Here is a 72,089-nt window from a genome sequence, read left to right as displayed (position 1 = left end):
GCGCAGCAGGTCAGGCAGCATCCAGCTGTTCCGATATTCCTTTAACCGCCTCTCTTGTATAATTTATAAATCGCTGTTGATTATAAAAAATGTAATTTATCCAATCTACATTTTTATTAATTGTTACCCACCAAAAGAGAGCTGACTCAAAGCCTGCTGCAATCTGGTTACGAGCCTTGAATTCATCAGGTACTCCCCTAGGGACTCCTACCGAGTCGAGATAAATCCTGTCATCAAAAGAAGTATCTAACAGTAATCTCTTACCCCTTCCTTTTTTCCCTACGATCTTTTCCTTCTCAAATGCCAAGGTAAATGGAATTGCCAATTGTACAATTGCGCATATCCCTCTCCAATCCGGAGGTAGTGTGGGTCTCAATATTTTTCCTCCACAGATCCGCTCGGGGAACCTTTAGTGCTGAGTAGTTCCCTCCCTTCTCCGTTTCAGTAACATTCTTAATCTCTGTACATAATTTCAGCTCCCCCAAATCTCTCGACTGACTTGTACCTCGCCTGCGCACACATGACGTGTGATTTCCAACTGCGGCGGAAAATGTGGGGGGAACGTTTGCATCTTTCTTCTCCAAGGGAGGGAACATCAGAGATAGGGAGGTACAATTCCTATCATTCCATGCAGTCTCATCCTGGTACAGGGCTATCATACATTTCATGCCCTTCCTGTCTCGCTTCCACCTGAGCGGAAAGGGAACCACCTGGGCCACTGGCCTACCGGAGGCACATCCATAGCAATTGCTTTTGTTCAGACTTTTTACAGTATACTTTACCCATTCAACCCAGGCATTTGCATCCCCGTACCCAGTTTCTATCTCGATGGTCTGTTTCAAGTCTTTTACCTCTATAATTTTTACTACTTTAGGATCATCGGGAGGGGTGAAATGTTGTATCTCATTATCCAGTAATTCTACCCGTTTTCCCTGTCCTACACTAATTCGAAAACAACAGCCCACGAACTCCTTCCCATTTGTTTTCATTTCAATCCCAAATGTTTCATTTAATTGTATCTCATAAGTGTCCCCCCCCCCAAAACTGCTTCGTGCCATGTGGTTTTCCTTATCGTTAGGTATATGGGGTTACACTTCTTATCAAGACAATTGCGAGCTGGTTGGAAGGGGGCCCGGTGTACTGTGACGAGACCATAATACCAGATACCATCCCCGAGGCCAACCCCATAGGACTTAAGATGTATCTCTGAGCTGCGGTACTGTCTTTGATTAACTACATCCCCACAATTTACTAAACTGCATGCATCAGTGTCTATTACTTGTGGATTATCAGACTCGGGAACCGTTAATAATACATATGAAAATGATATGTGACAAAATCCCAATACTAAGAGGGCTAGCATCATAACTCTAAACATTCCCAGTGTTCTAATCATCATGCTGAAGCACAAAAAGGCTTAATATACAATCTTACAGAAATAATCCCGCGCTCGCGCCGCCACTGTATAGTCAGTTACTCAAAGTCTCTTTAGTCTGAGTTTTAGCGGGTCTTGCGTTGATTCGGCTGTCCAGACTTCTTCCTCAACTGGAGGGTCCACAGGCCCTTTGATCCGAGTGTAATGAGTCCAGCCTTTTTCCGCCGTCCTTATTGCCGTTTCGGAAGTCAAAAGAGCCTTGTACGGCCCTTCCCAGTCCGGCTGCAATTTAGTCTCTGTCCATGATTTTACTAAGACCCAATCACCCGGCCGGATGGGGTGAACAGTGAATTCAAGGGGCGGAGTCTGTGCCAATAAACCCTGTTTCCTGAGGAAAGATAAAGAGGACGACAAGCCCAGTATATACTTCTTTAAAAACAAATCTTTAGTTTCGGGAATTGGCAATTCTCCATTCGTTCCCAGATAAGGTAATCCAAATAAAATTTCATAGGGGGATAGTCCCAAATCTTTCCTCCGCCAAGGGACAAGCCCAAAAGGCATCTTTTAAATCTATCACACTAAACCATCTGTGGTCATGAGGGATCTTACTTAATAACGTGTCGGGGTTTGGCACCACTGGGTGTCTGATCTGTACTATTCGATTCAATGTTCTCAAATCCTGCACCAATCGATAAGTTCCATCAGATTTCCGCACTGGTAGAATTGGGGTATTATAAGGAGACATACATGGCTCCAACAGTCCATCTCTAATCAGTCCCTCAATTACTGGCTGCAGTCCTCGTTTACCTTCTATGGAAATAGGATATTGTCGTTCACAGACAACGTCCCCTTTCCGTTTTAAATTTATTAAAAGGGGAGGGATCTGTAGTTTTCCACGATTCCCTTCTCTAGCCATACAATAGGGTCTATCTTTTCTCTGCATCCTCTGTCAACATTGCCAGTTGTACTACTAATTCTTTTTCCTGAATTCCAATCTCCAGTCCTAAAAGGATAATTAAGTCTCTCCCCAGTAAGTAACTTCCTATATCAGGGATATACAGCAGTTCCCCTGTGACCCTATCCTTAGGACCTTCTATCATCATAGGTTCAAATACTGGAACAGTAAATCCTTCCCCTTTCACCCCTGAAACAGTAATTGACCATGTCGACATTTCTACCCTCTTTGGTTTAAAATTCAGCGATGACCGTGCCCCGGTATCTACTAGGAAGACTGCCTCCTCCCTACAGGGTCCCACCTTCAAGTTTATCAAGGGTTCCTGATGGGCCCCCGAGGGCAGGAACCCCTGACACCCCTACTCTTCAACAAAGTTCATAAGCGGAATTGCCCTTTCTTCTCTTTGTAGATCAGGACACTCCTGCTTAAAATGCCCTATCTTTCCACAATAATAGCATCCTGCCTGTGGAGACTTCCATCTCTGCCCCTGTCGCCCAAACCCTCTACCAAATGCTCCCCCTTGTCCTCTCCCTCTCCCTCTTCCTCTCTGTCCTACATGCTGCCTCCTGCCGCTCCGGTTGCTCACTATTGGTTCCATTCTCCCCTTAATTACCTCATCAACTGTAGCTACCATCATTTTCGCCTTCTGTTTTTGTCTCTCATCCTCCCTCTTTACAAACACTTTCTGTGCCTCTCTTAACAATTCATCTAATGGTTTTTCACTCCACCCTTCTATCTTCTGTATCTTTCTCTGTATGTCTGGCCATGCTTTTGTCACAAAATGTACTTTCAACAGACCCTGTGTCACTGGGTCCTCAGGGTTCATTCCAGAATATTTCCGCATTGAGTCCCTTAATCTTTGCAGGAAAGCTGAGGGAGTCTCATCTTTCTCCTGTCTAACTTCAAAGGCTTTAGTCAAATTCTGTGACTTTGGAACTGCCTCTCTTATTCCTTTTAGAATCAGGTCTTTCAATTCCCTCATTTCTTCTCTATGCTCCAGGTTTTGGTTTTCCCACTGGGGGTCTTTGAGGGGAAACTTCACCTCTCCCTGTCCAGCATCCCCATCTCCAACCGGGTGTTCCCTGTCCCTTATTTTAATGGCAGCTCCCCGAATAAGTCCCCTTTCCTCCCCAGTAGATAATATATTCAAAATAGACATTAACTCAGCCCAGGTAGACAGACTGGGCCCCAGAAATTGATCAATTTGTTCAGACAACCCCACCGGATCCTCAACCAGGACCTTCATTTTCTTTTTAAATGTTCTGACCTTCCCACTAGTGAGGGGGGGCACTTACAAACCCAATCTCTTTGTCCCCTATGGGTACCTCCCGAAGGGGATATGTCGTCACGTTCTTCCCCTTTTTCTTTCTTTAAAGAGATATTGCAATATTTCTAGCTCCCCATAACTTCAAACACCAATTCATCAATTCATGCTTGACTAACCTGTTCCTAACTTATAAATATATTTATATATTTACGTTCATTTCTTCAGTATTTAATAGTTTAAATGCAAAATGCATACAGTTCCCAATTTTGCAATTCACTGTAATTACCCAGTTTTAGTCCTTTAATTTAGATCCAAAATTAGTTTTCTTAAATAGTCCTGACCAATCATTGCTCAATTATAATACTATAGGTCATAAAATAATCAGAGCTGCCTTAAAAGAATTTGTCTACTCAAGTTTTTTAAAAAAAACTTCTAATGCATGAACAATGGCTGAATCCAAGGTCACAGATATTAACCATAGAATTTTGCTTTTACTACAATCTAATGTTGAACTGAAACTTCAACTGTCCTCCATAAATCGCTTTTATGTAAAGATAAAAGAGATTAGTTAGAAACTGATAGTAAGGCAGTCATGATCTGTAAAAAGAACAGGAGTTATCATTCTTTTTTTTCTTCTTCATAATCTCGATAGAATCCTTAACCTTAAAAGAAATCATGTTAAGTTTCCATAATAAAAATCAGATTCAAAACAGTCCTGGAACTCAAACTCCAGGGAATAAAACACAAACATTCAATCACCAACAAACAAATGTTCACTCAAACCAAATCACAAAGGGTTAAACTTCCTACCAGCTGTACAGCTCTTTTCATTCTCTCTCTCTCTCGCACATTGACATATAAATTCAGATATTCACAAACCCAGTCTTCGTCCAATCTGTACTTTGGCCAGAAGACAGCGGGACGAAGAATGGATTCCTTAGTCCATACAAAGCAACAATATTTAATCATCTTTCTCCCTTGTACAAGTATTATTTTGCCAATTCCACAACATCCTGCCCAAAGGACTTTCTGGAGGTATGTTGTAAGGGACCCCGCCTCCATTTCCATTGCCTTTCCTTACTTTGTTTTCCCGGAGGCTTTTTCCTTACCGACAGCACAATCCATATTGAGTTCCTTCGTTAGTCCCTTATTAACTACTAGAGCCCAATCCCGGCCACCAAGGCAATACTTAAAAGTCAATTTTCTTACCCTGGTCTGTGCACAGAGTTGCCTGGCCCCTTCTTTCCGTATTGTCTATCAACCTCCTATCACTGTCTGATTCAGATGTCTCTCTTGTAGGATTCACACCAGTCACCCAAGGGACTGGACCAAACCGGGACACGAGACCGCTCCTCAATGGGGAACGGGACGCATCTTCCCAGTGTCCAAGGCCAGACACTCCCCCCGGTGATGGAAGAAAATCCCGGACACGAGCCCCCAATTGTGAGAAACAAAAGCTCACTCACTTTAATAATTTCAGTCCGAGACCAAATATCTGAAACAGAGTCGTTTATTTGTACACTTGCAAGTGGGTGCCATGTCTAATTGCCAGGTAAGGCAATGACAAATGCACAGTAAACCCTAACAAACTCTCGCAATTTATACAGTTTTTTCCCATATGTTTTCCTTATTCCATTGTTTGTTCCCTGCTTCGCTTACATCACTCATTTCCTTAAGACTGATCCCACAACTTCTGTTTATCCGGCCTTGTCAGTGACAAATGTCTATCTCTGCCTCCTATAAGGTTGTTTGACGTCATCCCATCCTTTGCTTACCATTATCTGCTCCCTCCATCTGCGCTGCCCCTCACAGCATCTTATCACTAAGCCCTTTTAATTGGGGTTTGTTCCTGTGTCTCTGTACAAGTGGGGAAACAGATGTTTTTCCTGTTTGCCCATACATCCACCATTGTTCTGTAATCACGTCTCATGCTAACATACCATTTTCTTTAACGGATTATATGTTTCCTCATTTTTGCTAAGTCAGCTCTCGTCCGAAACAATCCCAAACTAATGTGAATTCATTTACTCTGTATCAGAACTTATAATTGCAGAAATAACATTAATTCACCTATATCCCACAGCGAGGATAAGGGGAACCCTATTGTTCCTTTGGAAGGAAAGACAGGGAGTTAAGACAGAAGGGCGGGAGATCAGCCAGACTCAGCTAAGGGCCCTGTCAACAATGGTGCTGAGGATTCTTCGGTTGAGGAAGCAGGTGGACATTTCGGAGGCCACCTTGTCAAAGTTCGCATTATCAGAACAGGGAGAAAGTGAGGACTGCAGATGCTGGAGATCAGAGCTGAAAATGTGTTGCTGGAAAAGCGCAGCAGGTCAGGCAGCGTCCAAGGAGCAGGAGAATCGACGTTTCGGGCATGAGCCCTTCTTCAGGAATTCCTGAAGAAGGGCTCATGCCCGAAACGTCGATAGTTGCTGAAGAAGGGCTCTTGCCCGAAACGTCGATTCTCCTGCTCCTTGGATGCTGCCTGACCTGCTGCGCTTTTCCTGCAACACATTTTCAACTCTGATCTCCAGCATCTGCAGTCCTCACTTTCTCCTCCTGGTTGGAAGTTAGGAACAGCAAGGGAACAGCCACCTAACTGGGGGTTTTCTACAGACCCCCCTACTAGCAGTTTGGAGATCGAAGAACTCAAGGTGGACAGATTTTGGAAAAATGCAGATGTAGCAGTGTTGCTGTTATGGGTGACTTCAACTTTCCCAGTATTGACTGGAATCTCCTGAGTGCAGAAGGTTTGGATGGAGCTGTTTTTGTCAGGTGTGTTCAGGAGGGTTTCCTTACTCGGTACGTAGACAGACCGAAAAAGGGAGAGGCCATTTTGGATTTGGTGCTCAGCAATGAACCAGGGCAGGTGTCAGATCTTGCAGTGGGAGACAATAACCACAACTGCCTCACATTTACCATAGCCTTGGAGAGGGAAAGGAACAGTTACTTTGGAAATATAGTTAATTGGGGAAAAGGAAATTATGACGCTATCAGACAGGAGTTGGGAAGTACAGATTGGGAACAATTGTTCCACAGAAAGGGTACAACAGACATGTGGAGACTGTTTAAGGAGCAGTTGTTGCGAGTGATACACTAGTTTGTTCTCTGAGACAGGCAAGAAGGGGTAAGGTTAAGGAGCCTTGGATGGCAAGAACAGTGAAGCTTCTCATCAAAAGGAAGAAGGCGGATGAAGCAAGGGTTTAGCACAGCTTTAGAGGATTGCTGACTTGCTACAAAGGAGCTCAGATATAGACTGAGGAGAGCCAGGAGGCGTCACGAAAAAGGCTTAGTGGGAAGGAATAGGAAGAACCTGAAGGCATTTTACTCATACATGAGGAATACGAGAATGGTCATGCAAAAGGTAGGGCCGATCAGGGATTAGAGTGGTGCTGGAAAAGCACAGCAGGTCAGGCAGCATCCGATGAGCAGGATCTAATCTTGACTGTGATCTCCAGCATCTGCAGTCCTCAGTTTCGCCAACTTGTGCGTGGAGTCTGAGGAGAGAGGGGAAGCTCTAAGTGAGTTTTTTGCTTCGGTTTTCATTAAGTAAAGAGACCTTGTTGTGAATGAGAACTTTGAGGAGCTGGGAAACAGGCTTGAATAGATCAAGACTGATGAAGTTGATGTGCTGGAAATTTTGGCAAGCATTAAGATTGATAAGTCCCCAGGGCCAGACCAGATTTATCTCTCACACCAGATTTATCCTAGGCTGCTCCGGGAAGGGAGAAAGGAAGTTGCTAAGCCATTGGTGAAGATCTTTGCTTCTTCAGTCTCCACGGGAGTTTTACTGGAGGATTGGAGGGAGGTGAATATTGTTCTCTTTTCAAGAAGGGGAATAGGGAAATCCCTGGCAATTACAGACCAGTCAGTCTCACGTCTGTGGTCAGCAAGATTTTGGAAAGAATTCTGAGGGATAGGATTTATGAGAATTTGGAAAAGCATAGCGAGATTAAAGGCAGTCAGCATGGCTTTGTGAGGTCATGCCTCACAAATCTTATTAAGTTCTTTGAGGAGGTGACAAGACAGGTCGACGAAGGTCGAGCAATGGATGTGGTGTACTTGGACTTCAGCACAGCATTTGACAAGGTTCCCCGTGGTAGGCGCATTCATAAAGTCAGGAGGTATGGGATACAGAGAGATTTGGCTATCTGGATTCAGAATTGGTTGGCTGACACAAGGCAGAGAGTGGTTGTAGATAGAAGGTATTCTGCCTGGAGGTCAGTGTTGTGTGGGGTCCCGCAGGACTCAGTTCTTGGGCCTTTGCTCTTTGTAGATTTTATAACTGACTTGGATGAGGGGGTTGAGGGGTGGGTTGGTAAATTTGCAGATGACACAACGGTTGGAGGTGCCGATAATTGTATCAAGGGCTACAGTGCGACATAGACAGGATGCAGAGCTGGGCTGAGAAATGGCAGATGGAGTTCAACCTGGATAAATGCAAAGTGATGCTTTTTTTTGTAAATATATTGATTGAAAAGAAAAAGATTTTTGAATTACTTTACAAAATTACAAAATTAATACAAAGTAGTGTATCCACTTTACAGTATAATAACAACACCAATATAAAATTTAAAATAACTAATTACTAATCTCGTCGACAAACTACCAAAACTCAAAATAAGATATAAAAAAGAAGATTCTATATATTAAAAAAACACAGTATCGTACATTACTAACAACACTAAAAGAAAAAAAAAGGAAGGTAAAAAATAAATAGACATGCATTCAAAATAAAATTATAGCAAGTCATAACAAAACCCGTATTTATTCGGGATTCTTCCTCCCAGGGGCCCCTGAACCAACGAACATCATCCTCACGGCTAAAAGGCCCTAAACAGTATGGCCGATACATCTGCATCGGTGTAGTTCAAAAAGGGCTGCCATGTCCTAATTCTGTTTGTTTGATGCACCATATTTGCAAGGAAGTCCAGGGGAGTATAATCCATAACTACCCCTTTGCCAATTTGAAAGTCCTGGGGGACTTTTCAATATCCAACTTACTAAAATATTTTTCCTCGCACAAAAGGAAAGGATAGTAAATAGTTTCTTCCCAGATGCATCTAGAGAAGGAAAATTTGGAAAGCTCGAAAAGAGAGACACTGGATCCAGGCCAATCTCCATTCCCAAAATCTTTGGCAAGGCATTCCCTGTGTTATCCCAATATCTACGGATCTTATGGCATGTCCACAATCAATGATTGAGAGTCCCAACTTCTATTTTACATTTAGGGCACATTGGGGATGCTCCTGCCTTGACCTTTGCAAGCCGCTCTAGTGCCATATGAGCCCTATGAGGTATCTTCAATCGAATAGCCTGAGTTCTATTACAGGTAGAGACCTTCCTGGCATTTTCCCAGCTATCCTCCCATATCTCTAAGGAGATTTCCATCCCTAATTCTTGATTCCAGGTTTTATATAACCGTTCCATGTCCTTTGAAAACTTATTACCTAGCGAGTGGTAGAGAGTGCTGACTGAGGGTGCACCCATCAGCCGAAGCACTCTCCTTTCCATATCTGATTTGTACCGATTAGTCATCAATGTGGTCATTTTTTGTATGAAGTCTCGTACTTGAAAATATCGAAAAAGGCCTGTACTAGGCAACCCGAATTTCTGGCGCAACTGTTCGAAGGACGTTATGACCTCCTCATCGAACAGATCTCCCACAGGAGATACCTCTGGTCTCACAAATTTTAAATCCAGCATTGCACCAGTCAAGCCTGGCTGAAATCCCAACGTTCCCACTATAGGAGTAGAAGGGGAGGTTTTTTATAAATTACCCTTATTCTGTCACATTATCCTCCAAGGTTTGATTGTATTTAATACATTTGGGTTTTACAATGATCTGTAATAACTCTCATCTTATTCATAAATAATAGATTGATGAGGGGGCATTTTGCTTGGGAAACCTCAATAACCTGAAGAAGGGCTTATGCCCGAAACGTCGATTCTCCTGTTCCTTGGATGCTGCCTGACCTGCTGTGCTTTTCCAGCAACACATTTTCAAACCTCGATATCCAACCACATTGATTGTGTGTCACAAGAGATCCAATCAGCAACATATGATAACAGAGAACCCAGTTGGTACCTTCTGAAATCCGGAAAATCTAGACCTCCCCTTACTTGTGGGAGCTGTAACTTATCTAATTTAATAAGAGGCTGCCTATGGTTCCAAATAAAGGAGCTGAGCCAACCATAAAGCTGACGCAGCGCCTGTCTCGGCACCATCAGGGGAAGTATTCTCATGGGGTATGTAGGTGAGGTAGAATATTCATCATGACCAAACCTCTTCTTCCTCGTCAGGATATCGGGAGACCTTCCCAGCGTTGGAGGTCCTGCCTTATTTTCTCTAATTAATGCAAGTAATTAGCTTTGTATAGCTGACCAAATATAGGGGTAATAAAAATACCTAAATAGAGAAAACCTCTCAGTGACCACTGAAAAGGGAAGCAGGATCCAGCTGGAAAATTGGATGTGCTGGTAAGACCTCCTAGCAGTATGGCCTCTGATTTCATAAAGTTAATTTTGTAACCCGAAAACGTACCAAACAAGTTAACCACTTGGATTAAGCGGGGCACAGATATCGATGGGTCATTTAAGAAAAGAAAGACGTCGTCCGCGTAAAAAGTGATTTTCTGCTAAACCCGATCCTCCCTCCGGGGCCGTTATATTAGGGTTGGTTCGGATAGCTTCCGCCAGCGGTTCAATCACTAGTGTAAATAGTAGTGGTGAGGTAGGGCACTCTTGATGACAATCTCTGCCAACACTAAAGCTATCCGATCTTATGCCGTTGGTAATCACCGCTGCTCTAGGGTCGTTATATAATACTGCGACCCACTTGGCAAAGACCTCTCCAATGCCAAACCGTTCCATAGTATAAAATAGATATGGCCATTCTACCTGATCAAATGCCTTCTCTGCATCTAGGAAGATGACTAATCCCAGTATCGTTCCCTGTGGCAGACTTATACCATGTTTAACACTCTTCTAATATTATTAGTAGATCTGCAACCCTTGATAAACTCCGTCTGAGCCTCTTTTATAATAAATGGTAAAACCCTCTCCAATCTTAATGCCAACATTTTTGAGAGAATTTTAAAGTCCACATTCAATAAGGATATAGGTCTGTAAAAAGTACAGTCATCTGGGGCTTTTCCTTTCTTAAGAATGAGAGAGATATTTGCTTCTCTCAGGGAGGGCGGGAGGCTACCCTGACTATATGAATAATTAAACATATCTGTAAGTGGTCCAGCCGATTCGTCTATAAATTCTTTATAAAACTCAGCCTGAAATTCGTTTGGCCCGGGTGCTTTACCGCTCTGGAGCTGCCTCACCACCTCCTGGACTTCCAGGGTTGTAGGGGCAGCGTTCAAAAGCGACACCTACTCCCAAGGTTAAGCCCGAAAGGGCCAGATTTTTAAAAAAAGACTCCATCTTCCTCGCTCTATCCTCAGAGCTCTCCGACTTATACAACTCGAAGCAGAACTTTCTAAAGGCTGCATTGATCTTTTTAGGATCACAAGTCAGGGTACCAGCACTCTCTGTAATAAACGTAAAGGATTGGGGAGCCTTTTTCTTTCTAGCAAGGTATTGCCGTGCTTAAATAATCTCTGCTTCACAAATAGAATCTCCCTCTTTGCTGTTTGACTAAGTGCGGTATTCAATAATAGACAATAGGTGCAGGAGTAGGCCATTCTGCCCTTCGAGCCTGCACCGCCATTCAATATGATCATGGCTGATCATTCCTAATTAGTATCCTGTTCCTGCCTTATCTCCATAACCCTTGATTCCACTATCTTTGAGAGCTCTATCCAACTCTTTCTTAAATGAATCCAGAGACTGGGCCTCCACTGCCCTCTGGGGCAGAGCATTCCACACAGCCACCACTCTCTGGGTGAAGAAGTTTCTCCTCATCTCTGTCCTAAATGGTCTACTCCGTATTTTTAAGCTGAGTCCTCTGGTTCGACACTCACCCATCAGCGGAAACATGTTTCCTTACTGCCAGAGTGTCCAATCCTTTCATAATCTTATACATCTCAATCAGATCCCCTCTCAGTTTTCTAAACTCAAGGGTATACAAGCCCAGTCGCTTCAGTCTTTCAGTGTAAGGTAATCCTGCCATTCCAGGAATTGATCTCGTGAACCTACGCTGCACTCCCTCAATAGCCAGAATGTCTTTTCTCAAATTTGGAGACCAGAACTGCACACAGTATTCCAGGTGTGGTCTCACCAGGGCCCTGTACAGCTGCAGAAGCACCTCTTTGCTTCTATACTCAATTCCTCTTGTTATGAAGGCCAGCATGCTATTAGCCTTCTTCACTACCTGCTGTACCTGCATGCTTGCCTTCATTGACTGGTGTACAAGAACACCCAGATCTCTCTGTACTGCCCCTTTACCTAAATTGATTCCATTGAGGTAGTAGTCTGCCTTCCTGTTCTTGCCACCAAAGTGGATAACCATACATTTATCCACATTAAACTGCATCTGCCATGCATCTGCCCACTCACCTAACTTGTCCGGGTCACCTTGTAATCTCCTAACATCCTCATCACATTTCACCCTGCCGCCCAGCTTTGTATCATCAGCAAATTTGCTAATGTTATTGCTGATATCATCTTCTTTATCATTAACATATATTGTAAAAAGCTGCGGTCCCAGCACGGATCCCTGCGGTACCCCATTGGTCACTGCCTGCCATTCCGAAATGGAGCCGTTTATCACTACCCTTTGTTTCCTATCAGCCAACCAATTTTCAATCCAATCTAGTACTTTGCCCCTAATACCGTGCGCCCTAATTTTGCTCACTAACCTCCTATGTGGGACTTTATCAAAAGCTTTCTGAAAGTCCAGGTACACTACATCTACTGGATTTCCCTCGTCCATCTTCAGATTTATATCCTCAAAAAATTCAAGAAGATTAGTCAAGCATGATTTCCCCTTCATAAATCCATGCTGACTCTGTCCTATCCTGTTACTACTATCCAGATGTGCCGTAATTTCATCCTTTATAATAGACTCCAGCATCTTTCCCACCACTGAGGTCAGACTAACTGGTCTATAATTTCCTGCTTTCTCTCTCCCACCCTTCTTAAAAAGTGGTACAACATTAGCCACCCTCCAATCCTCAGGAACCGACCCCGAATCTATCGAACTCTGGAAAATAATCACCAACGCATCCACGATTTCCCGAGCCACCTCCTTCAGTACCCTGGAATGTAGACCATCTTCAGAAGGGCTTATGCCCGAAACGTCGATTCTCCTGTTCCCTGGATGCTGCCTGACCTGCTGCGCTTTTCCAGCAACACATTTTCAGCTCTGTCTTCAAGGGCCCAATTTTAGTCCTAACCATTTTTTTGCCTTGCACATACCTAAAAAAACTTTTGCTATCCTCCTTTATATTATTGGCCAGTTTACCTTCGTACCTCATTTTTCCTCTGCGTATTTCCTTCTTAGTAATCCTCTGTTGCTCTTTAAAAGCTTCCCAGTCCTCAGTTTTCCCACTTATCTTTGCTATCTTTGCAAAGTACTTCTGAGGGCTGTAATCCACTGTAATGTAGTTGTGGATGGCCTAGCAGCATACGCTGACTCAGCTGCCTTCAGGCGAGCCTCAAGCAGTCACTGTTGTTCTCCCTTTTGTTTTTTCCGGGTCGCAGAATATGAGATGACCAAGCCATGCGCATATGCTTTAGCAGTCTCCCACATCACCGATGGGTTACTGGCCGGACCGGAATTGATACTCCAGAAAATTTTAAATTCCTGCGAGAAATATTCTATGAGCTTACTATCCTTCAATAGGAAAGCGTCCATGCGCCAGTGTCGGGAACCCATCTTATCACCACTAGTCTTGATCTCTATATACACTGCTGCGTGTTCGGAAATAGTTATATTTCCTATTTTACAAGACAATATTGAATTCAGAAAGGTCGAGGGGACAAAAAACATATCGATTCTGGTATGACACTTGTGTGGGTTAGAATTGAAAGTAAAATCCCTACCCTCAGGATGAAAACACCTCCACACATCTACCAGTCCCAACTCCATATTCAGATCAGCCAACTGCCTCGATCTCAGAGATATACCCGCAGAGCTCCTACATATTCTGTCCACCTCGGGGTCGATAATACAATTACAGTCTCCCCCTGTAATTATGTGAGGCTCCCTGAGAGCCATCAACTTGGAGACCGCATCTGTTACAAATTTAAAAAGATGTGCCGGGGGCGATGTACATTCAAAATCCATATGTTAGGGCTTTAAGTAATATATACCATTCAGACTCATCTTTTATTTGGCTTAGCATTTGGAAGGGAAAATGTTTCCGGATAAGAATGGCCACTCTGCTACTTTTTTGAGCTAAAAGATGAAAAGAACACCTGACCAAATCCTCCTGCTGCAGCTTCGAATACTCCTGATCAAGTAGATGTGTCTCCTGTAAAAGGGCTACATCAACGTTCTCTTTTTTAAGACTTGATAATATCTTTTTCCTTTTAATTGGCCAGCGGCTCCCCTTTGACATTCCAGGTGCACCGTTTAAAGGAATGACTAGCCATGATCGTTCAAGAAAGTCCGAGAACCCCAGGAGGTAGAACCCCAATCAAAAAGCATTGAGTAGAGACCATAAACAATTCACATAAACTTAAAAATACAACCTTTAAAACAACTAAAAACAACTAAGAACTACTCCTAAAAAAAAGTAAGACATAATCAAGAGGAGACTTTCCCCCTTGTCCACAGGGGGCACTCCTACCGTCCAATAATCCCACCATAACACCTCCCAGCTAGAGCCATGCCCTCGGCTCAGATATCGTAATGTAAGATAAACAAATGCTAATGTCTTATAATACAAAAATTAGAAGTGGGCAACCCCAACCCGTCCCCTCAATATTATTACCGAGGCACTCTTTACAAAACAGGATTATAAAATAAAATATATAAAATTACAATCCCAGCAAATATTAAAGAAAAGAAAACTCAGAAACATCCCCCAATAGCCGGATAAACCAAGTGAGTTATACTTAAGAGTTAAAAGAAAGAACCCCACCCCCAAGGAAGGATAGAAAAGAGAAAGGGGTAAGGGGGGAGGGAAAAAAGGGGGTAAAATAAAATCACTGTCCATGTTGTTCAAGTCCATCAGTCTATTTGAGAGCATCCAAAAATTCTTTGCTTTTTCCGGCGATCCGAAGTTACACACAGACCCTCCATGACTGAAGCGCAGCGTTGCCAGGTCCCTGCCTGTTGCGAATTTCGTGGTCCTTTATCTTTGGTCATTTTAAAATGTACCAAACTGCTAAAGTTTGATGCAGAATGACTCAGGGAAAAAGCTATTTTTAGTAGTTTAAAAAGTGAGGGGAGGGTAGGTACCCCACTTTGCCTGGGTCCTGGGCAGAGCTCAGCAGACTCAGACCTACTGAGTCGCCGTCATCTTGAATCCCCCCCAAAATGATGCATTTTGGAAGGTCGAACTTCAGTGCTGAATATAGGATTAAAGACAGGATTCTTGGCAATGTGGAGGAACAGAGGGATCTTGGTGTTCAGGTGCATATATCCCTCAAAGTTGCCACCCGAGTGGATTGGGTTGTTAAGAAAGCATATGGTGTTTTGGCTTTCATTAACGGGGGATCGGGTTTAAGAGCCGCGAGGTTTTGCTGCAGCTCTACAAAACCCTGGTGAGACCACACTTGGAATATTGTGTTCAGTTCCGGTCGCCCTATTATAGGAAAGATATGGAGGAGATATTGGTGCTTACAGACATCATTCCTACTAGCATCATCTGAGATGTTTTTCCTGAACTTAATTCATTTACTAATGGTTACTGAATGACTCTCCAATACAGTGGGCAGATTTTGGATCAGTTTTGTTTGGCTCTGATTGGCATTTAGTTCCATGCTTTGAATTCTTTGCTCTTCAGTTATGATTTTCTTAAGTTGGGGGCTCAGTATCAGATGTTCTGATCCAGGGCTGCTAGATTTGTGGAATTAGCCTTAAGATCTAATTTTCCTTGAAAAGCTCAGGGTGTGACCACTGAGTGCTGCACCCCACTATCGAACTGAGCTGCTACAGTCATCATTTGAGTAATAAAGGTCATGTATCGGTGTCTGGTGTGGGATGAACCACTTGGGCAGGCTGATACAGGAAATGTATACGACTACAGGCACTAACTCACGTTGTACATTATAGTATTTTATTATCATTGATTAAGACCAGACCGTTCGTCAGTCTAAGACTCATACTCAGACATGGACGTGGCAAGTTGTTTGGCGGTGCAGTTGGAATGATAACTGTCAGGTAGGGGATCGTCTGTGGTCTTTATTGTGGAAGGAGGTGACGTTGTAGTGACATTTATTTCGTCGGGGTGGGTTTCCCCTATCCATCCATCATCACTGTTCCCCCATTGACGGACAAGTACAAGTGATTGAAAAGGTTTCAAATGTCCTCTCTCACATTTTTTTGGAGGGGAATTTAGGGTCTGGCAAAAGCCATTACCCATCCCATGTAAACACACCTTTCCTATTCACAAATAAATTCAAACGCCTCTTCAAAATCTGTTCTCCTATGGTCATGTTCAGCATTCCATTCTGCTTTGGTTGAGGTAACACCAGAGTTCCTCTCACATTGAGCTACCAATCACTGCTTCCACAGCCAGGAACAATCGTCCCTCAAGGGTTAAAGTGGTGGCCAGCCTTCCACAAATTGAATAAAGAGCTGCCCCAGTTGTCACTGTTCTGTTGGCATTAGTTCTGTAGCTCAGAATCAATTGTGTTGAGCTTCAGCTGTGATGAGGTCTTCACCTGCCTTCTAACTTTCATATCCATACAGGCCCGTGTCCTTGGTCATAATAATCACAAACTGTTTGAGCCTTTTAGACGTAATTCCAGGCTTGTCAGGTGCTACTTTAACCGTTACCTTCACATCAGCTCTCAGTACCTTTACTTGGTTGGTCATAGCATCTTGTTCGAGGTCGCGGATTTTCTGCTGGTCTTTGACCTGCTGTCTTGGCCCATTCAACTGTTTGCAGAATTGTCTTCTAAATGGTTTCACTCTCTGTCTCACTGGTCATACCCTGTTACAATGTTCCCTGGCAATCTCATAGCCCTTCTTGTCATTAACTCATATGGAGTTAATGTAGTCATTCCGCTTCTTGTTGCTCCGAGTCCCATCTGGATACTGAGAATTAGATCTGCCCATCCTTTCCATGTCGTAGAGTCACAGAGTCCTCCAGCAGGAAGAAAGGCCGTTTGACCCAGACTGGCCCATGCCAACCAGAATGTCCTTCCACACTAACACCATTTCCCTGTACTTGGCCCATATCCTTCTAAGGAACAGGAGAATCGACGTTTTGGGCATAAGCCCTTCTTCAGGAAGGCTTATGCCCGAAACGTCGATTCTCCTGTTCCTTGGATACTGCCTGACCTGCTGCGCTTTTCCAGCAACACATTTTCAGCTCTGATCTCCAGCCCTCACTTTCTCCCCATATCCTTCTAAACCTTTCCTATCCATGTATTTGTTCAAATGCCTTTTAAATGTTGTTAATGTACCCACCTCAACAAGTTCCACTGGCAGCTCATTCCGCATGCTTATTACCCTCAGTATAAAAAGGTTGCCTCTCAGGTTCCCTTTTATATTTTCCCCTCTAACCTTAACTGATGCCCTCTGGTCCATGATTCCCCAACCCTGGGAAAATGACTGAGTACATTCACCCTATCCATGACTCCTGTGATCTTATGCACCTCTATAAGGACCCCCTCAATCTCCTCCGCTCTAAAGAAAAAGTCCTAGCTTGTCCAACCTCTGCCTATAATTCAAACTATTGGGTCCAGGAAACACCCTTGCAAATTGCTTCTGGTTTCTTTCCAGTTTAATGACATCCTTCCTATAATAAGGTGATCAAAACTGAACGCAGTACTCCAAGTGCAGCCTCACCAACTTCCTGTATAACTGCAACATAACTTCCCAACTTCTACTCTCAGTGCCCTGACTGATGAAGGCCAGTCTAACAAAAGTCTTCTTCGCTGCTTTGTCCACCGGTGACTCCACTTTCAGAGAACTGTGCACCTGAACTCCAAGGTCCCTCTGTTCCACTACCCTCCTTAAGGCCCTACCATTCACCATGAAATTTCTATCTTGATTTGACTTTTTAAAATGCAAACCTCACACTTATCTATATTAAACTCAATTTGCCATTTATCTCGGCTTACTTCCCCAGCTGATCCAGGTCGTGCTGCACTTTCTGATGACCTTCCTCATTGTACATGATACCAGTTAGTTTAGTAGGAGAAAGTGAGGACTGCAGATGCTGGAGATCAGAGCTGAAAAATGTGTTGCTGGAAAAGTGCAGCAGGTCAGGCAGCATCGAAGGAGCAGGAGAATCGACATTTCAGGCATAAGCCCTACTTCAGAATTCCTGAAGAATACTGGCAAATACCAATAATGCTAATGTCCCATTTATATCTGGCCGAGAGCCAGAAGGCGCGTCGGGTCAGGCTGAGATCCGAAAGGCTTGTGGGCTACCCTGCATACTGTCGTCCCAGGGAAGGGGACGGGCTGTCCCAGAGGTGGCCGGAAGGTGTGCCAGGATAGCCCACTGGCCGGATGGGTGGGTGAGAGGTGGGTGAGAGCCCAATGGTACGAAGGGGCAGGCTGAGGTCCGGAAGGCTTGGGGGCTACCCTGCATGCTGTCGTCCCAGGGAAGGGGACGGGCTGTCCTAGAGGTGGTCGAAAGGTGCTGCGGGTGGTTAGTGAAGCTGGAAAGTGGGTAGGCCGTCCTGACCGCTGTCACCCCGGGCGGGCTGTCCTAGAGGTGGTCAAAAGGTGTGTCAGGGCGGACTGAGAACTGGAAGGGGCATGGGATGGACGGAAGATGTGCAGGCGCGGGCTGCCTTAGAGTGGCCGGAAGGTGGGAGGGACAGGGGCTTGCTGGGTCTGTATTGTCTGCACTTTTGTATGTAACAGTATTGTCTCATGTAAAATGTCATTGTCACTGTCTTTTCAGATGTGGAACTGGGATTTGAGTTTTGTCCTCATCTCCCTGTAAACTGGTTGAACGGTAGGGTTTGGGGCCTGGCTTTGCTGCTCTTCTCCCTTGTAAAATTGCTGTTGTATACAGCTGTAAATGTTAAGTTTTCCTTTTTGTGAACTGTTTTGTAATGTTTTATTAAATAATAAATAAATAAATAAATGGGACATTAGCATTATTGCTATTTCCCAGTATTCTGGGGACTTCTGGTTAAAAAAGAAGTATCATCAGGTGATTTAGAAACTCCTGAGTTCAGGGAACTGACTGTGGGTTGGCTGGTCACAGCCAGTGTGTTACTGTTGTATTTGATAACTGATTCCTAAGCTGGCTGGTCACACAGACAGTGAATACTGTTATATTTTAGTTCACATTGGGGAACTTGTTTTTTTTGCCCCTGTATTTTACTGGATGGTTGCAGCCTGTGTGTTACTCTTTTTGTTTTTTGAGCAAGGACGATGATGGTTTTTGTGGCAGGGCTTAGCCCTTGCACTATGGTTTGTAGTGTTTTCACCTTTTTGAGTGGTTAAGAAGTTTAAGAAAAGTTACTCCTGTTGCATTTGAAGTGAATGAGAAGTGATAATTTGTTTGAAACTTCTTTCAAAATGCCTGGGCCTCAGGCAGAAGTTCTAACAGTGTTTTGTTATTTCTGTTGGTAACAATGGACTGTCTAGTGAGCTAGAGATCGGGGGTGGAGTCAAGATGCGATAACATAAAGAATTGGTCCACCTCAGTGCTGTGAGCAAAACCATAATGCCAGAAGCAATCTCAAACCTGTGCAGGAAACTTGGATATCGTCTTGAAATTAACAAAGGATTAACAGCTACAAGGGTTTACCAAATTGAATAATCTAATCAATGTTCATGTTCAAATCACCTATAATTACTTTTGAGTCCTTCTCAATCCCTCATTATTGAAGAACATAGGAACATAAGAACCAGGAGCAGGAGTAGGCCATCTGGCCCTTCGAGCCTGCTACGCCATTCAATAAGACCACGACTGATCTTTACAGGCCTCAGCTCCACTTACCCACCCTCTCACCCTAACTCTTAATTCCTTTCCTGGTTTATACTATGCTAAACTTTGGCAGTATTGTTTTGGAGCCTGAAAATTACTCCTCGCAAGGGGTCTCTTCCCTTATCTTTTATTTCCACCCTAGACCCCAGTGCCAATATCATTTGTTACCACAGCCTTGATGCCATGCTTAAGCAATGAAACAACTCCACCTCCTGCTCGCTCTTGTCTCACCTTTCAGAATACTGAGTACCCTTGGACATTTAACTCCCAGTTCTGAACTTCCTGTAACCATGATTCAGTAATCCCCACCAGGTGTATCTGTATCTGTGTCATCAGCTCCTTGACTTTATTCCGAATACTGTGTGTGTTTAGGTCCAAGGTTTTTAAATCAATCCTACTTGTTTGTCTTTTTCTTTCAATATTTTCTTGTGCACCACGCTTTCCATACTCTCCATCCTTATTTATTCATTCATAATACTGAACCTCACCTCTGTCATTTACTCCAACTTGCAACTCACATTTTGATCTTTTATGAATCCTTCTCTCACCATAATCATTAGACTGACCCTGCCTGTTTGTCCTATTAGTCTTTACTGACTGCATACCTTATGACCTGTTGCATTGGATCCTAACCCTCTGCCTTAATGTATAAATCCATTCAAGTTGCACTAGTAACCATCCCCACCAGGATGTTGGTGCCCCTCCAGTTAAAATGCAACCTGTCTTTTTTGTACAGATCCCACTAACTTGGAAGAGATCCCAATCTACATATGGCCAAGCTCCCTGAACTCTCCATGCAGGACCTCATCATTCTTCCTTTCTATGTCATTGGTACAAGTCTGTACCATGACATCTAGCTGTTTACCATCCTTCTTCAGTATGTCCTGAGCATGCTTAGAGACATCCTTGACTCTGGCAACAGGGAGGCAACACATGTCTTGGTGTCTTGTTTGTAGCCATAGAAATGTCTATCTGTGCCTCTAACTATTGAGTCATTGACTACCACTATTTACCTGCACTTCAACCTCCCCTGCTGGTACTGTTCTATCTACTGCTGTTGTCATCCCCGATACGCAGTCCCCCTGAACAGTATCTAAAGTAGCTCACCTGTTTGAGATGGGGACAGCCACAGGGGCCTCCTGCATTGCTTTTCCCTTGTGACCATCCTGTATCTATCTGCCTCAGCCTTGGTTATGGCTACCTCCCTGAAACAGATGTCTATGACCCTCTCGGCCTCCTACCTGCTTCATCTGAGTGCCAGTTAATTTAAACAATCTGTTAAAAACTGTAGCTGAGACACACTTCCTCCAAATGTAACCATCTAGGACAGTTGAACTCTCCCAGAGTTGTCAGATAGGAGAAAGTGAAGACTGCAGATGCTGGAGATCAGAGTTACTTTCTGACAGAGTTGCCAGATGTCACACGTAGAGCACCTGATGTCCCTTACCAATTTTTTCACCTGGTTATGATTTAATTAGGAGAAGTGTCTATGTAAATCTCCCTTATTGTTTTGGCTTTAGCTAATAAAGCAGTTATTAGACCTATTTTCTCACTAAGTCAGTTCTAAAAGGTCATCCCTTCATTTGGAGGCTGTGCCCTCAGGGCCTATGAATAACAACATTTTCCTTACGCTCACTCAGTCCAGGCCTCTTAATATTCTGTAGATTTCAATGAGATCTTCCCCCTCTTCCTTCTAAACAGCATTGATTATGAACCCAGAGTCCTCAATCACTGCACATGTGACATCTTCCCGTGTGCCAGTTGTGTCTCCAACCAGGGAGAGTATGCCCCCGATACTCATTGATTCCAATTTTGCTCAGGCTCCTTCATGCCATTCCTAATCAAATGCGACCCTGCTATCAAGGCCGTCACTTGCCCCTCCCCTCTGGGTATCAGCTCTTTTGACCATCTTTGAACCAAGGCTTTAATGAGGTCAGGAGCTAATTGGCCCTGGCACAACCCAAACCAAGCATCAGTGAGTAGGTTAATGCTGCTTGCACATGCTGCTTGATATCAATGCTGATGGCAATTTTCATTACTTTGCTGAAGATCGAGAGTAAACTGATGGGGCGGTAGCTGGCCAAGTTGTCTTTGTCCTGCTTTTTGTGTGCAGATAAATGCATCTTTACTGTATGATCTAGTGGTTCCAGGTGTGACTTTACCACGGCAGCGAGACATCCCTGCTCTATACTTGAACCCTTTCGCTATGAATGCCAACTTATCTTTCTCCTTCTTTACTGCCTGCATGCTTATCTTCAGCAACTGGTGCACAAAGACACAGACATCTCATTGTACATTCCCTTCTCTCAATTTTTGGCATTCAGATAATAATGTACCTTCCTGCTTTTGCTACGGAAGTGGATAACCTCACATTTATCGACATTATCCATGTGTCCATGTACACAGATCTTTGAAAGTTGCCACCCAGGTAAATAGTGCAGTGAAGAAGGCATATGGCGTACTGGCTTTTACTGGTAGAGGAATTGAGTTCCGGAGTACTGAGGTCATGTTGCAGTTGTATAAGACTCTGGTGCGGCTGCATCTGGAGTATTGTGTGCAGTTTTGGTCGCCATACTATAGGAAGGATGTGGAGGCACTGGAACGGGTGCAGAGGAGGTTTACCAGGATGTTGCCTGGTATGGTAGAAAGATCGTATGAGGAAAGGCTGAGGCACTTGGGGTTGTTTTCATTGGAGAAAAGAAGGTTTAGGGGTGACTTGATAGAGGTGTACAAGATGATTAGGGGTTTAGATAGGGTCGACAGTGAGAATCTTTTTCACGTATGGAGTCAGCTATTACAAGGGGGAATAGCTTTAAACTTAGGGGGGTAGGTATAGGACAGATGTTAGATTAGATTAGATTTTAGATTAGATTAGATTAGATTAGATTACAGTGTGGAAACAGGCCCTTCGGCCCAACAAGTCCACACCGACCCGCCGAAGCGAAACCCACCCATACCCCTACATTTACCCATTGCCTAACACTACGGGCAATTTAGCATGGCCAATTCACCTGACCTGCACATCTTTGGACTGTGGGAGGAAACCGGAGCACCCGGAGGAAACCCACGCAGACACGGGGAGAACGTGCAAACTCCACACAGTCAGTCGCCTGAGTCGGGAATTGAACCCGGGTCTCTGGCGCTGCGAGGCAGCAGTGCTAACCACTGTGCCACCGTGCCGCCCACATTAGGGGGCGAGTCGTGAGTTCATGGAATGCCCTGCCAGTAGCAGTGGTGGACTCTCCCTCATTATGGGCATTTAAGCGGGCATTGGATAGGCATATGGAGGATAGTGGGCTAGTGTAGGTTAGGTGGGCTTGGATCGGCGCAACATCGAGGGCCGAAGGGCCTGTACTGCGCTGTATTCTTCTATGTTCTATGTTCTATGTTCTATATATACTTCATCTGCCATGTATTTGCCCACTCATTCAGCCTATCCAAATCACACTGCATTTGAATGCATTCCCAATCAAGTTCGTTCTTTCTATACAGTGAAACTCAAGGAAAGGCAGCAGTATGTCCACCTCAGAATTGATTAGGAAATAAATTTCAATGAAATGAGAAATTGAGAAGGGAACAAAAGTACATTTTACTGTAATTTTTTAGCTTTGGTTGAGTGGTTAAGAAATTTAAGAAAAATTATTCCTGTTGCATTTGAAGTGAATGAGAAGTGATAATTTGTTTGAAACTTCTTTCAAAATGCCTGGGCCTCAGGCAGAAGTTCTAACAGTGTTTTGTTATTTCTGTTGATAACAATGGACTGTCTAGTGAGCTCGAGATCGGGGGTGGAGTCAGGATGCGATAACATAAAGAATTGGTCCACCTCAGTGCTCTCACAAGTGAGCAAACCATAATGCCAGAAGCAACCTCAAACCTGTGCAGGAAACTTGGATATCGTATTGAAATTAACAAAGGATTAACAGCTACAAGGGTTTACCAACAAAGATAATGACACACACTCAGGTAAGCGTGATACTTTATGAATCAAATCAAGATCTTTTTGACAGAGTTTAGGAGCTACACAGCTTTGCATTGGAGTTTCTGTAATTTGAATTTGTTGATTATATTGACCTAGCATTTCTGGTGATGCTACTGGGCGGAACGGTAGCACAGTGGTTAGCACTGCTTCCTCACAGTGCGGGAGACACAGGTTCAATTCCCGCCTCAGGTGACTAACTGTGTGGAGTTTGCACATTCTCCCTGTGTCTGGGTGCTCTGGTTTCCTCCCACAGTCCAAAATGTGCAGGTCAGGTGAATTGGCCATGCTAAATTGCCTGTAGTGTTAGGTGCAGGGGTAAATGTAGGGGAATGGGTCTGGGTGGGTGCGCTTCGGCGGGTCGGTGTGGACTTGTTGGGCCGAAGGGCCTGTTTCCAAACTGTAAGTAATCTAATTAACATGGAACCATTCATTCGAATAGCTTACTGTTAGCACTCCAATCAACTTCAGGATCCAGATCTGCTCCTGGAAGGATGTGCATTGCAATTGACAGACAGTGGAAAAGATAATTGGTGATCTGTCTGGTTTCACTTGAACTGGCCAACACACTCTGCTGGTTTGGTGGAGGGAGGGTGCGAATGGTGCAGGTGAGGGCAGACTCCCCCAGTGGAGACTGGTTAGTAATGCACTTGAAGGAGTTCCAACCAAGTTTGTTCATTATATTCCCAAATCTCATTCAGGATTTCCTGATGATGCTGTATCTGTGTTTAGAATTTTGACCTTTCATAGCTAATTTGGTCAGTTACCCTTGTGAGAGAATGGAACTGAAGGTGTTGTTTTTCATTTTTAGTAGTTCAGTATCTGCTGAGTTTGTCAACAAAGATTCATTTGTTACTTTCCTATTCACCACTGCATTGTGCAAAGCCTTTTCATCAATTAAATCGCTTTGAAATATCCTGTTATGATGCTCAAAATGCATAAAGTTAATTTTCACACAACAAAGTTGTCAGCTGGAATATCTGCACAGTGCTCTGGAGTGATACTTGACCAGGTGACTGTTTTGCCAACTAAGTCACAGAGAGTCTGCAGTTTGGAGCTTTATTAATGTAAGTCAAATTAATTTTGATTTGTTAATGGTTGTATGTTTAAACCAAAACATAGGAGCAAATTGCTGCAGATGCTGGAATCAAAAAATATTCTGATGAAGAGTCACCTCGACTCAAAAGTTAGCTTTGAGAGTGTGGTGCTGGAAAGGCACAGCAGGTCAGTCAGCATCAGAGGAGCAGGAGGATCAATGTTTCAGGCAAAAGTGTTGCGTGAGGAATGTTACCTTGCTGTCTCTCTACGGATATCACCTTGATTGACGTTCGAATATTAAGTAACGGATCATGTCCCAGCTGTATAGCTCAAACCAGATGTCTTGCTTGTTGGCTTCTTCGGCTCATGTTTCACCATTTTGATACTTTTCGGGTGGCTGGCTGCTGGTGCCTCAGTTGTAGCTTTCACTTTTGAAGGTGACTTGTGTAGTTACTAGTTCCTGATGAAGAGCTCATGCTCGGAGCATCGATTCCCCTGCTCCTTGGATGCTGCCTGACCTGCTGTGCTTTTACGACATAGAACATAGAAGATTACAGCGCAGTTGAGGCCCTTCAGCCCTTGATGTTGCGCCAACCTGTCGAACCAATCTGAAGCCCTTCGAAACTACACTATTCTATTTTCGCCCAACTACAGTTGCAGGCAGTGCGTTCCATGCGCCTACTATTCTCTGAGTGAAGAAACTACCTCTGACATCTGTCCTATACCTATCACCCCTCAATATAAAGCTAAGTCCCCTCAGGCCAGCCATCACCGTCCAAGGAAAAAGGCTATCACTGTCCACCCTGTCTAACCCTTTGATTATCTTATATATCTCAATTAAGTTGCCTCTCAAACTTCTTCTCGCTTAATATATTCTTTTTTAATGCTGCAGTTTCTGCACACAGCTTCTTTCCAGCAGCAATTTGCTGCTGCCTGACATGTGTTTCCACAGCAGTGGCAGTTTTGTGTCTGCGTTGGTGCTTGTCCCTGGGCCACCATTTTGTGAACTCTCAGCCACCATTTTGTGAGGTGTTGACCTTCCTTCCTTGGCTGCGAGTTCCATCACGGTTGCCATTCCCAGCACTTTCATTTAAGTGTAGTCACCTTTGCGTCAGTAATCTCTTCTGGATCGCTTCACATCTTACGGCAGGCTGCTACAAAAGGTAGAGTCTCGTGGGATCTGAGGTGAGTCGGCTAGCTGGATACAAAACCGACTCGGGGCGCATTTTTCGGAAAGGAGATAAGTAACTAGTGGCGTCCCGCAGGGCTCAGTGCTAGGACCTTTGTTGTTTGTGACGTGTAAATAAATGATCTGTACAAAGAGCTGTACAAAACTCCAGTTAGGCTACAATTGGGATATCGCGCGCAATGCTGTTCGGCACACTACCAGAAGGACGTGGATGCTTTGGAGAGGGTGCAGAGAAGGTTTACCAGCACGTTGCCTGCCCTGGAGCGCTTCTGCTGTGAGGAGAGGTTGAATAAACTTGGATTGTTGTCACTGCAAAGACGGAAGCTGAGGGGCGACCTGATAGAGGTCGACAGCATACTGAGAGGCATCGAAAGGGTGGGGTGGCGAGTCAGTGGGTACAGGTTCACGGTGAGAGGGGGAAAGTGAGAAGGGAAAAGTGCGGGGAAAGGTTTTCACACAGAGGATGGTGGGTGCCTGGAACGCGTTGCCAGTCGAAGCGCTGGAAGCAGGCACATTAGGAACGTGGGTTGGTACATTAGGAACTTGCAGCGTGGGTTGGTACCTGGGACTTCGATGTTGTGGCTATTACGGAGACATGGGTAGAACAGGGACAGGATTGGCTGTTGCAGGTTCCAGGGTTTAAATGTTTTAGTAGGGTCAGAGGTGGGGGTAAAAGAGGGAGAGGTGTGGCATTGCTTGTCAAAGATAGTATTACAGCGGTGGAAAGGACGATGGATGAAGACTCGCCGTCTGAGGTAGTTTGGGCTGAGGTTAGGAATAGGAAAGGTGAGCTCACCCTGTTAGTAATTTTTTACAGGCCTCCTAATAGTCCTAGAAACGTAGAAGAAAGGATTGCGAGGATGATTCAAGAGAAGAGTGAAAGTAATAGGGTGGTTGTTATGGGGGACTTTAACTTTCCTGATATTGATTGGGAAAGCTATAGCTCAAGTTCGTTAGATGGGTCAGTGTTTGTCCAATGTGTGCAGGAGGGTTTCCTGACACGATATGTAGATAGGCCAACAAGAGGTGAGGCCATACTGGATTTGGTTCTGGGTAACGAACCAGGCCAGGTGTTAGAATTAGAGGTAGGTGAGCACTTTGGGGACAGTGACCACAATTCGGTGACTTTTACTCTAGCGATGGAGAGGGATAAGTGTGCACTACAGGGCAAGAGTTATAGCTGGGGGCAGGGAAATTATGACGCGGTGAGGCATGACTTAGGATGTGTGGCTTGGAAAAGTAAGCTTCAAGACAAGGGCGTAACTGATATGTGGAGCTTGTTCAAGGAGCAACTATTGAGTGTCCTTGATAAGTATGTACCCGTCAGGCAGGGAGGAAAGGGTCGTGTGAGGGAGCCGTGGTTTAATAAGGAATTGGAATCCCTTGTTAAATGGAAGAGGGCGGCCTATGTAAAGATGAGGCGTGAAGGTTCAATTGGGGCGATTGAGAGTTATAAGGTAGCCAGGAAGGACCTGAAGAGAGAGCTAAGAGCAGCAAGGAGGGGACATGAAAGGGCCTTAGTTGGTAGGATTAGGGAAAACCCTAAGGCTTTCTATAGGTATGTCAGGAATAAAAGAATGACGAGGGTAGGAATAGGTCCAGTCAAGGATAGTAGTGGGAAGTTGCGAGTGGAGGCTGAAGAGATTGGGGAGACATTGAATGAATACTTTTCGTCAGTATTCAATCAGGAACAGGACATTGTTGTCAATGTGAGTACTGAGTCACAATTAAGTAGAATGGATGGCTTTGAGGTATGTAGAGAAGAGGTGTTGGAAATTAGAACATAGAACATAGAACATAGAAGAATACAGCGCAGTACAGGCCCTTTGGCCCTCGATGTTGCGCCGATCCAAGCCCACCTAACCTATACTAACCCACTATCCTCCATATACCTATCCAATGCCCGCTTAAATGCCCATAAAGAGGGAGAGTCCACCACTGCTGCTGGCAGGGCATTCCATGAACTTACGACTCGCTGAGTGAAGAACCTACCCCTAACTTCAGTCCTATATCTACCCCCCCTTAATTTAAAGCTATGCCCCCTTGTAATACCCGACTCCATACGCGGGAAAAGGTTCACACTGTCAACCCTATCTAACCCCCTAATCATCTTGTACACCTCAATCAAGTCACCCCTAAACCTTCTTTTCTCTAATGAAAACAGCCCCAAGTGTCTCAGTCTATCCTCATACGATCTTCCTTCCATACCAGGCAACATCCTGGTAAACCTCCTCTGCACCCGTTCCAGTGCCTCCACATCCTTCCTATAGTATGGCGACCAAAACTGCACACAATATTCCAGATGCGGCCGCACCAGAGTTTTATACAACTGCATCATGACCTCAGGACTCCGGAACTCAATTCCTCTACCAATAAAAGCCAGTACGCCATATGCCTTCCTCACCGCACTATTTACCTGGGTGGCAACTTTCAGAGATCTGTGTACATGGACACCAAGATCCCTCTGCTCATCCACACTACCAAATATCCGACCATTAGCCCAGTACCCCATCTTTTTGTTATTCTTCCCAAAGTGAATCACCTCACATTTAGCTACATTGAATTCCATTTGCCACCTTTCTGCCCAGCTCTGCAGCTTCTCTATATCCTGCTGTAACCTGCCACATCCTTCCTCACTGTCAACAACTCCTCCGACTTTCGTATCATCCGCAAACTTGCTCACCCAACCTTCTAACCCCTCTTCCAGGTCATTTATAAAAATGACAAACAGCAATGGTCCCAAAACAGATCCTTGCGGAACACCGCTAGTGACGGCACTCCATGAAGAAACTTTGCCATCAACTACTACCCTCTGTCTTCTTCCATCCAGCCAATTCCTAATCCAAACCTCCAACTCACCCTCAATGCCATATCTCCGTATTTTCTGCAGTAGCCTACCATGGGGAACCTTATCAAACGCCTTACTAAAATCCATATATACCACATCTACCGCTTTCCCCTCATCAACCTCCTTCGTCACCTTTTCAAAGAATTCAATAAGGTTTGTGAGGCACGACCTGCCCTTCACAAAACCATGCTGACTATCCTTGATCACATTATTCCTATCCAGATGTGCATAAATCCTATCCCTTACAATTCTCTCTAAGACTTTGCCCACAACAGAAGTGAGACTCACCGGCCTATAGTTACTAGGGTTATCCCTACTCCCCTTTTTGAACAAGGGAACCACATTTGCTATCCTCCAGTCTTCTGGCACTACTCCTGTAGACAAAGAGGACATAAAAATCAAGGCCAATGGCTCTGCAATCTCCTCCCTTGCTTCCCAGAGAATCCTAGGATAAATGCCATCAGGCCCAGGGGACTTATCTATTTTCACCCATTCTGGAAAGGGTGAAAATAGATAAGTCCCCTGGGCCTGATGGCATTTATCCTAGGATTCTCTGGGAAGCAAGGGAGGAGATTGCAGAGCCATTGGCCTTGATTTTTATGTCCTCGTTGTCTACAGGAGTAGTGCCAGAAGATTGGAGGCTAGCAAATGTGGTTCCCTTGTTCAAGAAGGGGAGTAGGGATAACCCTAGTAACTATTGGCTGGTGAGTCTCACTTCTGTTGTGGGCAAAATCTTAGAGAGAATTCTAAGGGATAGGATTTATGAACATGGATAGGAATAATGTGATCAAGGATAGTCAGCATGGTTTTGTGAAGGGCAGGTCGTGCCTCACAAACCTTATTGAATTCTTTGAGAAGGTGACTAAGGAGGTGAACGAGGGGAAAGCGGTAGATGTGGTGTATATGGATTTTAGTAAGGCGTTTGATAAGGTTCCCCATGGTGGACTACTGCAAAAAATACGGAGGTATGGCATTGAGGGTGAGTTGGAGGTTTGGATTAGGAGTTGGCTGGCTGGAAGAAGACAGAGGGTAGTAGTTGATGGCAAAGGTTCATCTTGGAGTGCCGTCACTAGCGGTGTTCCGCAAGGATCTGTTTTGGGACCATTGCTGTTTGTCATTTTTATAAATGACCTGGAGGAGGGGTTAGAAGGTTGGGTGAGCAAGTTTGCGGATGATACGAAAGTCGGAGGAGTTGCAGACAGTGAGGAAGGATGTGGCAGGTTACAGCGGGATATAGATAAGCTGCAGAACTGGGCAGAAAGGTGGCAAATGGCGTTCAATGTAGCTAAGTGTGAGGTGATTCACTTTGGTAAGAGTAATAAAAAGATGGGGTACTGGGCTAATGGACGGATACTTGGTAGTGTGGATGAGCAGAGGGATCTTGGTGTCCATGTTCACAGATCTTTGAAAGTTGCCACCCAGGTAAATAGTGCGGTGAAGAAGGCATATGGCGTACTGGCTATTATTGGTAGAGGAATTGAGTTAGAACATAGAACATAGAAGAATACAGCGCAGTACAGGCCCTTTGGCCCTCGATGTTGCGCCGATCCAAGCCCACCTAACCTATACTAACCCACTATCCTCCATATACCTATCCAATGCCCGCTTAAATGCCCATAAAGAGGGAGAGTCCACCACTGCTACTGGCAGGGCATTCCATGAACTTACGACTCGCTGAGTGAAGAACCTACCCCTAACTTCAGTCCTATATCTACCCCCCCTTAATTTAAAGCTATGCCCCCTTGTAATACCCGACTCCATACGTGGGAAAAGGTTCACACTGTCAACCCTATCTAACCCCCTAATCATCTTGTAGTTCCGGAGTACTGAGGTCATGTTGCAGTTGTATAAGACTCTGGTGCGTCCGCATCTGGAGTATTGTGTGCAGTTTTGGTCGCCATACTATAGGAAGGATGTGGAGGCACTGGAACGGGTGCAGAGGAGGTTTACCAGGATGTTGCCTGGTATGGTAGAAAGATCGTATGAGGAAAGGCTGAGGCACTTGGGGTTGTTTTCATTGGAGAAAAGAAGGTTTAGGGGTGACTTGATAGAGGTGTACAAGATGATTAGGGGTTTAGATAGGGTCGACAGTGAGAATCTTTTTCCAAGGGGGCATAGCTTTAAATTAAGGGGGGGTAGGTATAGGACAGATGTTAGGGGTAGGTTCTTTACTCAGCGAGTCGTGAGTTCATGGAATGCCCTGCCAGTAGCAGTGGTGGACTCTCCCTCATTATGGGCATTTAAGCAGGCATTGGATAGGCATATGGAGGATAGTGGGCTAGTGTAGGTTAGGTGGGCTTGGATCGGCGCAACATCGAGGGCCGAAGGGCCTGTACTGCGCTGTATTCTTCTATGTTCTATGTTTCAGGCTCACCTTGTTAGACACGTGAACGGGAGGCGGAACGGCGGGACTGAAACCACGTCTGGGCAACAAGTAGCACGTCCAAACAAGGAGTAGGAATCGGCACAGGCTCGCTGGGCCCTGTGTTATCGACCCGACGTGCCAAAGTCTCCGGCCACGTGTATAACTTTGGTGAATTTCTGCAAATACCTTGTAGACGGGCCTGTGACAGGGACCTTATTGGGGTGTCGACGATAATGAGGGCCACGGAGGGCATTTTTGCTGAGTTTGCAGATGGCACAAAGATAGCGAGAGGGACAGGTAGTTTTGAGGAAACGGGCAGGCTGCAGAAGGGCGTGGAGATGAAGGGCGAGTGGGGAAAGAAGTGACCAAGTGTGCGGTTTTGCACTTTGGTAGCAAGAACAATCGGGTAGACGATTTTCTGAACGAGGGAAAGGCTTTGCAAATCTGAAGCGCAGAGGGTCTTGGGAGTCTTAGTTCCAGGTTGTTTCATGATTAACATGCAGGTTCATCCGATGGTTCGGAAGGCAAATGCAGTGTCGGCATTCATTTCAAGCGGGCGAGAAAAAAGGAGCAGAGACGTGCTGCTGAGGCTGCATCAGGTTCTGGTCTGACCACAGGTGGAATATCGGGAGCAGTTTTGTGCCCTGTACCAAAGGAAGGGATGCGCTGGTGTTGGAGGGAGTCTAGAGAAGGTTTACAAGCGTGTTCCCCCTGGGGCTGAAGGGTTTGTCACACGAGGTCTCTGGGTCTATACCCGATGGTGTTTCGAAAGGTAAGGCGGGATCTGACTGAACCTTACAGGCTACTGGGAGGCCTGGTCAGAGTGGATGTGAAGAAGATTAGATTAGATTACATTACATTACAGTGTGGAAACAGGCCCTTCGACCCAACAAGTCCACACCGACCCGCCGAAGCGCAACCCACCCATACCCCTACATTTGCCCCTTACCTAACACTACGGGCAATTTAGCATGGCCAATTCACCTGACCTGCACATCTTTGGACTGTGGGAGGAAACCGGAGCACCCGGAGGAAACCCACGCAGGCACGGGGAGAGCGTGCAAACTCCACACAGTCAGTCGCCTGAGGCGGGAATTGAACCCGATGATCCCACTAGTAGGCGAGACGAGGACCTGGAAGTACAGCCTCAGGGTGAAGGGTCGTCCCTTCAGGCTGAGATGAGGTTGCATTTAAGACAGAGATAGAGAGGTTCTTGATTATAAGGGGATCAAGGGTTGTGGGGAGAGGGCAGGAGAATCGGGGTTGAGAAACCTGTGAGCCACGACCGAATGGCGGAGCGTGGGCCGAATGGCCCGATTCTGCTCCTACGTCTTATGGGCCGTCAGACCTTCCGTGGTCTTGCGGTCATGACAGAAAGCAGTTGTTTCCCAGAGGGTGGCGGCGGTCTGGAATGCACTGCTTGGGAGGGTAGCGAGGCGGGGAACCTCAAAACCTTGAAAAACTACTTGGATGAGCACTGGAAATGTCATAACCTTTCCTGGCTACGGACCAAGTGCTGGAAAGTGGGACTAGAGCAGACTTAGAGTAGCTTTGTCAGTGCGGACTCGGAGGGCCAAAGGGCCTCTTCTGTACTGTGTGACTGTGTGGGGAAGCTTTCTGATTCCCATCTGTTGATTGAGGCCGCCCCATTGATGCTTCCTGATGCGGAGCAGCCGGATGGATCCAAGTGCGCATTGAAGGTGAGAGGGTGGCAGAGAGCTTCGGAGCCTCCGTCCGTTTGGTTCAGGTTTCGTCTCGTCCTGATGCAAGCATCGATGTACGTGCTCAGTGGCTACCAATAGAGTGAAGGTGCAGTTGATCACTGACTCCACGCGTGGTGCTGCAGGTTGTAATGTCTAGACGAAAACAGAACTCGCTGCACCCTTCGGGAGAAGGGTCACTGGACTCGAAAAAGCGTTAATTCTGCTTTTTCCCCACAGATGCTGAGGTTTTGCTTACTGGGTGTTTTGCTTTATTTTGCATTTTAGACCTTGCTTTTTGATTGCACAGCCACTATTAAACCATTAGCTTGCTGTTAGCGCTGCAATTAGCACTCTTGAATCTTGATTTGCAATTCTAAGGAAGCAGACCGAATTGGAATGTTTGGAGCCGAACCAATAAAGGCTGATTTGCTGTAAATTGATCTTCACATCCCCGCCCCGTCGTGCTATTCATTTGCACGAGGTGGGTTGGGGGATGGGAGTTCACACTTTCCAAGACAAGATGGATTAGTCTGTAAGAGGTACTGTTCGTAAAGGTGAGCGAGCCGAGATTTCCTGACAGTGAGATTTTTCGGTCAGAATTCGAACCTGCTCCAATCATTTGCCTTGTGGGGAGGCAGGGATTTTTCACATTGGTAACAGCTGAGATTTTTAGAACGTCGAACAGAGCAGCGCAACAACAGGCCCTTCGGCAACTGTGAGAAACAAAACTCACTCACAATTCAGCCTGAGACAAAGCCTTGGAAACAAGAACATTTAATTCTTTACGGCCTTGCAAGAACAGGCGTTTTGCTCAAGCAATCAGGCTAGCAAAAGCGCGCGAAAACAAAACATGTAAGCATTCTTATTCAGTTTGCAAGTTGCGGAATCACGCCTCCCTTTTCCCATCCTATCATAAGCCGATTACCTCACTCGTTTTTCTCTAATTTTCCTTATCTGACTACCCTGCTGTCCTTGTCCTTGTCTGTTACAGCCTGTCTGCTATTTTATCCAGTTCCCCTTATCATACTATAAGCTTATTGTGAAATGCCCCTACTGCTACTTTTGTGGTCAGCTACAACACTTTAAAGTTATTTCTTAGTTTACAACTATTTCTTAAACAAAAACCTCTATATTCGTTAAAATCTTAGCCTTAAGTATGCTGCAAGAATCCCGCGACCGTTTGTGTAATGTTCCCCTTCCCCTCCCCCCACAACACCCCGTCACCCATCTGCAAAAACAACATCTCTAACTGCATTTCTAATCTCCCACAAACTGTCAGGGACATTTAAGCTACTGCTCGGCGAGCACACGCTGGACGGCAGTAAATTGAGGGGTGTGTAGGTTAGGTTGATCTTAGATTAAGAAAACTGCTCGGCACGACATCGTGGGCCGAAGGGCCTGTACTGTGCAATGTTCTAACTGCAGGCACATCCACACACATCAAAGACATGGAGGGCTCGGCTGAATCTATTGCTTTCTTCTCTACGTGTCACGTTTCATCGAGGTAGCGTCCTAGGCCCAAGCATCTTCAGCGAGTGGTGAGAATATGCAGTGCACTGCCTGAGAGAGAGGGTGCTGGAGGCAGATTCAATGGTGACTTTGGTCGGAGGGTCGGATACTTATCTGAAGAGAGAATATTTGCTGCAGGGCGAGTGGGACTGGGGAAGTTGCTCGTGCAGAGAGCTGATGCAGACATGACAGGCTGAATGTATCATTCAATGCGTGCAGTTCTGCAGTTGGTTACCGCCTCCTCAAAAACGCTGTGCTGGTCACGTGAGAAGTCACGTAAGCTTAGCCCTGACCCACTTGATTGGTGAGATACTGACGATCTCTACATGACCATGAGACAGTGGTTCACTGACAGGGGAAAAAAAGCAACTGCTGTAAACGGACCTGCTGCTCTCGTTAGAAATCCTGGGAGGACTACGGCGACAGGGAAACTGTCAGCAGTGATCTACAAGTCTTTGAACAGAATCAAGCTGATTGAAAACATGGAGGACAAATGGGACTTGAGGCAGTCCGCGGTATTGTAGTTATCGCTTCTCGGCCTTTTGGCTAAGATCAAGTGTAGTGTCTGTTCTTATCAGGACAGGGGTCGAGTTGCGAGTCATCAGAGCTAGTGGAGATCATCGCTGGATCGTGATTGGACGTTGGAGGATTGTTTGGTTGTGCTGACCTGCTATTGGTGGATCTTCATGCTGGCTTCGGCCTAACGCCAATTCAGGGACCAGCCAACCTCCGAGCTATGGCCTCAACAGCTGCGCGCAGCCCTGGGCAGGGGGTTCGAAACACCGTCCGGGTGTCTGTCAAGCAGGTGGAGGGCCGTACACCGGTGGATCGCATCCTGTTTATTAAGAAGGTATTGCTAGGATGCTGTGGGTTCGCTGCAGCAGACGTGTACTGCCTGCAGGATTTCCCTGGGGCAGGCTACTTTGATGTGACCTTCAGGAGCGTGAAGCAGTGCGAACAGCTCCTGAAGGTCTTCAAGGAGAAGGAAGGGGAGCCGCTGTTCTCCATCTTGTCGGCAACCCCATTGTGTGTGCTTCCTGCACAGAGGAGCCGGGTGGTTACAATCCATATGTACAACCCCTATGTTCCAGCGGCTGATGTCCTGACTTTCCTGGGAAGGTACGTCCAAGTTGAGGGAGAAGCCACCGACGTGATCGACCCCTTTGGGATCTGGACCAGTAAGCGACAGGTCAGAGTGACTCTGAGGGTCGATGGCAATGGGAACATTCTTCACCCACCCTCGAGCTTCGCAATTGGAGGGAACAGAGGCTACCTGACATATGCAGGGCAGCCAAAAGTGTGCCGAGCCTGCGGGAAGTCGGGACATGTGCTGGCAGATTGCAAAGTGACCATCTGCAGGAACTGCAAACAGGAGGGTCACCTGACTAAGGACTGTCAGGAAGAAAAGAGCTGCAACCTGTGCGGAGAGGTGGGCCACGTGTACAAGACCTGCCCAAGACGGGGGGGCCCCACTTACGCACAGATGGCTGGAGGTGGCAAGGCGAGCCGTGGACCCCCAAAGACCAGTAACGTCCACCTAGACAGCAGGGAAACAGAGTCTGGTGGCACCCAGAAAGAAGAACAGGCTGGAGTAGAGGAGGTGGCAGCCAGCGGAGAGACACAGCAGCTGATCCTAGCTCTCGCTGGGCAGATGGAAGCAATGGAGGAGGAGCTAATCGAGCAGGCAGAGGAGTGGATACCTGTTATAAACAGGAAGAGAAAATCCGGCCACGCCCACAAAGCCTTCGAGCAAAGGGGGAAAAGACAGCTGCACGAGGGAGGGACGGCCAGCTCTTCGGATGGGGAAGACGGGCACAAAGAACATCATCACCACCAGAAGAAGAGACAGAGTGCCGTAGATAAAGAGGAGGGCATTTCCTCCCAACCAGGAAACAACGGACCCCCTGAAGTCCACCCTCCACCCAGTGAGAACCAGGGGGTACCCACTGTCCCACAACTACAGGTAACTGAGAGCTGCGATCCTCTGACAGTCCCATTGTCAGACACAGAACTGGACGGTGCGGACCCTTGCCTTGGCTCAATGACACCAGAGCAGGTAAATGACCCCAGTGAGGGCCTGGATAGCTACCTCAGCCCAGCGAAGGTCCAGCAGTTTGTGCACACCATGGGGATGCAGACAGCTACCCCAGAGACAGGACAGTCAAATGGACAATGGTAACCCCATAAACTGGGGGTTAAAGACGTTTTTCCTTTGCTCTCATATAACAGGGCACCCACTCAGTAGGTGGGTTCCGCTGAAGCCACAGCTAAATAATAAGAGACTGGATGGTTAATGAAGGGAACTGTAAATAGGATAACTGTAAATTTGAGTAATTCAATCTGTTCTTTACGACATGGAATGTATATATTTATGAACGATATGACAAATTGTACAAGTACCAAAGATTTATTTATATGAATAAAGTATATTTTGAAATAAAAAAAAATCTGTTCTTATCAGTTTAATATCTGATACGTCCCTTATCTGGGGACCATATATTAAATTGATTTTTGGAGCAGGGAGATGGAATAGGGGCTTGCTCCGTCCACTCCACGCATCGACCTGGTATTGCAGTACCTCCGGGAACGGTGCACCCCTCATCTATAAATCTAAAAACAGCTTCATGTTTATAACTCAGGCTTTCGGTGCTTTATGTCTGCTGGATGGGTTTGAGTACCAAGTGCTTCATTTCTCACACCTCACATCCAACCGGGCGTGAGTCGATTCAAACTCGTCTGTTCTAAGGTGGCTGCTCAGCTCCCGCTCCCTATCCTTCTCTCGCCATCTCTGTCTCTTGCGCACCTTGACACTTGCTCTCAATGTCATCCCCTCGGACCCCTGCTGCGTGCTGCACCTTCCCGCCAACGCCGGGCCCCGATCACACCACATGGTGTCAGAATTTGGGAGTCGCAGCAACCGTAGCTGCCCACCAGCTTTTCATACTCGCGAGCGACATTTCAGAAAAACAAGAGAAGGTCAACTGTGCTACGATGCTGCATGCTGCTGGGGATGAAGCTATCTCGGGGTTCAGTCGTTTTGATTTTGATGACTTGAAAGAGAGATTTCGAGAACACTGTGAGCTAGGACAAAAATCATCGGGACGTATTTAAGGCACATGCTTTTCATCAGACTGCAAGGGCAGGCGGAATCGATAGGTACGTATGTGACTGACCGGAAAAACGAGGCAAAGGACTGTGAGTTTCAGCCATTTTCCGATTCACGGAGCCACGACAGAATCGTGTGTGCTATCACGAATGACTGAGTCAGAGGCAGGTTACTCAGAGAGTCAATTCTCACTGGGAAAAGCAAAGAGACAGCACTAACTCGACAACAGCACGTGAGAAAACGTAGAACAAACAAACCAATGTTTGCTGACCGGAACTGGCCTGGAAAGATAATAAGGCAGGTAGGAGCACTGCAGATTATCCGGCACCTGGGCTGTGTACGCAGGGACTGGCACAACACCCCCTTGCCTTCTTTTGCACTTAGAATGCTGCCAGTTCTGGCTGAGGCAGCAAAGTCAGTCTCACACAAGCAGCGTGTGCCAGCTGTCTGTGACAACAAATTCCAAAGACTCACAACCCTCTGAGAGAAGACGTTTCTCCTGATCTCACTCTTAAATTGGTGCCTCTTTATTCTGTTCAGTTCTAGACACTCCCATGAGGGAAAATGTCCTCTCAGCATTTACCCTGTCGAGCCACGTAAGAATCCAATATGTTTCAATAAGATTGTGTCTCATTCATTTAAACTCAGGATCTACACTCATCTGGAGGTAGGGTTTACCGGGCTCAGTTTTACTGAAAAGCTGACCTCCGGCTAGTTCAGCAAATAGGTCGTTGAGCAAAGGGAAAGGAAACCGCCTAGCACACACCAGCAGGTGAACTGTTGCAGCATGATATTGCGGCTCCGGCACTCAATCCCTCTACGAATGAAACCTAACAGCCTTCTTAACAGCACTATCCACTTGGGTGGCAACTTTCAGGGATCTATGTACATGGGACTCCAAGATCCCTCTGCACATCCACACTACCAAGAATCTTTCCATCGACCCAGTACTCTGCCTTCCTGTTATTCTTCCCAAAGTGCATCACCTCACATTTAGCTGCATTGAACTCCATTTGCCACCTCTCAGCCCAATTCTGCAGTTTATCCAAGTCCCCCTGCAACCTGTAACATTCTTCCACACTGACCACCACTCCACCGACTTTAGCGTCGTCTGCAAATTTACTAATCCATCCACCTATGTTATGCCTGCATCTAAGTCATTTATAAAAATGACAAACAGCAGTGGTCCCAAAACAGACCCTTGTGGCACACCACTAGTAACCGGACTCCAGGCTGAATATTTTCCATCAACCACCACCCGCTGCCTTCTTTCAGAAAGCCAGTTTCTAAGCCAAGCTGCTAAATCACCCTCAGTTCCATGCCTCTGCATTTTCTCCAACAGCCTACCACGTGGAACCTTATCAAAGGCTCCCGGCGTCCTGCTTCTCTATCCCATTGAAAACAATAGCGTGCTTCTTTAGAATTCTTGATCAGTCACTCTCAGAATCTTGACAAGTGATTGCCTTCGGCCCAGTTGAGTTTGATTCTGTCCAACCACATTCTTGCCCATAAAGCTCTAAGATTTCCTTTGTTGACGCGCAGGCTGTGTCTTCAGACTGACCGTATAACTGAACGTTCCCACCGTGAAAGCACCTGTGTGTGTTCCTCGCTCAGTTTCTGAAGGTTGCAGCGCAACGTGACTCAGCCGTATCAATGAAACCGGTGTCCACCTCCATTCTTACCGGTTTGCCGTTCAGTAAGGGAGCGACCGGGGCGTCGGCAGCTATCGCCAGTATCTGTAACAACAACACCTCATTGGTTTGTGCGCCTGGGCTTTTGTCTTCTTGCCCTTTTTGTACCATTTAGGATTTCTTCCTGTACTTTCGCTGCAGGTTATTGGTACTTTCTCCCCCGAGCGCACCCACTTAATATATTCTTTTTTAATGCTGCAGTTTCTGCACACAGCTTCTTTCCAGCAGCAATTTGCTGCTGCCTGACATGTGTTTCCACAGCAGTGGCAGTTTTGTGTCTGCGTTGGTGCTTGTCCCTGGGCCACCATTTTGTGAACTCTCAGCCACCATTTTGTGAGGTGTTGACCTTCCTTCCTTGGCTGCGAGTTCCATCACGGTTGCCATTCCCAGCACTTTCATTTAAGTGTAGTCACCTTTGCGTCAGTAATCTCTTCTGGATCGCTTCACATCTTACGGCAGGCTGCTACAAAAGGTAGAGTCTCGTGGGATCTGAGGTGAGTCGGCTAGCTTGATACAAAACCGACTCGGGGCGCATTTTTCGGAAAGGAGATCAGTAACTAGTGGCGTCCCGCAGGGCTCAGTGCTAGGACCTTTGTTGTTTGTGACGTGTAAATAAATGATCTGTACAAAGAGCTGTACAAAACTCCAGTTAGGCTACAATTGGGATATCGCGCGCAGTGCTGTTCGGCACACTACCAGAAGGACGTGGATGCTTTGGAGAGGGTGCAGAGAAGGTTTACCAGCACGTTGCCTGCCCTGGAGCGCTTCTGCTGTGAGGAGAGGTTGAATAAACTTGGATTGTCGTCACTGCAAAGACGGAAGCTGAGGGGCGACCTGATAGAGGTCGACAGCATACTGAGAGGCATCGAAAGGGTGGGGTGGCGAGTCAGTGGGTACAGGTTCACGGTGAGAGGGGGAAAGTGAGAAGGGAAAAGTGCGGGGAAAGGTTTTCACACAGAGGATGGTGGGTGCCTGGAACGCGTTGCCAGTCGAAGCGCTGGAAGCAGGCACATTAGGAACGTGGGTTGGTACATTAGGAACTTGCAGCGTGGGTTGGTACCTGGGACTTCGATGTTGTGGCTATTACGGAGACATGGGTAGAACAGGGACAGGATTGGCTGTTGCAGGTTCCAGGGTTTAAATGTTTTAGTAGGGTCAGAGGTGGGGGTAAAAGAGGGGGAGGTGTGGCATTGCTTGTCAAAGATAGTATTACAGCGGTGGAAAGGACGATGGATGAAGACTCGCCGTCTGAGGTAGTTTGGGCTGAGGTTAGGAATAGGAAAGGTGAGCTCACCCTGTTAGTAATTTTTTACAGGCCTCCTAATAGTCCTAGAAACGTAGAAGAAAGGATTGCGAGGATGATTCAAGAGAAGAGTGAAAGTAATAGGGTGGTTGTTATGGGGGACTTTAACTTTCCTGATATTGATTGGGAAAGCTATAGCTCAAGTTCGTTAGATGGGTCAGTGTTTGTCCAATGTGTGCAGGAGGGTTTCCTGACACGATATGTAGATAGGCCAACAAGAGGTGAGGCCATACTGGATTTGGTTCTGGGTAACGAACCAGGCCAGGTGTTAGAATTAGAGGTAGGTGAGCACTTTGGGGACAGTGACCACAATTCGGTGACTTTTACTCTAGCGATGGAGAGGGATAAGTGTGCACTACAGGGCAAGAGTTATAGCTGGGGGCAGGGAAATTATGACGCGGTGAGGCATGACTTAGGATGTGTGGCTTGGAAAAGTAAGCTTCAAGACAAGGGCGTAACTGATATGTGGAGCTTGTTCAAGGAGCAACTATTGAGTGTCCTTGATAAGTATGTACCCGTCAGGCAGGAAGGAAAGGGTCGTGCGAGGGAGCCGTGGTTTAATAAGGAATTGGAATCCCTTGTTAAATGGAAGAGGGCGGCCTATCTCAAGATGAGACGTGAAGGTTCAATTGGGGCGATTGAGAGTTATAGGGTAGCCAGGAAGGACCTGAAGAGAGAGCTAAAAGCAGCAAGGAGGGGACATGAAAGGTCCTTAGTAGATAGGATTAGGGAAAACCCTAAGGCTTTCTATAGGTATGTTAGGAATAAAAGAATGACTAGGGTAGGAATAGGTCCAGTCAAGGATAGTAGGGGGAAGTTGCGTGTGGAGGCGGAAGAGATTGGGGAGACACTGAATGAATACTTTTCTTCAGTATTCACTCAGGAACAGGGCATTGTTGTCGATGAGAATACTGAGGCACAAATAAGTAGAATGGATGGCTTTGAGGTATGTAGAGAAGAGGTGTTGGAAATCCTGGAAAAGGTGAAAATAGATAAGTCCCCTGGGCCTGATGGCATTTATCCTAGGATTCTCTGGGAAGCAAGGGAGGAGATTGCAGAGCCATTGGCCTTGATTTTTATGTCCTCTTTGTCTACAGGAGTAGTCCCAGAAGACTGGAGGATAGCAAATGTGGTTCCCTTGTTCAAAAAGGGGAGTAGGGATAGCCCTAGTAACTATAGGCCGGTGAGTCTCACTTCTGTTGTGGGCAAAGTCTTAGAGAGAATTGTAAGGGATAGGATTTATGCACATCTGGATAGGAATAATGTGATCAAGGATAGTCAGCATGGTTTTGTGAAGGGCAAGTCGTGCCTCACAAACCTTATTGAATTCTTTGAAAAGGTGACGAAGGAGGTTGATGAGGGGAAAGCGGTAGATGTGGTATATATGGATTTTAGTAAGGCGTTTGATAAGGTTCCCCATGGTAGGCTACTGCAGAAAATACGGAGATATGGCATTGAGGGTGAGTTGGAGGTTTGGATTAGAAATTGGCTGGATGGAAGAAGACAGAGGGTAGTAGTTGATGGCAAAGTTTCTTCATGGAGTGCCGTCACTAGCGGTGTTCCACAAGGATCTGTTTTGGGACCATTGCTGTTTGTCATTTTTATAAATGACCTGGAAGAGGGGTTAGAAGGTTGGGTGAGCAAGTTTGCGGATGATACGAAAGTCGGAGGAGTTGTTGACAGTGAGGAAGCATGTGGCAGGTTACAGCAGGATATAGAGAAGCTGCAGAGCTGGGCAGAAAGGTGGCAGATGGAATTCAATGTAGCTAAGTGCGAGGTGATTCACTTTGGGAAGAATAACAAAAAGATGGGGTACTGGGCTAATGGTCGGATACTTGGTAGTGTGGATGAGCAGAGGGATCTTGGTGTCCATGTACACAGATCTCTGAAAGTTGCCACCCAGGTAAATAGTGCTGTGAGGAAGGCATATGGCGTACTGGCTTTTATTGGTAGAGGAATTGAGTTCCGGAGTCCTGAGGTCATGATGCAGTTGTATAAGACTCTGGTACGGCCGCATCTGGAATATTGTGTGCAGTTTTGGTCGCCATACTATAGGAAGGATGTGGAGGCATTGGAACGGGTGCAGAGGAGGTTTACCAGGATGTTGCCTGGTATGGAAGGAAAATCGTATGAGGAAAGACTGAGGCACTTGGGGCTGTTTTCACTAGAGAAAAGAAGGTTTAGGGGTGACTTGATTGAGGTGTACAAGATGATTAGGGGGTTAGATAGGGTCGACAGTGTGAACCTTTTCCCGCGTATGGAGTCGGGTATTACAAGGGGGCATAGCTTTAAATTAAGGGGGGGTAGATATAGGACTGAAGTTAGGGGTAGGTTCTTCACTCAGCGAGTTGTTAGTTCATGGAATGCCCTGCCAGTAACAGTGGTGGACTCTCCCTCTTTATGGGCATTTAAGAGGGCATTGGATAGGTATATGGAGGATAGTGGGTTAGTGTAGTTTAGGTGGGCTTGGATCGGCGCAACATCGAGGGCCCAAGGGCCTGTACTGCGCTGTATTCTTCTATGTTCTATGTTCTATGTTCTATGAGATTGCAGAGCCATTGGCCTTGATTTTTATGCCCTCGTTGTCTACAGGAGTAGTGCCAGAAGATTGGAGGCTAGCAAATGTGGTTCCCTTGTTCAAGAAGGGGAGTAGGGATAACCCTAGTAACTATTGGCTGGTGAGTCTCACTTCTGTTGTGGGCAAAATCTTAGAGAGAATTCTAAGGGATAGGATTTATGAACATCTGGATAGGAATAATGTGATCAAGGATAGTCAGCATGGTTTTGTGAAGGGCAGGTCGTGCCTCACAAACCTTATTGAATTCTTTGAGAAGGTGACTAAGGAGGTGAACGAGGGGAAAGCGGTAGATGTGGTGTATATGGATTTTAGTAAGGCGTTTGATAAGGTTCCCCATGGTGGACTACTGCAAAAAATACGGAGGTATGGCATTGAGGGTGAGTTGGAGGTTTGGATTAGGAGTTGGCTGGCTGGAAGAAGACAGAGGGTAGTAGTTGATGGCAAAGGTTCATCTTGGAGTGCCGTCACTAGCGGTGTTCCGCAAGGATCTGTTTTGGGACCATTGCTGTTTGTCATTTTTATAAATGACCTGGAGGAGGGGTTAGAAGGTTGGGTGAGCAAGTTTGCGGATGATACGAAAGTCGGAGGAGTTGCAGACAGTGAGGAAGGATGTGGCAGGTTACAGCGGGATATAGATAAGCTGCAGAACTGGGCAGAAAGGTGGCAAATGGCGTTCAATGTAGCTAAGTGTGAGGTGATTCACTTTGGTAAGAGTAATAAAAAGATGGGGTACTGGGCTAATGGACGGATACTTGGTAGTGTGGATGAGCAGAGGGATCTTGGTGTCCATGTTCACAGATCTTTGAAAGTTGCCACCCAGGTAAATAGTGCGGTGAAGAAGGCATATGGCGTACTGGCTTTTATTGGTAGAGGAATTGAGTTAGAACATAGAACATAGAACATAGAAGAATACAGCGCAGTACAGGCCCTTTGGCCCTCGATGTTGCGCCGATGAGACGTGAAGGTTCAATTGGGGCGATTGAGAGTTATAAGGTAGCCAGGAAGGACCTGAAGAGAGAGCTAAGAGCAGCAAGGAGGGGACATGAAAGGGCCTTAGTTGGTAGGATTAGGGAAAACCCTAAGGCTTTCTATAGGTATGTCAGGAATAAAAGAATGACGAGGGTAGGAATAGGTCCAGTCAAGGATAGTAGTGGGAAGTTGCGAGTGGAGGCTGAAGAGATTGGGGAGACATTGAATGAATACTTTTCGTCAGTATTCAATCAGGAACAGGACATTGTTGTCAATGTGAGTACTGAGTCACAATTAAGTAGAATGGATGGCTTTGAGGTATGTAGAGAAGAGGTGTTGGAAATTAGAACATAGAACATAGAAGAATACAGCGCAGTACAGGCCCTTTGGCCCTCGATGTTGCGCCGATCCAAGCCCACCTAACCTATACTAACCCACTATCCTCCATATACCTATCCAATGCCCGCTTAAATGCCCATAAAGAGGGAGAGTCCACCACTGCTGCTGGCAGGGCATTCCATGAACTTACGACTCGCTGAGTGAAGAACCTACCCCTAACTTCAGTCCTATATCTACCCCCCCTTAATTTAAAGCTATGCCCCCTTGTAATACCCGACTCCATACGCGGGAAAAGGTTCACACTGTCAACCCTATCTAACCCCCTAATCATCTTGTACACCTCAATCAAGTCACCCCTAAACCTTCTTTTCTCTAATGAAAACAGCCCCAAGTGTCTCAGTCTATCCTCATACGATCTTCCTTCCATACCAGGCAACATCCTGGTAAACCTCCTCTGCACCCGTTCCAGTGCCTCCACATCCTTCCTATAGTATGGCGACCAAAACTGCACACAATATTCCAGATGCGGCCGCACCAGAGTTTTATACAACTGCATCATGACCTCAGGACTCCGGAACTCAATTCCTCTACCAATAAAAGCCAGTACGCCATATGCCTTCCTCACCGCACTATTTACCTGGGTGGCAACTTTCAGAGATCTGTGTACATGGACACCAAGATCCCTCTGCTCATCCACACTACCAAATATCCGACCATTAGCCCAGTACCCCATCTTTTTGTTATTCTTCCCAAAGTGAATCACCTCACATTTAGCTACATTGAATTCCATTTGCCACCTTTCTGCCCAGCTCTGCAGCTTCTCTATATCCTGCTGTAACCTGCCACATCCTTCCTCACTGTCAACAACTCCTCCGACTTTCGTATCATCCGCAAACTTGCTCACCCAACCTTCTAACCCCTCTTCCAGGTCATTTATAAAAATGACAAACAGCAATGGTCCCAAAACAGATCCTTGCGGAACACCGCTAGTGACGGCACTCCATGAAGAAACTTTGCCATCAACTACTACCCTCTGTCTTCTTCCATCCAGCCAATTCCTAATCCAAACCTCCAACTCACCCTCAATGCCATATCTCCGTATTTTCTGCAGTAGCCTACCATGGGGAACCTTATCAAACGCCTTACTAAAATCCATATATACCACATCTACCGCTTTCCCCTCATCAACCTCCTTCGTCACCTTTTCAAAGAATTCAATAAGGTTTGTGAGGCACGACCTGCCCTTCACAAAACCATGCTGACTATCCTTGATCACATTATTCCTATCCAGATGTGCATAAATCCTATCCCTTACAATTCTCTCTAAGACTTTGCCCACAACAGAAGTGAGACTCACCGGCCTATAGTTACTAGGGTTATCCCTACTCCCCTTTTTGAACAAGGGAACCACATTTGCTATCCTCCAGTCTTCTGGCACTACTCCTGTAGACAAAGAGGACATAAAAATCAAGGCCAATGGCTCTGCAATCTCCTCCCTTGCTTCCCAGAGAATCCTAGGATAAATGCCATCAGGCCCAGGGGACTTATCTATTTTCACCCATTCTGGAAAGGGTGGGACCTCTATAAACAGGATGGTCTACACCTGAACCTGAGGGGAACCAGTATCCTTGGGGGGAGGTTTGCTAGTGCTCTTGGGGGGGGTTTAAACTAACTCGGCAGGGGCATGGGAACCCAGATTGTAGCTTCAGGGTGCAGGGCCTGGAGTGTAGGGAGGTGAGGAACATGGCATCAATTTCCAAGGAGGGTGCCTGTAAACAGGGAAGTGGCTTGAAGTGTGTATACTTCAATGCAAGAAGTATACGGAATAAGGTAGGTGAACTTGCAGCGTTGGTTGGTATCTGGGACTTCGATGTTGTGGCTATTACGGAGACATGGCTAGAACAGGGACAGGATTGGCTGTTGCAGGTTCCGGGATTTAAATGTTTTAGTAGGGTCAGAGGTGGGGGTAAAAGAGGGGGAGGTGTGGCATTGCTTGTCAAAGATAGTATTACAGCGGTGGAAAGGACGATGGATGTGGACTTGCCATCTGAGGTAGTTTGGGCTGAGGTTAGGAATAGGAAAGGTGAGGTCACCCTGTTAGGAGTCTTTTACAGGCCTCCTAATAGTCCTAGAATCATTGAAGAAAGGATTGGGAAGGTGATTCAGGAGATGAGTGACAGTAATAGGGTGGTTGTTATGGGGGACTTTAACTTTCCTGATATTGATTGGGAAAGCTATAGCTCAAGTTCGTTAGATGGGTCAGTGTTTGTTCAATGTGTGCAGGAGAGTTTCCTGACACAATATGTAGACAGGCCAACAAGAGGTGAGGCCATACTGGATTTGGTTCTGGGTAACGAACCAGGCCAGGTGTTAGAATTAGAGGTAGGTGAGCACTTTGGGGATAGTGACCATAATTCGGTGATTTTTACACTCGTGATGGAGAGGGATAAGTGTGTACTACAGGGCAAGAATTATAGCTGGGGTAAGGGAAATTATGATGCGGTGAGGCATGACTTAGGATGTGTGGCTTGGAAAAGTAGACTCCAAGGCAAGAGTGTAAATGATATGTGGAACTTGTTCAAGGGGCAACTATTGAGTGTCCTTGATAATTATGTACCTGTCAGGCAGGAAGGAAAGGGTCGTGCGAGGGAGCCGTGGTTTAATAAGGAATTGGAATCCCTTGTTAAATGGAAGAGGGCGGCCTATCTCAAGATGAGACGTGAAGGTTCAATTGGGGCGATTGAGAGTTATAGGGTAGCCAGGAAGGACCTGAAGAGAGAGCTAAAAGCAGCAAGGAGGGGACATGAAAGGTCCTTAGTAGATAGGATTAGGGAAAACCCTAAGGCTTTCTATAGGTATGTTAGGAATAAAAGAATGACTAGGGTAGGAATAGGTCCAGTCAAGGATAGTAGGGGGAAGTTGCGTGTGGAGGCGGAAGAGATTGGGGAGACACTGAATGAATACTTTTCTTCAGTATTCACTCAGGAACAGGGCATTGTTGTCGATGAGAATACTGAGGCACAAATAAGTAGAATGGATGGCTTTGAGGTATGTAGAGAAGAGGTGTTGGAAATCCTGGAAAAGGTGAAAATAGATAAGTCCCCTGGGCCTGATGGCATTTATCCTAGGATTCTCTGGGAAGCAAGGGAGGAGATTGCAGAGCCATTGGCCTTGATTTTTATGTCCTCTTTGTCTACAGGAGTAGTCCCAGAAGACTGGAGGATAGCAAATGTGGTTCCCTTGTTCAAAAAGGGGAGTAGGGATAGCCCTAGTAACTATAGGCCGGTGAGTCTCACTTCTGTTGTGGGCAAAGTCTTAGAGAGAATTGTAAGGGATAGGATTTATGCACATCTGGATAGGAATAATGTGATCAAGGATAGTCAGCATGGTTTTGTGAAGGGCAAGTCGTGCCTCACAAACCTTATTGAATTCTTTGAAAAGGTGACGAAGGAGGTTGATGAGGGGAAAGCGGTAGATGTGGTATATATGGATTTTAGTAAGGCGTTTGATAAGGTTCCCCATGGTAGGCTACTGCAGAAAATACGGAGATATGGCATTGAGGGTGAGTTGGAGGTTTGGATTAGAAATTGGCTGGATGGAAGAAGACAGAGGGTAGTAGTTGATGGCAAAGTTTCTTCATGGAGTGCCGTCACTAGCGGTGTTCCACAAGGATCTGTTTTGGGACCATTGCTGTTTGTCATTTTTATAAATGACCTGGAAGAGGGGTTAGAAGGTTGGGTGAGCAAGTTTGCGGATGATACGAAAGTCGGAGGAGTTGTTGACAGTGAGGAAGCATGTGGCAGGTTACAGCAGGATATAGAGAAGCTGCAGAGCTGGGCAGAAAGGTGGCAGATGGAATTCAATGTAGCTAAGTGCGAGGTGATTCACTTTGGGAAGAATAACAAAAAGATGGGGTACTGGGCTAATGGTCGGATACTTGGTAGTGTGGATGAGCAGAGGGATCTTGGTGTCCATGTACACAGATCTCTGAAAGTTGCCACCCAGGTAAATAGTGCTGTGAGGAAGGCATATGGCGTACTGGCTTTTATTGGTAGAGGAATTGAGTTCCGGAGTCCTGAGGTCATGATGCAGTTGTATAAGACTCTGGTACGGCCGCATCTGGAATATTGTGTGCAGTTTTGGTCGCCATACTATAGGAAGGATGTGGAGGCACTGGAACGGGTGCAGAGGAGGTTTACCAGGATGTTGCCTGGTATGGTAGGAAGATCGTATGAGGAAAGACTGAGGCACTTGGGGCTGTTTTCACTAGAGAAAAGAAGGTTTAGGGGTGACTTGATTGAGGTGTACAAGATGATTAGGGGGTTAGATAGGGTTGACAGTGTGAACCTTTTCCCGCGTATGGAGTCGGGTATTACAAGGGGGCATAGCTTTAAATTAAGGGGGGGTAGATATAGGACTGAAGTTAGGGGTAGGTTCTTCACTCAGCGAGTTGTTAGTTCATGGAATGCCCTGCCAGTAACAGTGGTGGACTCTCCCTCTTTATGGGCATTTAAGAGGGCATTGGATAGGTATATGGAGGATAGTGGGTTAGTGTAGTTTAGGTGGGCTTGGATCGGCGCAACATCGAGGGCCCAAGGGCCTGTACTGCGCTGTATTCTTCTATGTTCTATGTTCTATGTTCTATGAGATTGCAGAGCCATTGGCCTTGATTTTTATGTCCTCGTTGTCTACAGGAGTAGTGCCAGAAGATTGGAGGCTAGCAAATGTGGTTCCCTTGTTCAAGAAGGGGAGTAGGGATAACCCTAGTAACTATTGGCTGGTGAGTCTCACTTCTGTTGTGGGCAAAATCTTAGAGAGAATTCTAAGGGATAGGATTTATGAACATCTGGATAGGAATAATGTGATCAAGGATAGTCAGCATGGTTTTGTGAAGGGCAGGTCGTGCCTCACAAACCTTATTGAATTCTTTGAGAAGGTGACTAAGGAGGTGAACGAGGGGAAAGCGGTAGATGTGGTGTATATGGATTTTAGTAAGGCGTTTGATAAGGTTCCCCATGGTGGACTACTGCACAAAATACGGAGGTATGGCATTGAGGGTGAGTTGGAGGTTTGGATTAGGAGTTGGCTGGCTGGAAGAAGACAGAGGGTAGTAGTTGATGGCAAAGGTTCATCTTGGAGTGCCGTCACTAGCGGTGTTCCGCAAGGATCTGTTTTGGGACCATTGCTGTTTGTCATTTTTATAAATGACCTGGAGGAGGGGTTAGAAGGTTGGGTGAGCAAGTTTGCGGATGATACGAAAGTCGGAGGAGTTGCAGACAGTGAGGAAGGATGTGGCAGGTTACAGCGGGATATAGATAAGCTGCAGAACTGGGCAGAAAGGTGGCAAATGGCGTTCAATGTAGCTAAGTGTGAGGTGATTCACTTTGGTAAGAGTAATAAAAAGATGGGGTACTGGGCTAATGGACGGATACTTGGTAGTGTGGATGAGCAGAGGGATCTTGGTGTCCATGTTCACAGATCTTTGAAAGTTGCCACCCAGGTAAATAGTGCGGTGAAGAAGGCATATGGCGTACTGGCTTTTATTGGTAGAGGAATTGAGTTAGAACATAGAACATAGAACATAGAAGAATACAGCGCAGTACAGGCCCTTTGGCCCTCGATGTTGCGCCGATCCAAGCCCACCTAACCTATACTAACCCACTATCCTCCATATACCTATCCAATGCCTGCTTAAATGCCCATAAAGAGGGAGAGTCCACCACTGCTACTGGCAGGGCATTCCATGAACTTACGACTCGCTGAGTGAAGAACCTACCCCTAACTTCAGTCCTATATCTACCCCCCCTTAATTTAAAGCTATGCCCCCTTGTAATACCCGACTCCATACGTGGGAAAAGGTTCACACTGTCAACCCTATCTAACCCCCTAATCATCTTGTAGTTCCGGAGTACTGAGGTCATGTTGCAGTTGTATAAGACTCTGGTGCGTCCGCATCTGGAGTATTGTGTGCAGTTTTGGTCGCCATACTATAGGAAGGATGTGGAGGCACTGGAACGGGTGCAGAGGAGGTTTACCAGGATGTTGCCTGGTATGGTAGAAAGATCGTATGAGGAAAGGCTGAGGCACTTGGGGTTGTTTTCATTGGAGAAAAGAAGGTTTAGGGGTGACTTGATAGAGGTGTACAAGATGATTAGGGGTTTAGATAGGGTCGACAGTGAGAATCTTTTTCCAAGGGGGCATAGCTTTAAATTAAGGGGGGGTAGGTATAGGACAGATGTTAGGGGTAGGTTCTTTACTCAGCGAGTCGTGAGTTCATGGAATGCCCTGCCAGTAGCAGTGGTGGACTCTCCCTCATTATGGGCATTTAAGCAGGCATTGGATAGGCATATGGAGGATAGTGGGCTAGTGTAGGTTAGGTGGGCTTGGATCGGCGCAACATCGAGGGCCGAAGGGCCTGTACTGCGCTGTATTCTTCTATGTTCTATGTTTCAGGCTCACCTTGTTAGACACGTGAACGGGAGGCGGAACGGCGGGACTGAAACCACGTCTGGGCAACAAGTAGCACGTCCAAACAAGGAGTAGGAATCGGCACAGGCTCGCTGGGCCCTGTGTTATCGACCCGACGTGCCAAAGTCTCCGGCCACGTGTATAACTTTGGTGAATTTCTGCAAATACCTTGTAGACGGGGCTGTGACAGGGACCTTATTGGGGTGTCGACGATAATGAGGGCCACGGAGGGCATTTTTGCTGAGTTTGCAGATGGCACAAAGATAGCGAGAGGGACAGGTAGTTTTGAGGAAACGGGCAGGCTGCAGAAGGGGGTGGAGATGAAGGGCGAGTGGGGAAAGAAGTGACCAAGTGTGCGGTTTTGCACTTTGGTAGCAAGAACAATCGGGTAGACGATTTTCTGAACGAGGGAAAGGCTTTGCAAATCTGAAGCGCAGAGGGTCTTGGGAGTCTTAGTTCCAGGTTGTTTCATGATTAACATGCAGGTTCATCCGATGGTTCGGAAGGCAAATGCAGTGTCGGCATTCATTTCAAGCGGGCGAGAAAAAAGGAGCAGAGACGTGCTGCTGAGGCTGCATCAGGTTCTGGTCTGACCACAGGTGGAATATCGGGAGCAGTTTTGTGCCCTGTACCAAAGGAAGGGATGCGCTGGTGTTGGAGGGAGTCTAGAGAAGGTTTACAAGCGTGTTCCCCCTGGGGCTGAAGGGTTTGTCACACGAGGTCTCTGGGTCTATACCCGATGGTGTTTCGAAAGGTAAGGCGGGATCTGACTGAACCTTACAGGCTACTGGGAGGCCTGGTCAGAGTGGATGTGAAGAAGATTAGATTAGATTACATTACATTACAGTGTGGAAACAGGCCCTTCGACCCAACAAGTCCACACCGACCCGCCGAAGCGCAACCCACCCATACCCCTACATTTGCCCCTTACCTAACACTACGGGCAATTTAGCATGGCCAATTCACCTGACCTGCACATCTTTGGACTGTGGGAGGAAACCGGAGCACCCGGAGGAAACCCACGCAGGCACGGGGAGAGCGTGCAAACTCCACACAGTCAGTCGCCTGAGGCGGGAATTGAACCCGATGATCCCACTAGTAGGCGAGACGAGGACCTGGAAGTACAGCCTCAGGGTGAAGGGTCGTCCCTTCAGGCTGAGATGAGGTTGCATTTAAGACAGAGATAGAGAGGTTCTTGATTATAAGGGGATCAAGGGTTGTGGGGAGAGGGCAGGAGAATCGGGGTTGAGAAACCTGTGAGCCACGACCGAATGGCGGAGCGTGGGCCGAATGGCCCGATTCTGCTCCTACGTCTTATGGGCCGTCAGACCTTCCGTGGTCTTGCGGTCATGACAGAAAGCAGTTGTTTCCCAGAGGGTGGCGGCGGTCTGGAATGCACTGCTTGGGAGGGTAGCGAGGCGGGGAACCTCAAAACCTTGAAAAACTACTTGGATGAGCACTGGAAATGTCATAACCTTTCCTGGCTACGGACCAAGTGCTGGAAAGTGGGACTAGAGCAGACTTAGAGTAGCTTTGTCAGTGCGGACTCGGAGGGCCAAAGGGCCTCTTCTGTACTGTGTGACTGTGTGGGGAAGCTTTCTGATTCCCATCTGTTGATTGAGGCCGCCCCATTGATGCTTCCTGATGCGGAGCAGCCGGATGGATCCAAGTGCGCATTGAAGGTGAGAGGGTGGCAGAGAGCTTCGGAGCCTCCGTCCGTTTGGTTCAGGTTTCGTCTCGTCCTGATGCAAGCATCGATGTACGTGCTCAGTGGCTACCAATAGAGTGAAGGTGCAGTTGATCACTGACTCCACGCGTGGTGCTGCAGGTTGTAATGTCTAGACGAAAACAGAACTCGCTGCACCCTTCGGGAGAAGGGTCACTGGACTCGAAAAAGCGTTAATTCTGCTTTTTCCCCACAGATGCTGAGGTTTTGCTTACTGGGTGTTTTGCTTTATTTTGCATTTTAGACCTTGCTTTTTGATTGCACAGCCACTATTAAACCATTAGCTTGCTGTTAGCGCTGCAATTAGCACTCTTGAATCTTGATTTGCAATTCTAAGGAAGCAGACCGAATTGGAATGTTTGGAGCCGAACCAATAAAGGCTGATTTGCTGTAAATTGATCTTCACATCCCCGCCCCGTCGTGCTATTCATTTGCACGAGGTGGGTTGGGGGATGGGAGTTCACACTTTCCAAGACAAGATGGATTAGTCTGTAAGAGGTACTGTTCGTAAAGGTGAGCGAGCCGAGATTTCCTGACAGTGAGATTTTTCGGTCAGAATTCGAACCTGCTCCAATCATTTGCCTTGTGGGGAGGCAGGGATTTTTCACATTGGTAACAGCTGAGATTTTTAGAACGTCGAACAGAGCAGCGCAACAACAGGCCCTTCGGCAACTGTGAGAAACAAAACTCACTCACAATTCAGCCTGAGACAAAGCCTTGGAAACAAGAACATTTAATTCTTTACGGCCTTGCAAGAACAGGCGTTTTGCTCAAGCAATCAGGCTAGCAAAAGCGCGCGAAAACAAAACATGTAAGCATTCTTATTCAGTTTGCAAGTTGCGGAATCACGCCTCCCTTTTCCCATCCTATCATAAGCCGATTACCTCACTCGTTTTTCTCTAATTTTCCTTATCTGACTACCCTGCTGTCCTTGTCCTTGTCTGTTACAGCCTGTCTGCTATTTTATCCAGTTCCCCTTATCATACTATAAGCTTATTGTGAAATGCCCCTACTGCTACTTTTGTGGTCAGCTACAACACTTTAAAGTTATTTCTTAGTTTACAACTATTTCTTAAACAAAAACCTCTATATTCGTTAAAATCTTAGCCTTAAGTATGCTGCAAGAATCCCGCGACCGTTTGTGTAATGTTCCCCTTCCCCTCCCCCCACAACACCCCGTCACCCATCTGCAAAAACAACATCTCTAACTGCATTTCTAATCTCCCACAAACTGTCAGGGACATTTAAGCTACTGCTCGGCGAGCACACGCTGGACGGCAGTAAATTGAGGGGTGTGTAGGTTAGGTTGATCTTAGATTAAGAAAACTGCTCGGCACGACATCGTGGGCCGAAGGGCCTGTACTGTGCAATGTTCTAACTGCAGGCACATCCACACACATCAAAGACATGGAGGGCTCGGCTGAATCTATTGCTTTCTTCTCTACGTGTCACGTTTCATCGAGGTAGCGTCCTAGGCCCAAGCATCTTCAGCGAGTGGTGAGAATATGCAGTGCACTGCCTGAGAGAGAGGGTGCTGGAGGCAGATTCAATGGTGACTTTGGTCGGAGGGTCGGATACTTATCTGAAGAGAGAATATTTGCTGCAGGGCGAGTGGGACTGGGGAAGTTGCTCGTGCAGAGAGCTGATGCAGACATGACAGGCTGAATGTATCATTCAATGCGTGCAGTTCTGCAGTTGGTTACCGCCTCCTCAAAAACGCTGTGCTGGTCACGTGAGAAGTCACGTAAGCTTAGCCCTGACCCACTTGATTGGTGAGATACTGACGATCTCTACATGACCATGAGACAGTGGTTCACTGACAGGGGAAAAAAAGCAACTGCTGTAAACGGACCTGCTGCTCTCGTTAGAAATCCTGGGAGGACTACGGCGACAGGGAAACTGTCAGCAGTGATCTACAAGTCTTTGAACAGAATCAAGCTGATTGAAAACATGGAGGACAAATGGGACTTGAGGCAGTCCGCGGTATTGTAGTTATCGCTTCTCGGCCTTTTGGCTAAGATCAAGTGTAGTATCTGTTCTTCAGAGCAGGTAAATGACCCCAGTGAGGGCCTGGATAGCTACCTCAGCCCAGCGAAGGTCCAGCAGTTTGTGCACACCATGGGGATGCAGACAGCTACCCCAGAGACAGGACAGTCAAATGGACAATGGTAACCCCATAAACTGGGGGTTAAAGAAGTTTTTCCTTTGCTCTCATATAACAGGGCACCCACTCAGTAGGTGGGTTCCGCTGAAGCCACAGCTAAATAATAAGAGACTGGATGGTTAATGAAGGGAACTGTAAATAGGATAACTGTAAATTTGAGTAATTCAATCTGTTCTTTACGACATGGAATGTATATATTTATGAACGATATGACAAATTGTACAAGTACCAAAGATTTATTTATATGAATAAAGTATATTTTGAAATAAAAAAAAAAAAAAAAAAAAAAATCTGTTCTTATCAGTTTAATATCTGATACGTCCCTTATCTGGGGACCATATATTAAATTGATTTTTGGAGCAGGGAGATGGAATAGGGGCTTGCTCCGTCCACTCCACGCATCGACCTGGTATTGCAGTACCTCCGGGAACGGTGCACCCCTCATCTAAAAACAGCTTCATGTTTATAACTCAGGCTTTCGGTGCTTTGTGTCTGCTGGATGGGTTTGAGTACCAAGTGCTTCATTTCTCACACCTCACATCCAACCGGGCGTGAGTCGATTCAAACTCGTCTGTTCTAAGGTGGCTGCTCAGCTCCCGCTCCCTATCCTTCTCTCGCCATCTCTGTCTCTTGCGCACCTTGACACTTGCTCTCAATGTCATCCCCTCGGACCCCTGCTGCGTGCTGCACCTTCCCGCCAACGCCGGGCCCCGATCACACCACATGGTGTCAGAATTTGGGAGTCGCAGCAACCGTAGCTGCCCACCAGCTTTTCATACTCGCGAGCGACATTTCAGAAAAACAAGAGAAGGTCAACTGTGCTACGTTGCTGCATGCTGCTGGGGATGAAGCTATCTCGGGGTTCAGTCGTTTTGATTTTGATGACTTGAAAGAGAGATTTCGAGAACACTGTGAGCTAGGACAAAAATCATCGGGACGTATTTAAGGCACATGCTTTTCATCAGACTGCAAGGGCAGGCGGAATCGATAGGTACGTATGTGACTGACCGGAAAAACGAGGCAAAGGACTGTGAGTTTCAGCCATTTTCCGATTCACGGAGCCACGACAGAATCGTGTGTGCTATCACGAATGACTGAGTCAGAGGCAGGTTACTCAGAGAGTCAATTCTCACTGGGAAAAGCAAAGAGACAGCACTAACTCGACAACAGCACGTGAGAAAACGTAGAACAAACAAACCAATGTTTGCTGACCGGAACTGGCCTGGAAAGATAATAAGGCAGGTAGGAGCACTGCAGATTATCCGGCACCTGGGCTGTGTACGCAGGGACTGGCACAACACCCCCTTGCCTTCTTTTGCACTTAGAATGCTGCCAGTTCTGGCTGAGGCAGCAAAGTCAGTCTCACACAAGCAGCGTGTGCCAGCTGTCTGTGACAACAAATTCCAAAGACTCACAACCCTCTGAGAGAAGACGTTTCTCCTGATCTCACTCTTAAATTGGTGCCTCTTTATTCTGTTCAGTTCTAGACACTCCCATGAGGGAAAATGTCCTCTCAGCATTTACCCTGTCGAGCCACGTAAGAATCCAATATGTTTCAATAAGATTGTGTCTCATTCATTTAAACTCAGGATCTACACTCATCTGGAGGTAGGGTTTACCGGGCTCAGTTTTACTGAAAAGCTGACCTCCGGCTAGTTCAGCAAATAGGTCGTTGAGCAAAGGGAAAGGAAACCGCCTAGCACACACCAGCAGGTGAACTGTTGCAGCATGATATTGCGGCTCCGGCACTCAATCCCTCTACGAATGAAACCTAACAGCCTTCTTAACAGCACTATCCACTTGGGTGGCAACTTTCAGGGATCTATGTACATGGGACTCCAAGATCCCTCTGCACATCCACACTACCAAGAATCTTTCCATCGACCCAGTACTCTGCCTTCCTGTTATTCTTCCCAAAGTGCATCACCTCACATTTAGCTGCATTGAACTCCATTTGCCACCTCTCAGCCCAATTCTGCAGTTTATCCAAGTCCCCCTGCAACCTGTAACATTCTTCCACACTGACCACCACTCCACCGACTTTAGCGTCGTCTGCAAATTTACTAATCCATCCACCTATGTTATGCCTGCATCTAAGTCATTTATAAAAATGACAAACAGCAGTGGTCCCAAAACAGACCCTTGTGGCACACCACTAGTAACCGGACTCCAGGCTGAATATTTTCCATCAACCACCACCCGCTGCCTTCTTTCAGAAAGCCAGTTTCTAAGCCAAGCTGCTAAATCACCCTCAGTTCCATGCCTCTGCATTTTCTCCAACAGCCTACCACGTGGAACCTTATCAAAGGCTCCCGGCGTCCTGCTTCTCTATCCCATTGAAAACAATAGCGTGCTTCTTTAGAATTCTTGATCAGTCACTCTCAGAATCTTGACAAGTGATTGCCTTCGGCCCAGTTGAGTTTGATTCTGTCCAACCACATTCTTGCCCATAAAGCTCTAAGATTTCCTTTGTTGACGCGCAGGCTGTGTCTTCAGACTGACCGTATAACTGAACGTTCCCACCGTGAAAGCACCTGTGTGTGTTCCTCGCTCAGTTTCTGAAGGTTGCAGCGCAACGTGACTCAGCCGTATCAATGAAACCGGTGTCCACCTCCATTCTTACCGGTTTGCCGTTCAGTAAGGGAGCGACCGGGGCGTCGGCAGCTATCGCCAGTATCTGTAACAACAACACCTCATTGGTTTGTGCGCCTGGGCTTTTGTCTTCTTGCCCTTTTTGTACCATTTAGGATTTCTTCCTGTACTTTCGCTGCAGGTTATTGGTACTTTCTCCCCCGAGCGCACCCACTTAATATATTCTTTTTTAATGCTGCAGTTTCTGCACACAGCTTCTTTCCAGCAGCAATTTGCTGCTGCCTGACATGTGTTTCCACAGCAGTGGCAGTTTTGTGTCTGCGTTGGTGCTTGTCCCTGGGCCACCATTTTGTGAACTCTCAGCCACCATTTTGTGAGGTGTTGACCTTCCTTCCTTGGCTGCGAGTTCCATCACGGTTGCCATTCCCAGCACTTTCATTTAAGTGTAGTCACCTTTGCGTCAGTAATCTCTTCTGGATCGCTTCACATCTTACGGCAGGCTGCTACAAAAGGTAGAGTCTCGTGGGATCTGAGGTGAGTCGGCTAGCTTGATACAAAACCGACTCGGGGCGCATTTTTCGGAAAGGAGATCAGTAACTAGTGGCGTCCCGCAGGGCTCAGTGCTAGGACCTTTGTTGTTTGTGACGTGTAAATAAATGATCTGTACAAAGAGCTGTACAAAACTCCAGTTAGGCTACAATTGGGATATCGCGCGCAATGCTGTTCGGCACACTACCAGAAGGACGTGGATGCTTTGGAGAGGGTGCAGAGAAGGTTTACCAGCACGTTGCCTGCCCTGGAGCGCTTCTGCTGTGAGGAGAGGTTGAATAAACTTGGATTGTCGTCACTGCAAAGACGGAAGCTGAGGGGCGACCTGATAGAGGTCGACAGCATACTGAGAGGCATCGAAAGGGTGGGGTGGCGAGTCAGTGGGTACAGGTTCACGGTGAGAGGGGGAAAGTGAGAAGGGAAAAGTGCGGGGAAAGGTTTTCACACAGAGGATGGTGGGTGCCTGGAACGCGTTGCCAGTCGAAGCGCTGGAAGCAGGCACATTAGGAACGTGGGTTGGTACATTAGGAACTTGCAGCGTGGGTTGGTACCTGGGACTTCGATGTTGTGGCTATTACGGAGACATGGGTAGAACAGGGACAGGATTGGCTGTTGCAGGTTCCAGGGTTTAAATGTTTTAGTAGGGTCAGAGGTGGGGGTAAAAGAGGGGGAGGTGTGGCATTGCTTGTCAAAGATAGTATTACAGCGGTGGAAAGGACGATGGATGAAGACTCGCCGTCTGAGGTAGTTTGGGCTGAGGTTAGGAATAGGAAAGGTGAGCTCACCCTGTTAGTAATTTTTTACAGGCCTCCTAATAGTCCTAGAAACGTAGAAGAAAGGATTGCGAGGATGATTCAAGAGAAGAGTGAAAGTAATAGGGTGGTTGTTATGGGGGACTTTAACTTTCCTGATATTGATTGGGAAAGCTATAGCTCAAGTTCGTTAGATGGGTCAGTGTTTGTCCAATGTGTGCAGGAGGGTTTCCTGACACGATATGTAGATAGGCCAACAAGAGGTGAGGCCATACTGGATTTGGTTCTGGGTAACGAACCAGGCCAGGTGTTAGAATTAGAGGTAGGTGAGCACTTTGGGGACAGTGACCACAATTCGGTGACTTTTACTCTAGCGATGGAGAGGGATAAGTGTGCACTACAGGGCAAGAGTTATAGCTGGGGGCAGGGAAATTATGACGCGGTGAGGCATGACTTAGGATGTGTGGCTTGGAAAAGTAAGCTTCAAGACAAGGGCGTAACTGATATGTGGAGCTTGTTCAAGGAGCAACTATTGAGTGTCCTTGATAAGTATGTACCCGTCAGGCAGGGAGGAAAGGGTCGTGTGAGGGAGCCGTGGTTTAATAAGGAATTGGAATCCCTTGTTAAATGGAAGAGGGCGGCCTATGTAAAGATGAGGCGTGAAGGTTCAATTGGGGCGATTGAGAGTTATAAGGTAGCCAGGAAGGACCTGAAGAGAGAGCTAAGAGCAGCAAGGAGGGGACATGAAAGGGCCTTAGTTGGTAGGATTAGGGAAAACCCTAAGGCTTTCTATAGGTATGTCAGGAATAAAAGAATGACGAGGGTAGGAATAGGTCCAGTCAAGGATAGTAGTGGGAAGTTGCGAGTGGAGGCTGAAGAGATTGGGGAGACATTGAATGAATACTTTTCGTCAGTATTCAATCAGGAACAGGACATTGTTGTCAATGTGAGTACTGAGTCACAATTAAGTAGAATGGATGGCTTTGAGGTATGTAGAGAAGAGGTGTTGGAAATTAGAACATAGAACATAGAACATAGAAGAATACAGCGCAGTACAGGCCCTTTGGCCCTCGATGTTGCGCCGATCCAAGCCCACCTAACCTATACTAACCCACTATCCTCCATATACCTATCCAATGCCCGCTTAAATGCCCATAAAGAGGGAGAGTCCACCACTGCTGCTGGCAGGGCATTCCATGAACTTACGACTCGCTGAGTGAAGAACCTACCCCTAACTTCAGTCCTATATCTACCCCCCCTTAATTTAAAGCTATGCCCCCTTGTAATACCCGACTCCATACGCGGGAAAAGGTTCACACTGTCAACCCTATCTAACCCCCTAATCATCTTGTACACCTCAATCAAGTCACCCCTAAACCTTCTTTTCTCTAATGAAAACAGCCCCAAGTGTCTCAGTCTATCCTCATACGATCTTCCTTCCATACCAGGCAACATCCTGGTAAACCTCCTCTGCACCCGTTCCAGTGCCTCCACATCCTTCCTATAGTATGGCGACCAAAACTGCACACAATATTCCAGATGCGGCCGCACCAGAGTTTTATACAACTGCATCATGACCTCAGGACTCCGGAACTCAATTCCTCTACCAATAAAAGCCAGTACGCCATATGCCTTCCTCACCGCACTATTTACCTGGGTGGCAACTTTCAGAGATCTGTGTACATGGACACCAAGATCCCTCTGCTCATCCACACTACCAAATATCCGACCATTAGCCCAGTACCCCATCTTTTTGTTATTCTTCCCAAAGTGAATCACCTCACATTTAGCTACATTGAATTCCATTTGCCACCTTTCTGCCCAGCTCTGCAGCTTCTCTATATCCTGCTGTAACCTGCCACATCCTTCCTCACTGTCAACAACTCCTCCGACTTTCGTATCATCCGCAAACTTGCTCACCCAACCTTCTAACCCCTCTTCCAGGTCATTTATAAAAATGACAAACAGCAATGGTCCCAAAACAGATCCTTGCGGAACACCGCTAGTGACGGCACTCCATGAAGAAACTTTGCCATCAACTACTACCCTCTGTCTTCTTCCATCCAGCCAATTCCTAATCCAAACCTCCAACTCACCCTCAATGCCATATCTCCGTATTTTCTGCAGTAGCCTACCATGGGGAACCTTATCAAACGCCTTACTAAAATCCATATATACCACATCTACCGCTTTCCCCTCATCAACCTCCTTCGTCACCTTTTCAAAGAATTCAATAAGGTTTGTGAGGCACGACCTGCCCTTCACAAAACCATGCTGACTATCCTTGATCACATTATTCCTATCCAGATGTGCATAAATCCTATCCCTTACAATTCTCTCTAAGACTTTGCCCACAACAGAAGTGAGACTCACCGGCCTATAGTTACTAGGGTTATCCCTACTCCCCTTTTTGAACAAGGGAACCACATTTGCTATCCTCCAGTCTTCTGGCACTACTCCTGTAGACAAAGAGGACATAAAAATTAAGGCCAATGGCTCTGCAATCTCCTCCCTTGCTTCCCAGAGAATCCTAGGATAAATGCCATCAGGCCCAGGGGACTTATCTATTTTCACCCATTCTGGAAAGGGTGGGACCTCTATAAACAGGATGGTCTACACCTGAACCTGAGGGGAACCAGTATCCTTGGGGGGAGGTTTGCTAGTGCTCTTTGGGGGGGTTTAAACTAACTCGGCAGGGGCATGGGAACCCAGATTGTAGCTTCAGGGTGCAGGGCCTGGAGTGTAGGGAGGTGAGGAACATGGCATCAATTTCCAAGGAGGGTGCCTGTAAACAGGGAAGTGGCTTGAAGTGTGTATACTTCAATGCAAGAAGTATACGGAATAAGGTAGGTGAACTTGCAGCGTTGGTTGGTACCTGGGACTTCGATGTTGTGGCTATTACGGAGACATGGCTAGAACAGGGACAGGATTGGCTGTTGCAGGTTCCGGGATTTAAATGTTTTAGTAGGGTCAGAGGTGGGGGTAAAAGAGGGGGAGGTGTGGCATTGCTTGTCAAAGATAGTATTACAGCGGTGGAAAGGACGATGGATGTGGACTTGCCATCTGAGGTAGTTTGGGCTGAGGTTAGGAATAGGAAAGGTGAGGTCACCCTGTTAGGAGTCTTTTACAGGCCTCCTAATAGTCCTAGAATCATTGAAGAAAGGATTGGGAAGGTGATTCAGGAGATGAGTGACAGTAATAGGGTGGTTGTTATGGGGGACTTTAACTTTCCTGATATTGATTGGGAAAGCTATAGCTCAAGTTCGTTAGATGGGTCAGTGTTTGTTCAATGTGTGCAGGAGAGTTTCCTGACACAATATGTAGACAGGCCAACAAGAGGTGAGGCCATACTGGATTTGGTTCTGGGTAACGAACCAGGCCAGGTGTTAGAATTAGAGGTAGGTGAGCACTTTGGGGATAGTGACCATAATTCGGTGATTTTTACACTCGTGATGGAGAGGGATAAGTGTGTACTACAGGGCAAGAATTATAGCTGGGGTAAGGGAAATTATGATGCGGTGAGGCATGACTTAGGATGTGTGGCTTGGAAAAGTAGACTCCAAGGCAAGAGTGTAAATGATATGTGGAACTTGTTCAAGGGGCAACTATTGAGTGTCCTTGATAATTATGTACCTGTCAGGCAGGAAGGAAAGGGTCGTGCGAGGGAGCCGTGGTTTAATAAGGAATTGGAATCCCTTGTTAAATGGAAGAGGGCGGCCTATCTCAAGATGAGACGTGAAGGTTCAATTGGGGCGATTGAGAGTTATAGGGTAGCCAGGAAGGACCTGAAGAGAGAGCTAAAAGCAGCAAGGAGGGGACATGAAAGGTCCTTAGTAGATAGGATTAGGGAAAACCCTAAGGCTTTCTATAGGTATGTTAGGAATAAAAGAATGACTAGGGTAGGAATAGGTCCAGTCAAGGATAGTAGGGGGAAGTTGCGTGTGGAGGCGGAAGAGATTGGGGAGACACTGAATGAATACTTTTCTTCAGTATTCACTCAGGAACAGGGCATTGTTGTCGATGAGAATACTGAGGCACAAATAAGTAGAATGGATGGCTTTGAGGTATGTAGAGAAGAGGTGTTGGAAATCCTGGAAAAGGTGAAAATAGATAAGTCCCCTGGGCCTGATGGCATTTATCCTAGGATTCTCTGGGAAGCAAGGGAGGAGATTGCAGAGCCATTGGCCTTGATTTTTATGTCCTCTTTGTCTACAGGAGTAGTCCCAGAAGACTGGAGGATAGCAAATGTGGTTCCCTTGTTCAAAAAGGGGAGTAGGGATAGCCCTAGTAACTATAGGCCGGTGAGTCTCACTTCTGTTGTGGGCAAAGTCTTAGAGAGAATTGTAAGGGATAGGATTTATGCACATCTGGATAGGAATAATGTGATCAAGGATAGTCAGCATGGTTTTGTGAAGGGCAAGTCGTGCCTCACAAACCTTATTGAATTCTTTGAAAAGGTGACGAAGGAGGTTGATGAGGGGAAAGCGGTAGATGTGGTATATATGGATTTTAGTAAGGCGTTTGATAAGGTTCCCCATGGTAGGCTACTGCAGAAAATACGGAGATATGGCATTGAGGGTGAGTTGGAGGTTTGGATTAGAAATTGGCTGGATGGAAGAAGACAGAGGGTAGTAGTTGATGGCAAAGTTTCTTCATGGAGTGCCGTCACTAGCGGTGTTCCACAAGGATCTGTTTTGGGACCATTGCTGTTTGTCATTTTTATAAATGACCTGGAAGAGGGGTTAGAAGGTTGGGTGAGCAAGTTTGCGGATGATACGAAAGTCGGAGGAGTTGTTGACAGTGAGGAAGCATGTGGCAGGTTACAGCAGGATATAGAGAAGCTGCAGAGCTGGGCAGAAAGGTGGCAGATGGAATTCAATGTAGCTAAGTGCGAGGTGATTCACTTTGGGAAGAATAACAAAAAGATGGGGTACTGGGCTAATGGTCGGATACTTGGTAGTGTGGATGAGCAGAGGGATCTTGGTGTCCATGTACACAGATCTCTGAAAGTTGCCACCCAGGTAAATAGTGCTGTGAGGAAGGCATATGGCGTACTGGCTTTTATTGGTAGAGGAATTGAGTTCCGGAGTCCTGAGGTCATGATGCAGTTGTATAAGACTCTGGTACGGCCGCATCTGGAATATTGTGTGCAGTTTTGGTCGCCATACTATAGGAAGGATGTGGAGGCATTGGAACGGGTGCAGAGGAGGTTTACCAGGATGTTGCCTGGTATGGAAGGAAAATCGTATGAGGAAAGACTGAGGCACTTGGGGCTGTTTTCACTAGAGAAAAGAAGGTTTAGGGGTGACTTGATTGAGGTGTACAAGATGATTAGGGGGTTAGATAGGGTCGACAGTGTGAACCTTTTCCCGCGTATGGAGTCGGGTATTACAAGGGGGCATAGCTTTAAATTAAGGGGGGGTAGATATAGGACTGAAGTTAGGGGTAGGTTCTTCACTCAGCGAGTTGTTAGTTCATGGAATGCCCTGCCAGTAACAGTGGTGGACTCTCCCTCTTTATGGGCATTTAAGAGGGCATTGGATAGGTATATGGAGGATAGTGGGTTAGTGTAGTTTAGGTGGGCTTGGATCGGCGCAACATCGAGGGCCCAAGGGCCTGTACTGCGCTGTATTCTTCTATGTTCTATGTTCTATGAGATTGCAGAGCCATTGGCCTTGATTTTTATGTCCTCGTTGTCTACAGGAGTAGTGCCAGAAGATTGGAGGCTAGCAAATGTGGTTCCCTTGTTCAAGAAGGGGAGTAGGGATAACCCTAGTAACTATTGGCTGGTGAGTCTCACTTCTGTTGTGGGCAAAATCTTAGAGAGAATTCTAAGGGATAGGATTTATGAACATCTGGATAGGAATAATGTGATCAAGGATAGTCAGCATGGTTTTGTGAAGGGCAGGTCGTGCCTCACAAACCTTATTGAATTCTTTGAGAAGGTGACTAAGGAGGTGAACGAGGGGAAAGCGGTAGATGTGGTGTATATGGATTTTAGTAAGGCGTTTGATAAGGTTCCCCATGGTGGACTACTGCAAAAAATACGGAGGTATGGCATTGAGGGTGAGTTGGAGGTTTGGATTAGGAGTTGGCTGGCTGGAAGAAGACAGAGGGTAGTAGTTGATGGCAAAGGTTCATCTTGGAGTGCCGTCACTAGCGGTGTTCCGCAAGGATCTGTTTTGGGACCATTGCTGTTTGTCATTTTTATAAATGACCTGGAGGAGGGGTTAGAAGGTTGGGTGAGCAAGTTTGCGGATGATACGAAAGTCGGAGGAGTTGCAGACAGTGAGGAAGGATGTGGCAGGTTACAGCGGGATATAGATAAGCTGCAGAACTGGGCAGAAAGGTGGCAAATGGCGTTCAATGTAGCTAAGTGTGAGGTGATTCACTTTGGTAAGAGTAATAAAAAGATGGGGTACTGGGCTAATGGACGGATACTTGGTATGTGGATGAGCAGAGGGATCTTGGTGTCCATGTTCACAGATCTTTGAAAGTTGCCACCCAGGTAAATAGTGCGGTGAAGAAGGCATATGGCGTACTGGCTTTTATTGGTAGAGGAATTGAGTTAGAACATAGAACATAGAAGAATACAGCGCAGTACAGGCCCTTTGGCCCTCGATGTTGCGCCGATCCAAGCCCACCTAACCTATACTAACCCACTATCCTCCATATACCTATCCAATGCCTGCTTAAATGCCCATAAAGAGGGAGAGTCCACCACTGCTACTGGCAGGGCATTCCATGAACTTACGACTCGCTGAGTGAAGAACCTACCCCTAACTTCAGTCCTATATCTACCCCCCCTTAATTTAAAGCTATGCCCCCTTGTAATACCCGACTCCATACGTGGGAAAAGGTTCACACTGTCAACCCTATCTAACCCCCTAATCATCTTGTAGTTCCGGAGTACTGAGGTCATGTTGCAGTTGTATAAGACTCTGGTGCGTCCGCATCTGGAGTATTGTGTGCAGTTTTGGTCGCCATACTATAGGAAGGATGTGGAGGCACTGGAACGGGTGCAGAGGAGGTTTACCAGGATGTTGCCTGGTATGGTAGAAAGATCGTATGAGGAAAGGCTGAGGCACTTGGGGTTGTTTTCATTGGAGAAAAGAAGGTTTAGGGGTGACTTGATAGAGGTGTACAAGATGATTAGGGGTTTAGATAGGGTCGACAGTGAGAATCTTTTTCCAAGGGGGCATAGCTTTAAATTAAGGGGGGGTAGGTATAGGACAGATGTTAGGGGTAGGTTCTTTACTCAGCGAGTCGTGAGTTCATGGAATGCCCTGCCAGTAGCAGTGGTGGACTCTCCCTCATTATGGGCATTTAAGCAGGCATTGGATAGGCATATGGAGGATAGTGGGCTAGTGTAGGTTAGGTGGGCTTGGATCGGCGCAACATCGAGGGCCGAAGGGCCTGTACTGCGCTGTATTCTTCTATGTTCTATGTTTCAGGCTCACCTTGTTAGACACGTGAACGGGAGGCGGAACGGCGGGACTGAAACCACGTCTGGGCAACAAGTAGCACGTCCAAACAAGGAGTAGGAATCGGCACAGGCTCGCTGGGCCCTGTGTTATCGACCCGACGTGCCAAAGTCTCCGGCCACGTGTATAACTTTGGTGAATTTCTGCAAATACCTTGTAGACGGGGCTGTGACAGGGACCTTATTGGGGTGTCGACGATAATGAGGGCCACGGAGGGCATTTTTGCTGAGTTTGCAGATGGCACAAAGATAGCGAGAGGGACAGGTAGTTTTGAGGAAACGGGCAGGCTGCAGAAGGGCGTGGAGATGAAGGGCGAGTGGGGAAAGAAGTGACCAAGTGTGCGGTTTTGCACTTTGGTAGCAAGAACAATCGGGTAGACGATTTTCTGAACGAGGGAAAGGCTTTGCAAATCTGAAGCGCAGAGGGTCTTGGGAGTCTTAGTTCCAGGTTGTTTCATGATTAACATGCAGGTTCATCCGATGGTTCGGAAGGCAAATGCAGTGTCGGCATTCATTTCAAGCGGGCGAGAAAAAAGGAGCAGAGACGTGCTGCTGAGGCTGCATCAGGCTCTGGTCTGACCACAGGTGGAATATCGGGAGCAGTTTTGTGCCCTGTACCAAAGGAAGGGATGCGCTGGTGTTGGAGGGAGTCTAGAGAAGGTTTACAAGCGTGTTCCCCCTGGGGCTGAAGGGTTTGTCACACGAGGTCTCTGGGTCTATACCCGATGGTGTTTCGAAAGGTAAGGCGGGATCTGACTGAACCTTACAGGCTACTGGGAGGCCTGGTCAGAGTGGATGTGAAGAAGATTAGATTAGATTACATTACATTACAGTGTGGAAACAGGCCCTTCGACCCAACAAGTCCACACCGACCCGCCGAAGCGCAACCCACCCATACCCCTACATTTGCCCCTTACCTAACACTACGGGCAATTTAGCATGGCCAATTCACCTGACCTGCACATCTTTGGACTGTGGGAGGAAACCGGAGCACCCGGAGGAAACCCACGCAGGCACGGGGAGAGCGTGCAAACTCCACACAGTCAGTCGCCTGAGGCGGGAATTGAACCCGATGATCCCACTAGTAGGCGAGACGAGGACCTGGAAGTACAGCCTCAGGGTGAAGGGTCGTCCCTTCAGGCTGAGATGAGGTTGCATTTAAGACAGAGATAGAGAGGTTCTTGATTATAAGGGGATCAAGGGTTGTGGGGAGAGGGCAGGAGAATCGGGGTTGAGAAACCTGTGAGCCACGACCGAATGGCGGAGCGTGGGCCGAATGGCCCGATTCTGCTCCTACGTCTTATGGGCCGTCAGACCTTCCGTGGTCTTGCGGTCATGACAGAAAGCAGTTGTTTCCCAGAGGGTGGCGGCGGTCTGGAATGCACTGCTTGGGAGGGTAGCGAGGCGGGGAACCTCAAAACCTTGAAAAACTACTTGGATGAGCACTGGAAATGTCATAACCTTTCCTGGCTACGGACCAAGTGCTGGAAAGTGGGACTAGAGCAGACTTAGAGTAGCTTTGTCAGTGCGGACTCGGAGGGCCAAAGGGCCTCTTCTGTACTGTGTGACTGTGTGGGGAAGCTTTCTGATTCCCATCTGTTGATTGAGGCCGCCCCATTGATGCTTCCTGATGCGGAGCAGCCGGATGGATCCAAGTGCGCATTGAAGGTGAGAGGGTGGCAGAGAGCTTCGGAGCCTCCGTCCGTTTGGTTCAGGTTTCGTCTCGTCCTGATGCAAGCATCGATGTACGTGCTCAGTGGCTACCAATAGAGTGAAGGTGCAGTTGATCACTGACTCCACGCGTGGTGCTGCAGGTTGTAATGTCTAGACGAAAACAGAACTCGCTGCACCCTTCGGGAGAAGGGTCACTGGACTCGAAAAAGCGTTAATTCTGCTTTTTCCCCACAGATGCTGAGGTTTTGCTTACTGGGTGTTTTGCTTTATTTTGCATTTTAGACCTTGCTTTTTGATTGCACAGCCACTATTAAACCATTAGCTTGCTGTTAGCGCTGCAATTAGCACTCTTGAATCTTGATTTGCAATTCTAAGGAAGCAGACCGAATTGGAATGTTTGGAGCCGAACCAATAAAGGCTGATTTGCTGTAAATTGATCTTCACATCCCCGCCCCGTCGTGCTATTCATTTGCACGAGGTGGGTTGGGGGATGGGAGTTCACACTTTCCAAGACAAGATGGATTAGTCTGTAAGAGGTACTGTTCGTAAAGGTGAGCGAGCCGAGATTTCCTGACAGTGAGATTTTTCGGTCAGAATTCGAACCTGCTCCAATCATTTGCCTTGTGGGGAGGCAGGGATTTTTCACATTGGTAACAGCTGAGATTTTTAGAACGTCGAACAGAGCAGCGCAACAACAGGCCCTTCGGCAACTGTGAGAAACAAAACTCACTCACAATTCAGCCTGAGACAAAGCCTTGGAAACAAGAACATTTAATTCTTTACGGCCTTGCAAGAACAGGCGTTTTGCTCAAGCAATCAGGCTAGCAAAAGCGCGCGAAAACAAAACATGTAAGCATTCTTATTCAGTTTGCAAGTTGCGGAATCACGCCTCCCTTTTCCCATCCTATCATAAGCCGATTACCTCACTCGTTTTTCTCTAATTTTCCTTATCTGACTACCCTGCTGTCCTTGTCCTTGTCTGTTACAGCCTGTCTGCTATTTTATCCAGTTCCCCTTATCATACTATAAGCTTATTGTGAAATGCCCCTACTGCTACTTTTGTGGTCAGCTACAACACTTTAAAGTTATTTCTTAGTTTACAACTATTTCTTAAACAAAAACCTCTATATTCGTTAAAATCTTAGCCTTAAGTATGCTGCAAGAATCCCGCGACCGTTTGTGTAATGTTCCCCTTCCCCTCCCCCCACAACACCCCGTCACCCATCTGCAAAAACAACATCTCTAACTGCATTTCTAATCTCCCACAAACTGTCAGGGACATTTAAGCTACTGCTCGGCGAGCACACGCTGGACGGCAGTAAATTGAGGGGTGTGTAGGTTAGGTTGATCTTAGATTAAGAAAACTGCTCGGCACGACATCGTGGGCCGAAGGGCCTGTACTGTGCAATGTTCTAACTGCAGGCACATCCACACACATCAAAGACATGGAGGGCTCGGCTGAATCTATTGCTTTCTTCTCTACGTGTCACGTTTCATCGAGGTAGCGTCCTAGGCCCAAGCATCTTCAGCGAGTGGTGAGAATATGCAGTGCACTGCCTGAGAGAGAGGGTGCTGGAGGCAGATTCAATGGTGACTTTGGTCGGAGGGTCGGATACTTATCTGAAGAGAGAATATTTGCTGCAGGGCGAGTGGGACTGGGGAAGTTGCTCGTGCAGAGAGCTGATGCAGACATGACAGGCTGAATGTATCATTCAATGCGTGCAGTTCTGCAGTTGGTTACCGCCTCCTCAAAAACGCTGTGCTGGTCACGTGAGAAGTCACGTAAGCTTAGCCCTGACCCACTTGATTGGTGAGATACTGACGATCTCTACATGACCATGAGACAGTGGTTCACTGACAGGGGAAAAAAAGCAACTGCTGTAAACGGACCTGCTGCTCTCGTTAGAAATCCTGGGAGGACTACGGCGACAGGGAAACTGTCAGCAGTGATCTACAAGTCTTTGAACAGAATCAAGCTGATTGAAAACATGGAGGACAAATGGGACTTGAGGCAGTCCGCGGTATTGTAGTTATCGCTTCTCGGCCTTTTGGCTAAGATCAAGTGTAGTATCTGTTCTTATCAGTTTAATATCTGATACGTCCCTTATCTGGGGACCATATATTAAATTGATTTTTGGAGCAGGGAGATGGAATAGGGGCTTGCTCCGTCCACTCCACGCATCGACCTGGTATTGCAGTACCTCCGGGAACGGTGCACCCCTCATCTATAAATCTAAAAACAGCTTCATGTTTATAACTCAGGCTTTCGGTGCTTTGTGTCTGCTGGATGGGTTTGAGTACCAAGTGCTTCATTTCTCACACCTCACATCCAACCGGGCGTGAGTCGATTCAAACTCGTCTGTTCTAAGGTGGCTGCTCAGCTCCCGCTCCCTATCCTTCTCTCGCCATCTCTGTCTCTTGCGCACCTTGACACTTGCTCTCAATGTCATCCCCTCGGACCCCTGCTGCGTGCTGCACCTTCCCGCCAACGCCGGGCCCCGATCACACCACATGGTGTCAGAATTTGGGAGTCGCAGCAACCGTAGCTGCCCACCAGCTTTTCATACTCGCGAGCGACATTTCAGAAAAACAAGAGAAGGTCAACTGTGCTACGTTGCTGCATGCTGCTGGGGATGAAGCTATCTCGGGGTTCAGTCGTTTTGATTTTGATGACTTGAAAGAGAGATTTCGAGAACACTGTGAGCTAGGACAAAAATCATCGGGACGTATTTAAGGCACATGCTTTTCATCAGACTGCAAGGGCAGGCGGAATCGATAGGTACGTATGTGACTGACCGGAAAAACGAGGCAAAGGACTGTGAGTTTCAGCCATTTTCCGATTCACGGAGCCACGACAGAATCGTGTGTGCTATCACGAATGACTGAGTCAGAGGCAGGTTACTCAGAGAGTCAATTCTCACTGGGAAAAGCAAAGAGACAGCACTAACTCGACAACAGCACGTGAGAAAACGTAGAACAAACAAACCAATGTTTGCTGACCGGAACTGGCCTGGAAAGATAATAAGGCAGGTAGGAGCACTGCAGATTATCCGGCACCTGGGCTGTGTACGCAGGGACTGGCACAACACCCCCTTGCCTTCTTTTGCACTTAGAATGCTGCCAGTTCTGGCTGAGGCAGCAAAGTCAGTCTCACACAAGCAGCGTGTGCCAGCTGTCTGTGACAACAAATTCCAAAGACTCACAACCCTCTGAGAGAAGACGTTTCTCCTGATCTCACTCTTAAATTGGTGCCTCTTTATTCTGTTCAGTTCTAGACACTCCCATGAGGGAAAATGTCCTCTCAGCATTTACCCTGTCGAGCCACGTAAGAATCCAATATGTTTCAATAAGATTGTGTCTCATTCATTTAAACTCAGGATCTACACTCATCTGGAGGTAGGGTTTACCGGGCTCAGTTTTACTGAAAAGCTGACCTCCGGCTAGTTCAGCAAATAGGTCGTTGAGCAAAGGGAAAGGAAACCGCCTAGCACACACCAGCAGGTGAACTGTTGCAGCATGATATTGCGGCTCCGGCACTCAATCCCTCTACGAATGAAACCTAACAGCCTTCTTAACAGCACTATCCACTTGGGTGGCAACTTTCAGGGATCTATGTACATGGGACTCCAAGATCCCTCTGCACATCCACACTACCAAGAATCTTTCCATCGACCCAGTACTCTGCCTTCCTGTTATTCTTCCCAAAGTGCATCACCTCACATTTAGCTGCATTGAACTCCATTTGCCACCTCTCAGCCCAATTCTGCAGTTTATCCAAGTCCCCCTGCAACCTGTAACATTCTTCCACACTGACCACCACTCCACCGACTTTAGCGTCGTCTGCAAATTTACTAATCCATCCACCTATGTTATGCCTGCATCTAAGTCATTTATAAAAATGACAAACAGCAGTGGTCCCAAAACAGACCCTTGTGGCACACCACTAGTAACCGGACTCCAGGCTGAATATTTTCCATCAACCACCACCCGCTGCCTTCTTTCAGAAAGCCAGTTTCTAAGCCAAGCTGCTAAATCACCCTCAGTTCCATGCCTCTGCATTTTCTCCAACAGCCTACCACGTGGAACCTTATCAAAGGCTCCCGGCGTCCTGCTTCTCTATCCCATTGAAAACAATAGCGTGCTTCTTTAGAATTCTTGATCAGTCACTCTCAGAATCTTGACAAGTGATTGCCTTCGGCCCAGTTGAGTTTGATTCTGTCCAACCACATTCTTGCCCATAAAGCTCTAAGATTTCCTTTGTTGACGCGCAGGCTGTGTCTTCAGACTGACCGTATAACTGAACGTTCCCACCGTGAAAGCACCTGTGTGTGTTCCTCGCTCAGTTTCTGAAGGTTGCAGCGCAACGTGACTCAGCCGTATCAATGAAACCGGTGTCCACCTCCATTCTTACCGGTTTGCCGTTCAGTAAGGGAGCGACCGGGGCG

General features: G+C 46.7%; 2 non-coding genes and 3 pseudogenes across 2 annotated transcripts; all 5 read left to right on the top strand.

Annotated features, from left to right (window-relative positions):
- Positions 1 to 34,776: 34,776 nt before the first annotated feature.
- LOC148152313 (U2 spliceosomal RNA) lies at positions 34,777 to 34,871 on the top strand (annotated as a pseudogene).
- Positions 34,872 to 36,676: 1,805 nt separating this feature from the next.
- On the top strand, positions 36,677 to 36,850 carry LOC148152312 (U2 spliceosomal RNA; annotated as a pseudogene).
- A 17,574-nt stretch (positions 36,851 to 54,424) lies between these two features.
- On the top strand, positions 54,425 to 54,517 carry LOC148152311 (U2 spliceosomal RNA; annotated as a pseudogene).
- Positions 54,518 to 54,849: 332 nt separating this feature from the next.
- Positions 54,850 to 55,037, top strand: LOC148152310 (U2 spliceosomal RNA). The gene has a single exon (XR_015758837.1). It is a non-coding gene; the product is annotated as a U2 spliceosomal RNA (small nuclear RNA).
- Positions 55,038 to 69,676: 14,639 nt separating this feature from the next.
- On the top strand, positions 69,677 to 69,867 carry LOC148152309 (U2 spliceosomal RNA). The gene has a single exon (XR_015758835.1). It is a non-coding gene; the product is annotated as a U2 spliceosomal RNA (small nuclear RNA).
- The last annotated feature ends 2,222 nt before the right edge of the window (positions 69,868 to 72,089 follow it).

Source organism: Chiloscyllium plagiosum, unplaced genomic scaffold (assembly GCF_037043375.1).
Source record: "Chiloscyllium plagiosum isolate Xiang-an unplaced genomic scaffold, Cpla_swu_hap1 HiC_scaffold_1, whole genome shotgun sequence".
Lineage (NCBI taxonomy): Eukaryota > Metazoa > Chordata > Chondrichthyes > Orectolobiformes > Hemiscylliidae > Chiloscyllium > Chiloscyllium plagiosum.
The sequence above is the reverse complement of the archived record's forward strand: the minus strand, read 5'-3'. Positions and strand labels throughout refer to the sequence as shown.